This window comes from Sciurus vulgaris (genome assembly GCF_902686455.1).
Source record: "Sciurus vulgaris genome assembly, chromosome: 18".
Taxonomy (NCBI): Eukaryota; Metazoa; Chordata; class Mammalia; order Rodentia; family Sciuridae; genus Sciurus; species Sciurus vulgaris.
Window position 1 is genome coordinate 23,702,313 of NC_136479.1, and position 72,089 is coordinate 23,774,401.

A 72,089-nucleotide genomic window follows, 5' to 3' on the forward strand; every position below is an offset into this window, starting at 1 on the left:
TTCTTAAGAATAGACTTGGAAAATCAGTCTTCCAACTGTAATGAGCAAATATTCACAATATTAGATAAAAAGATGACAAAGACAAGTGCTTTATGTAATTCTTATTCAGTGTTTGCCTGTCATTTCACAGAAAAGACAGGTATACTAAAAAGAGCAACACTCATTGTTGTAAGCATGACTAAATTGGTTCCTTTGTGCATTACTCTTTATTTGATCCCACCATGACATGAAAATCTTGAAAATCTGTCTTACTAATTCATCATGTTGGAAGATTCTTAATTCTTTCAAAGTTCTTCCTGAGACAGACAAAAAGTCTGGGTCAAGCCTGAAATGCCAGTGTCTAAGTTCTCTTTGTGTGTTCTGGTTTCTGAAAATTAAAATATTCTCATTGTGATCAAACCAAGGAAAATAAGCAATGACAATTAGATATTTGTAAATGAGGAATATTTTCCTTGAACCATTACTGCTTTACTTAGTGTGGAAATACTGAAATTCAGCAGTGGAGATGTTTCTGTTCATTTTGGGAGTTGCTAGCTGAAGAAGGATGCTCTGTGTTCACTGCCAGGTGTTTACAATATGTAACTAATTGAGGAAGGATGTTGTCCCTCATCACAGGGAGTTCAGAAAACAGCTCAGCAAGAGGGTCAAGGGAGCGTTAACTTCCCCTTCCTCAACTCTATCATTGTATAATATGTAGCTAATCCATTATTGGAAAAATCATAATCTTTATTGTTAAGATTTTAGAAACTGGGAAACATCATGACTTGGATATCCATTATCCAGTTTTCCCTCTGCAGGATGCCCACCTGTCTGAGAACACCCATCAATCACTAACATAAGCTCCCTTAGATCAGTTTCCTAAGAGTCTTTGGACACATAATTTCCCCTTTGTTTTCATTGAGCTACTTAAAAAAAAGTGTGTGTGTGTGTGTGTGTGTGTGTGTGTGTGTGTGTGTAAAGTTGTAGAGGGACACAATACCTTTATTTTATTTATTTTTATATGGTGCTGAGATGTGAACCCAGTGCTCCACACATGCTAGGCAAGTGCTGTATCACTGAGCAACAACTCCAGCCTGCATAGAACCACTTTCTGAATAAAGTCACTTTCCTTGCCTCAACTCATGAGTTGTCAACTTGGTTGGTCACTCTTGGGGCAAGCAACTGGATCTTAACTCTGGAAACAATTTTGTAGGTAGAACTGAAATAATCTTGCCCCTGGGCTCTCACATTTGTACAGGCAATTTAGAGCCTCTCTTTCATCATTCTGTATCTTATTCCTCTAACTTCAATGAGTCAGAAAAAACTAAAATTGCTCCCTTTTCCCCCAAAAGAATATCATTTTATTTATAGTAATCATTTTTTTTGTTTCTCACATTCTTTTTTATTTGGAGGACTTCTTTTTGTATGATTTCTCTGCTAGTGAGAAATGTATACATTTCCATTAAAGCTTCATCACATTCTTTGCATTTGTAGGGCATCTCTTTAGTGTAATTTCCCTGGTGGTGAATTAGTCATACTTTTTTATTAAAAGTTTTGCCACAATCTGAACATTCCTCAGGCTTCTCACCAGTATAAATTCCCTGGTGTAAAATAAATTTTCATTTTAAAATAAAAGCTTTGCCACATTCTTTACATTTGTAGGACTTCTCTCCTGTATTAATTCTATGATGGTCAATAATGTACGATTTGTAATTAAAAGCATTGTTGCATGTTGTACATTTGAAGGGCTTCTCTCCTGTATGAGTTCTGTGGTGTTTGGTAAGGTTTCATCTTTGATAGAAAGCTTTGTCACATTCTTTACATTGGTAAGGCTTCTCTCCAGTATGAATTCTCTGGTGTTGAGTAAGGTGTGATATTTGACAGAAAGCTTTGCCACATTCTTTACATTTGTATGGTTTCTCTCCACTATGAATTCTCTGGTGCTGACTAAGGTCTGATTTTTTATTAAAGGCTTTTTTGCATGCTGTACATTTGTAAGGCTTCTCTCCGGTATGAATTCTTTGATGGTGAATAAGGTATGATTTTTTTTACTAAAAGCTTTGCCACATTCTTTACATTGGTAGGGCTTCTCTCCAGTATGAATTCTCTGGTGGCAAATAAGATATGATTTGTCACTAAAAGCTTTGTTGCATGTTGTACATTTGAAGGGCTTCTTTCCTGTATGAGTTCTCTGGTGTTGAGTAAGGTGTGATATTTGACAGAAAGCTTTGCCACATTCTTTACATTGGTAGGGCTTCTCTCCAGTGTGAATTCTCTGATGGCAAATAAGGTGTGATTTTGCATTAAAAACTTTATTGCATGCTGTGCATTTGTAGGGCTTCTCTCCAGTATGAATTCTGTGATGGTGAATAAGATGTTATTTTGCATTAAAAGTTTTGCCACATTCTTTACATTTGCAGAACTTTTCTCCACTATGAATTCTCTGCTGTTGAATGAGGCATGGCGTTTGATAATTTAAGTTCTGATGTTCACTGTCACTTAAAGTTCTCCATATTTTCCTGTGTTGTAAATAGTCAAGGTCGTAATTTTTATATTTTCCATTAATCACTTTTTGAAATATATGTCTTATTCCCTCGTCTGGTGAAAATTCTTCGGTAGTATGAGACGTCATTGCCAGGAAGACCAAATTTATGTAATTCTCTAACATCACATCTCTATGTAAGTTTTGTTGAGATGGGTGAAGGCATTTCCACTCCTCTTCAGTGAAATCAATGGCCACATCCCTCAATGTCAACAGTTCTTGTAAGCCAGTGTGTCCATCTTGGATTATCTGATTAGTGGAAGCGTTCTTCTTTAGGTGGGGCAAGTCCCATCCTGAGATGCCTGCTGGAAACTGGAAGCTCATTGTCATGTTCCTCTCATGCAGCAGGCAACTGAAGAATGGGACCATCAGACATTATGGAGGATAATAAGAGGAAGAGGGCACGAAGGTGTTCTTGGGACATCAGTAATGTTCTATTTCTTGATGTAAGCAATGGTACATGGTATTTTTCCTTTATGGTAATTCAAGAAACTCTGTAATTTCAATGCTTGCCTGTTCTTGCTGTGCTTCATAAAATCAAATTTATTGCATGAATGGCTCTGGAAGCTTTCTGCTTCAAGCTCCTTGCTTTCATTCAGAGCAGTCTCTCTCCAGTTTTTTGAACCTGATTGTTTATGGGACTCCTTTTCTAGGATCTGGGGAAATCCTGGTTCAGTTTATAACAAGGAATGACACCAACAAGAAGTAATCTGAACCCTCCATTTCTGGGTGTTCAGGAGCCAGTCCTTCTCCCTAGGGATCTTCAGCCCCTGTATAGCAGAGCAACCTGGGGCTTCTAAGGAGGAGAATCAGTAATCATTTTTAAATAGAAGAATCTGAGATGCCACAGGATATACACAGTACTCAGCCTCAGTGCACACAACACATGGGCACAAGCACAGCCTGAAAACTAGCACTTACACTCATACAAAATTGACAAAATCCTCCAATACTGTTGTCCTTCTCATGGGACTTGGTCTCATTTTTAGACAAGGATTTCATCATTATATAGTTTTATGCATTTCACCTGTTAAACCTTTTTAAAAAAGTTAAAAATACAGCTATGCAAGCAAGAATAAATTTATATCAGAGAAGATTGTGGTATTGGGTGGGGAGAACCCCAAGCAACCAACTTAGGGGTTGCGATTCTGAGTCATACACTTCTGCAAAAAGACTTTCTATAACATAATTAAATCAATGACTTTTGCTTTTTGATATTAAAAATTTAGAGACTGAACCCAGGGACTCAGCTGGCAAATGTTCTGCCACTGTGCTACATCCCTACTCATTTTATTTTTAGACAGGGTTTCATTCAGTTTTCTTGATTGGCCTCAGGTTTGCAATCCTCCTGCCTTGGCCTGAATAACTGGGATTATAGGTGCATACCATGGCCACAGCTATATCTGACTTATAAAGACAGGGTTGTCTTCTACAAACACCACATCAGTCTGCATTAACTATCAGGTAGCACAGCTCAGGAACCAGCTGTACAGGTGAATGTGGCATAAGCCTCTGTCCCTTTTTTCATCTGCCTTGGCTGACCAAGAGTGGCTTAGATAAGTGACATGTTTATTGTGTTTATGCTCAAGAGAAACAAGGCAGACTGGCATGATTATCAGAAAAACCATAGTAACATGACATGAAGAGGTACAGAAGTACATATTTCGGGTCATGTGAATGCCTGGAGGCATGCTGGTGATAGTTTCTCCATTAGGTGTAAGAATACATGATAAGTACTTTTTAAATTCTCTTAATGTTGACGTCCCAGGAACCATCACTGTGGTTCCTATAAGCATACATGTCCAAAGAATAGAGCTCCCACCAAGCATTACATTGAAGTCACTGTTCTCTTTTCTGTCCTTGTATACAGATAGCTGAGAGACTCTTAAAGAGTCTATAGTTCACACTGATCTCTCCTTGAAAAGTTCTAAAGCACACAAAGAACTTTTAGGAAGAGTCATTCTAATGGAGAAGGGCAAACCCTGATGTTTTAAAATTTTTAATTACACATCTACACCCAGTATTTGTTCTCAGTCATTTCCCCTAAGCTCATAGTTCCCATTTCTGTAGGAAAAGACATTTTCAGGACAAGACATCAAAAACAGAACTTCCTACACCAATATTGTAACTCTCCAAGGGAAAAGTGCCTTTCCTTCCAACAAAAAAGAGAATTCTGTCAGAGCTTTCCACATCACTCATCAACAAGGTCCTTGCCAATAATAACCTGAATATAGATTTTCAAAATAGCTTCTAATTATGTTTTGTATTTCACTTGTGTCTGTTGTGATATTTCCTTGTTCATTCTGAATTTCAGCAATTTGAGTTTTCTCTCTCCTCTTTATTAGTGTGGCTAAGGGCTTATCAATTTTATTTTTTCAAAGAACCAACTATTTTGTCAATTTTTTTTATTGTGTCATTTGTTTCAATTTCATTGATTTCAGCTCTGGTTTTAACTATTTCCTGTCTTCTACTACTTTTGGTGTTGCTCTGTTCTTTTTCTAGGGCTTTGAGCTGTAGTGTTATGTTATTTATTTCTTGATTTTTTCTTCTTTTATTGAATGAACTCCATGAAATAAATTTTTCTCTAAGTACTGCTTTCATAGTGTCCCAGAGATTTTCATATGATATTTCATTGTTTTCATTTATCTCTGAGAATTTTTAAATTTCCTTCCTGATGTCTTCTGTTATCCATTCTTCATACAATAGTGTATTATTTAATCTCCAGGTGTTGGAGTAGTTTCTGTTTTTTACTCTGTCATTTATTTCTAATTTCAATCCATTATGATCTGATAGAATACCAGGAAGTATCTCTATATTCTTGTATTTGCTAACAGTAGGTTTGTGGCATAATATATGGTCTGTTTTAGAGAATGATCCATGTGCTGCTGAGAAGAAAGAGTATTCACTCTTTGTTGGATGGTATATACTATAAATGTCCATGAAGTTTAATTATTGATTGCATTATTGAAATCTATGGTTTCTTTGTTCAATTTTTGTTTGGAGGATCTGTCAAGGGTGATAGAAGTGTGTTAAAATCACCTAGTATTATTGTGTTGTGGTCTATTTGATTTCTGGCATTGAGAAGGATTTGTTTGACATACATGGATGAACCACTCTTTGGGGCATAGATATTTATGAGTGTTATATCTTGCTGATTTATGCTTCACTTAAGCAGTATGAAATGTCCTTCTTTATCCCTTCTGACTAACTTTGGTTTGAAGTCCACATTATCTGAAATGAGGATGGATACTCCAGCTTTTTTTTTTGTGTCCATGTGCATGGTATGTTTTTTCCCATCCTTTCACCTTTAGTCTTTGGGTATCTCTTTCTATGAGATGAGTCATTTGTAGGCAGCAAATTGTTGGATTTCTCTTTTTAATCCAATCTGCCAGTCTATGTCTTTTGATTGATGAGTTCAGGCCATTAACATTCAGGGTTACTATTGAGATATGATTTATATTCCCAGTCATTTGGCTCTTTTTTTTTTTTTTTTTTTTTTTTTGACACAACTTGGATTCTCCTTTATTTGATTGTTCCTTTAGGGTAGTTCCTCCCTTTGCTGATTTACATCATTGCTTTTCATCTCTTCCTTATGGAATATTTTGCTGAGAATGTTCTGTAATGCCTGCTTTCTTTTTGTAAATTCTTTTAGCTTTTGTTTATCATGGAAGGATTTTATTTCGTCGTCAAATCTGAAGGTAAGTTTTGCTTGGGTATAAGATTCTTGGTTGGCATCCATTTTCTTTCAGGGCTTGAAAAATGTTGTTCCAGGCCCTTCTAGCTTTTAGGGTCTGGATTGAAAAATCTGCTGATATTCTTATTGGTTTCCCCCTGAATGTAATTCGATTATTTTCTCTCAAGGCCTTTAAAATTCTCTTTATTTTGTATGTTAGTTATTTTCATGATAATGTGCCTTGGTGTGGGTCTCTTGTAATTTTTGTGTATTTGGAGTCCTATAAGCCTCTTATACTTGATTTTCCATTTCATTCTTCAGATTTGGGAAATTTTCTGATATTATTTCATTGAATAGATTGTTCATTCCTTTGGTTTGTTTCTCTAAGCCTTCCTCAATCCCAATAATTCTTAATTATTTGAGCAATATGAGAAAACAAGGGACGAAAATGGCCTTTTCATGATATCCCATAGTTCTTGTAGATTCTGTTCATGATTTCTTACCATCTTCTTTGTTTGGTCAATTTATTTTGTCTTCAATATCTGAGGTTCTGTCTTCCAGGTGTTCTATCCTATTGGTTATGCTTTCTATGGAGTTTTTAAGTTGGTTTATTTTTTCCTTCATTTCAAGGATTTCTGTTTGTTTTCTTTTCAATATCTCTAAGTAGATTAAACAATTTCTTCCAGTGTATCTGCAGAGTTGTACAATCAACACTGTTAGGACATTTCTGCCTCCCCAGAAAGAACACATAACCATAAGCAACCACTCATTTCCACCCCAGTCTCCCAGCCCCAAGGTAGCCAGAAATCAAATTCTTGCCTCTGCACGGTTGCCCTCTCACTGGTCATGTGAATAGAATTATCCAACATGTAATCTTTCCTCACTTCCACTCAACTTAAAGTTTTCAAGGTTCATTTAGTCTGCAGCAAATGTTGGTAATTGATTCCTTTTTATTTCCAAATAATGTTCTTTTGAAACCAGGAGCAGTGGCCCATGTCTGTAATCCCAGCTACTAGGCTGAAGCAGAATGATGTCAAGTTCCAGGCAACTTAACAAGACCCTGGCACAAAATAAATCAAAGGGCTGGGGCTGTAGCACAGTGGTAGAGCACTTTCTATCATGTGTGAGACCCTGGATTCGATCCCTCACACCAAGATTTTATATACACACAATACAGTTCTATACATATAAATACACAATTTTCTCCTGGATGGATTTACCCATATACCAGTTGATGGACATTAGGGTTGTTTACACTTTGGATTATTAGAATAATGTGATTGACATTCAAGTATCAATTTGAGCAGGTACAAGTTTTCAGTTCTTTTAGATATATATAGCTAGGAGTGGGATTTCTCATCATCCGGTTTACTATCTCTAGTGTGGCATTTCCTCAAATGTTATTTACCAAAGAATCTATTATTTTACATTCCTACCACAAGGTAGGGAGGTTGGTTCAGTTCTACATTTCCCAAATCCTTACCAAGTTCTTAATATTTGCTTTTATTTTAGCCATCCCCATGGATATGAAGAAGTACCTTATTTTGAGTCACTAGCTGATGGTTTTGAGCATTTTTTTCATGTGCTCATTGGCCATGAGAATATCCTTTGGAGAAAGGTCTCTAGAGAAAGGTCTACTCAGATGCGCTGTCCATTTTCAAAAAATTGGTAACCTTAAGTATTGAGTTGCATTCTTTATATATTCTAGATTCAGGTTTCTTATAAGATGTGTGATTGTAAGCATTTTCTCCTTGTCTGTCAGCTGTCCTTTCATGTTTTTGGCAATATACTTAGAACAACATTTGTTAACTTGAAGTCCAATTGACCTATATTATTCTTTATCTTTGTGCTATGAATGTCCTATCCAAGAAGAGTTTGCCTAAAAGTCAAATTTTACTCTTACATCATAATAAAATTATGCTTTTAGCTCTTACACATAGCTCTATTTTGAGTTATTGAATTAAATTTGGGTGAACTTTGCATATTGGGTGTGGGGGCAGGTGGATATCCAGTCACCTGAGAATATTACTGAAAACTTTCCCCCCTGTTGAATTATCTTGACATCACTGTCAAAATCTAAGCTACTGCAAGGGTGATCAACTTCTCCATTCAGCTCTATTACAGTGTGCATGCATCTATCTTTATGCCAATATCACCCTGTCTCAGTTACCATTACTTTGTAATAAGGTCTGCAGTTGGGAAACGTGAGTTCTCCAACTTTGTTCTTTTAAGATTGCTTTGGCGATGTAACTGGTTATTAAAATTCACTGTCTTATGAAGTTAATAGTTGTGGTGTAGAAGGGAAATGAAGGATAAAAACTTCCTTCCATCAGAATTTTTAAAAGAATTTTTAACCTAAGCTCCTGTAAATAATTTATTTGGTTAAGAAATATCAAAATTTATTGAAGATAAAGTTCAAAGAAGATAATAAAAATGTATAGAGGAAAATATGTCCTTAGTCAAACATTTTTTGGGCTGAAGTTTGAGAGGAAATGATAAAATAATTTTAATTTTTTATCAGCATTTTCCAGTCGCATTATGCTTCTGTTCCATCTAAATTTCCCTTTAGCAGTCAAATCAGAAGCATTACTGATGACCCATGATGATCAAATGTGACATGCAAGTTAGTTACAAGTTCTGTGGGCAAGAGACACTCACCTTCTCCACCTACTCTTATACAGAAACAGTTTTGGTATAGCAAAGTATAAATGCAAGAGAAAGTAAAGCAAAGAAAACATCAGGTATTACTTAACCCAAATTTGTAGTCTTCTAGATAATAATAGAGTTTCCATCAAATATATGACAGTTGCCAAGAATTGGTTCATATTGACAAAGTAGCTATGAATGCAGATTTATATAGTCTATGTCTGGTTTGTAGTCAACATTGTACTTATATGCAATCCACTGGGGTCATGTCACTTGGAAATGGTTCATTTTTAGAATTACCACTTCACCTTCTGAACATAAAAAAAAAATCAGGCACGTGTCAATAATGAGAAAAAGTGACTGATTAGACCTCAAATGGTCTGGACACTATGATATTGAGAACCAAAGTTAGGTCAATAGGGAGATGAATGGTAAATAAACATTTATGTATGCCTGACCTCCAGAATGCCTGTCAATTTGGTGAGAATTGATGTAAGTATAAATTTAGAGAATTTAACTCTGATAAGATTAGAATATTTAATAAGACTAAATCAAAGCCCAAACCAAATCTCTGTAGCTCCCAAAAGGAAAAATAAGCCATGATGTGTAACAATGTTTAATCTTTAAGCTCAGTACAAAGAACTGGGTCATTCTCTAGGGGCTATAAAAGGAAAAGAAAAATAGTTCACCCAAACTATAATGAACTGTCATTTCTGCAAAGGCCAATGTCATTACAAAGACCAGTGACAGTCAGAATTAAGTATCTCTACATACAGTGACCTTGTGAAACTGTACAGAATCTCTTAAACACACGTTATTGTTAATCAAGAGCTTAGAATGAAAAACTCCATAAAATGTAGTGATCATAGGCCAGCATACCTTATTTTTTGGTTATTCTTTTAATGCTCAAAAGAAAAAAATCAGGATTTATGTGTGATTATTATCAATGCAACAATAACAACTTCCTCTTGAACATCAGATACTAAAACTTGTTCTGATCGCCACTAATTTATCGCATACTCACAGGGTGCTTATTTTCAAACTGGGACAATTGGAATCACTGGTCATCTAAGAGGAATATTAATATTCACCATATTTAGCAATAAAACATAGTTTTCTTTTAGTGAAAAATAGGAACTTTTTAAAGACTAGTGATGTCAATATTTTTATAAATTATTAAAATTACCATTTGTAGTCAATGTGCTTTCAAACTCTGAGCAAACTATCTCCTTGGTGGTCCCATTTATTTGTTAGTTTACATTCAAAGTTGAAGTATTTACTGGAGACTGGTTAAATTAAATAGTATCACTACACTCTATTGAATCTGACCTTCTCAAATATTTCTGATCCTCAATTTTAAAAATTATAAAGGAAATGATTGCATAATTCTTTGACCTAATTGTACAGACTTTAGTATTTTTGAACAGTATTCTACATCTTTGAAGTATATTCTGTAGTTGACCATGACAAGAGGAAAACATTCAAAGCCAGCATGGAAAAGATGAAGTATGACTAACAAGAGTAAAGTTGTTATTATCACAGCACCAATTACACTTCTAAATCAATCCACTGTCCTCTTCAAATTCCCCATACATAAAAAATACATCAGCCAATACTGCAACTGGTCACCATGAATTTTTGGTTTGTTCATATGAAAATAATGCAGCAAAAGAAAAGAATTTATCACAATTTGTTATAAGAATCTTGCTTGTAACACTTGATAAAGGTGTTGTTCATATGATTGCCAATCAGATATTTTCATGCTTTTAAACACAATTATTTTAATAAAGTAATAAATTCTTTGTTTAGAAGCTTAAATGAAGAGGAAAAAACTGCAAATCTAGCTTTTAAGGGAAAATTCAGTAAATAGCTATTTTATATGGAAAAGTCATAGTGGTACAATTTACGAATGTCACATCCCACATGCACAAAAATGGCATTGACGTTACAGAAGTAGTCCGAAAATATTGAAATAGATCTAAAAAGATATGAAGGATTTACACATATATAAAATCATCATGCAAATATTTGCCTCCTTTTAACAAAGAATTAAAAATAAATGTTACCAGCTAGTTAGCACTTTCTAAGTGATGGAGGAAGGACATGTGTGTGTGTGTGTGTGTGGTGACCAGAGGAAGTTCATCAGGGAGGGCAAATGTGGGGAGGACAGAGAACCAATCTGTGGATTCAGCAAGGTGAAGGGCACCATGGAGCCCAAGAGTAGTCTCAGTAGAACCGTGGAGAGTGCCCAGAAGAAGAGAGAAGTGGGGGTGAGAGTAGAGACGGTTCTGCAGTGGGAAGGGGGCACTGATGGCAGTACTGTTGGGGGAGATGATCTACTGAATGGAAGGACCCTCATTTGTATGCAAATTATTTAGATGAGCAAAATCCTGCTGACATGTGTGACTGAGTGGTGAACTGTAGGAGTGATGCCTGGGATTCAGGACTGCTGAGGGTCCCTGATGTAAGCAGAGCTAGTGCCTGGGGCCTCAGGTAAGGGGCCGAGATCAGGGAATTTGATGCTCCTGGGTGAAGAGACAAGGTGAGGAAGCCATTGACATTGGGGTCAATGCTGTCTCAATGACCTTTTGGCATTAATGTCAAAGTCTTAAAATTAGGACTAGAGGGGAGATGATGAGTCTTGAGGTGGACAGAGGAGGAGAAGAGTAACAGCAGAATGGACAGACCAAGCAGTACCTTGGCACCAAGCTGGTGGCTCCATCAATAGTCTAGGGTTCTGCTTCACCAGTGCAAAGCCCATACACTAAAAGAAAACAGAGCATACCCACATAGCAAGAATATCACATATTAAACAAGACTGAAAATTCTGTCTGCTTCAAGTTGTTAAGGACTTTAATAAAGTTGCTATTTCCAAGTCACTTCCTAAGAGGAGTCCTTGGTTAAAGTCAAGAAATTTAGAAGTTTTGGGGATTGCTCTAGGGTGAAAGGAAAAAAAAAAACAAAAAACAAAAAAACATTTGCCTCTATTGAAAACCAGGCAGGGAAGCAGCAGTATGCCCAGGTCCGTCTCCCCATCCCCTCCATGAAACCTGACTTTTCTTAGAAATCTATCAGTTCTCAGCAGGAGAGAATGCTATACTGGACTATAGTGACACAAACACAGGCTTTCCCTTTTCACCTTGAGCACGGATCTTTTGCATCAAGGAAATATTCAACATTTACAGGGCTCACTGCAGCAGCTCCAGGTGCCTCAGTTTGGGGGATGTGTTGATGCTGCGCTTTGCCTCAGGCTCACATCCTGGCCCTGCTGGTCATTCTGGTCCTCAAGGAGATGACTCTGAAGGACAGAAACCTTTAAAGAACATGGTTTTATCAGATAACTTTGAAGTCTCCTGGTAACTTAAAAAAAAAAAAAAAAACTATTAGGTAAAATGAGGCCTGGATTTAGTTACTAACTACACACATTTTCCAATAACACCAATAAGATGAATTGCTCCTGAGTTGGCAGAGAAGTGACAGGGCACCTGGTAAAATATTGCTAGAAATATAAGAATCAAACTAGGCACAGTGGCACACATCTGTGATCCCAGCAGCTCAGGCGTCTGAGGCAAGAGGATCACAAGTTCAAAGCTAGCCTCAGCAATTTAGGAGGCCCTAAGTAATTTAGTAAGACACTATCTCAAATTAAAAAAAAAAAAAAAAGAAGGACTTGGGATGTGGTTAAATAGTTAAATGCCTCTGGGTTCAATCCCTGATAAGAAAAAAAAAAAAAATTAGAAAATCAGCAGGATCCTTTTTCTCATTTAGACTCCTAGACAGTGCTGCTTAGTAAGGTTGTTCCTACTAGTGAGTACCAGGTTCTTCCTACCTACTGCACATTTGCATAGCACAACGTGTCCTGGACCCCTAATGCGCCCCACACATATACCTGAACTGCTGCACTCTGAGCAATCCCTCTGCCTAGGCATCCTCTCTCCTGGCCCTCTGGGCCTCACCCCCAACTCACCTGGGTTCTGCATGCTATGCAAGCCCACCCAGGTCCTGTTCCCTGAACCCACAGCACTTGAGAATCACGATTCTTGGTCAAGTGGGAGATGCAAAACTCCTTTCCAAGAGGGGCGCAAACTTGGCTCCCTGTCTTTACAGGGACAGCCTGTTCCAGGCAGTAGTCAGAGAAATGGCCAGGGGAAATGGGAGGACCTACCTGGCCTCCCGGTGAGATGCACCACTCAGCAGGTCAACCATTGATCCTTGCTTGCTTGCCCCATTTCAATTTCAACCCTGCTGGGCCGGCCTATCTGGGGCACCTCCAAATGAAGCCAGCAGTTGGGCTGCACCTCGTAGACTTTGAGTTTCTAAGTCTAGTGGGATGGAAGAAAGGTCAACTCTACCTGCTTCCCTGCCCCACCTATTAAACATCTCCAGATTTACCTGCCAGCTGATGTTACAAAATGATATGTACTTGGGCCCCAGAAACTTAACCCTTAGCACTGAAGAGTTTTAACCAAATTCCTGCAGTGGCTGGCACAACTAAATGCAGATACTGTCACCTTGGATTCAAATGAAGACATCCCAAATCCACTCCTTGGCACTGATCCCTGTGAGTGGATTTGCTGTGATTTGTAAGCTTTTTGAGTATTTTCATCACTTAAAAGTAAATCTGTAGTATCAGTCTTCATTGTTTCCAGGTTTCTGTCATTCTTTGGCATTGCTACTTTTTAAAAAACCACCAATTTATTATTTTATTATAGTTGCATTGTTGTGCATTTAAATCCTTGACACACACACACACACATACCAGAGACACATTATTAAGGCAAGCATTTTATTTATCTTTTATTGAGACACAGTATTTGTGTATCTCTAGGTGGTACATTGTATAATTCAGTACATATACAGAATGTGTAATAATTAGGGTAATAACCACTTCCATCTGTAGGGAAAATGGATTGTCAGGCTCCCTAAGATATGCAGGAAGTAATGAATAAGATATTAAGTCAGGAACAACAAAGCATCTGTTTTTGTATATAACCCCCTATATCATGCTTGGCATCCTGCTGGCTTTGTTTTAATTCTGTATATAGGCTAAGTAGGACTTCTCACTGTGTGGACTGCCCACCCACCCTTTAAATATAGGCATGCCAGATCTCCCTATGGCAGTGTACCTTCTTGAGGCTGCCTGAATCTCGAGTCAACCTGCCTGGAATCGAGTAGTTTTACTACACCCTCTCTTCAACTATTAATTTTTTTTGTGTTGGGAATTGTGTACTCTTCTAATCATTTTTAACTATATCAGATTGTTTTAACCTATAATTACCTACTGTGTTAAAGAATAACCAGAACTAATCCTTCCTCTCTGTATTTTGGTACCCCCTACTTCAACTTCTCTGGCTCCTCCCATCTCCTGCTCTTCCCAGTCTCTGGTACCATGCTTCCATTTTGTTGTTCTATGATACTGACTCATGAGTTTCCACAAATGACTGAGAATGTGTGGCATTTCTCTTTTAGGGTCTGGCTTATTACACTTGACACAGTCATCTCCAGTTCCACCAATTTTAATGAAAATGACAGGATTTCATTCTTTTTGTGACTGAATAATAGTTGTGTATATATATTACATATTCTTGATCCATTCAGTCACTTCAGGGCATCTGGGTGGATGCCTCATTTACCTATTACCAGTAGTCCTGCAATAAACATGTGTTCAGGTGTTTTTTTGGTATGACAAGTCCCTCTCCTTTGGATATATACTTTTAGTAGTTGGATTGCTGGATCATATGGTGGTTCTATTTTTAGCTTTTTGAAGAACCAACATATTGTTTTCCATAATGGCTGTGCTAATTTACATTCCTGCCTACAATATGAATTCCCTTTTCTCCAAGTCCTCTCCAGCATTCGTTACTTTTTAAAAATAATCTTTATATTACTGCTTTGGGATTCCACCTCTGTCCTATAGAAAACCTCTGGCACTGTCAGGTCTAATTGTAATGTCATCTGTGCACTGTCCATGGTACACCCATAACACATTGTTCTATTTATCATATCTTGAAAATATTCTGAAAACCAGAAAAACCTAACTCCTCTTCTTCAAATTGACTTCAAAATTGTTGCATTGGATTGCAAAGTGTAATCAATTATGGTGTTCTGTTAATTTGGGGCTCTATTAAATTTAGACATTGGTTTTTTTCCTCCAAGTTTTAGAGTCCTTTTTCTGATTTTTTCAGAAAAGTCTTTGTGCTCATAAGTGATTACAAGGAAGATGCCTATGGTGTCAAGTTGCTGCTGAGAGTTAGTCATGGAAACCAGCCTTGGAAGTCTGCTGGGTAGTGACATTTCTCAATGAATGTTCTAATTTAGGATTCTGATTCATCTGGTGGATGTAAGTAAGCCAGACAGGAGGAAATGGGAAGAGGAGGAGAAGAGGAGAAAATGCTAGTGCATTGGACTGGGTGAGCTGCTCCCAGATATCATGGTGTCCATTGTAGCATCCATTCAACTGTCCAGCCCAGGGCTCAGATGGAGCCTGTTTTCAGTATGTGTTGCCAGAACCTGCATTAATCACAACTGGTCTGCATCCTTCAGCAAGTGCCTATACCATTCTGATACCTTGGACACTCTCCAGTGGGTCTTCTTTAATGCCTTTTAGAAAATGGTATAGTTTTGCTGCCCACTGGTATTTCAGGTCATGGAATAGAGTCATCCCTGGGAACCATATCATTTTCATATCTCTTTATCATCAGTCTTTCACGTTTAGGTTGTGAGGGTCCCCTGGGAGGGGACCTGGTCTGTCCTCTCACAGTACTTAGATACAATGGTTCTTGGCAAGCAGCAGGTACTCCATTAATATGTTTAGAGAGGATAAATGCATGGACGGATGGATAATTAAACTCAATATGGAATCCAATAGGAAATCAGTCTACATTATTTCTCTCAACATCCCCATATGTCACACAATTCTGATTATCACTATCCTGAAGAAATAAAATACAATTAACAACCAATCAACCCATAACTGGTCTCCTCTGTCGGCTAAAAAAAAAAAAAAAAAAAAAACAGGAGGGGTGGAATAGTGGGAGAAAAGAGTCATTCAAGATCGAAAAAGTAGGAATACACAGAAACAAATGGGAGATGACTAAATACGACTCATATTTATGTGTCAACTACATATCAACACTATATCAACTGTACACACACAAAAAATTTATACTTGCAATGAAAACCACTCTCAGTACCCAGGCTGCAGAGCTCCTGCTTCAAAAACTGGCCTCAGGTGAAGCCCAGACACCTGTATTTGTGGAATCCCTCTGATGATTCTGATGCCTGACAAGGTCAGAAGAGTGACAGTAGCCCAAGGGGGGAAAATTGAATTAAGTGTAAAAAAAATGTAATTAATCAATTTTTATGGATAGGTCAGAGGTACCTAACATGAACCTGAGTCTGGGCCTCACATTTTGACAGCCAACCCTCAAATATCAGGCAGTGCACTGTTGTTCTGATCACAGAAAAGCTGTTGAGAATAATGTGGCTATCTTATTTCAACAGATCTCCAAATTGAATACATAATTGTAATAATAACAATTACCTGGAAGCCTTGCTTAAATACCGATTCCATGTCCTGCTCTGCTCTTCCTCATTTCTGATCCAGAGATGGAGATCTTTCAGCTGAGTGCCAAGAAACAACTACAGGGGCTGGGGAGATAGCTCAGTCGGTAGAGTGCTTGCCTTGCAAGCAGAAGGCCCTGGGTTCCATCCCCAGCACCCCCCCCCCCAAAAAAAAAAAAAAAAAGAGGAGAAGAAACAACTAAGATGAAAACACTGTCTGCTAAAACCTGATCTAGGAAGTACTGCACAATAATCCTGCCATGCTGTGCTGGCCACACATGCCAATCCCAATTCAGCATGAGAGGAAATTGCACAGGGTGTGACCACCAAGATGTAAGGACCCTTTGGAGGACAATTATGAAACTGCCCCCACGTCCATGTGTCTCTGTTAAACACAGTAGTCCAGAGAGAACAAACCAATAAGATAATAAATACATAGTTCTCCCTGAGTATCCATGGAGTATTGACTTTGGGACCCCTTGAAGATACCAGTAATGCTCAGTTATTATATCAAATGACATATTACTTATCCACAGCTCCCATTTACTTTAGCTTTTTAAAAACTGATACATAAAACCACAAAGTTGATTCAATTTGATGTATCAGTTTTAATGTGTATAGCAGCTCGACTCACAATAGCTAAACTATGGAACCAACCTAGGTGCCCTTGAACAGATGAAAGGGAAAAAAATGTGGTCTATATACATATGATGGAATATTACTCAACCTTAAAGAATGAAGATATGACAATTGGAGAATATCATGCTAAGTGAGATAAGCCGATCCCCCAAAACCAGACTGTTCAAATCTCATTTTTAAAATAAAGTTATGATTTTTGAAGCCATTTTTTAAGACAATGAATCACAATCTTCAGCACCATGGCCAGAGCACCTGAAACATGTTGGGTGCAGTCCCGTGTGACTTAACCCTTTGGGCATCTTCCCTTCTTCTCAAGTAAGGCTGAGGACCTGTCGGAGCACTGTTGGGGGCTTCCTGGCTGCCTAAGATGTGGCCTGGTCATCAGTGTGTCACAGGAGCCTAGAAATAACTTTCCTCTGTGTATGTAAAAATAAAGGAAACCCTGGAAATAAGGATTTGTTCTTGTTTTCTCCTTGCCTCCATTTTATCAGAAGAACTGCCTTCTCTGAAGCATATGGTGACAGCCCTGGTTTGCATACACAGTGGTACTAAACGAGCTTCCTTGACGGATGTGCTGATGCTTGGTCTATACACTAAGGGGCACTATTGGCCATTGGGTAAGAATATGGCCAGTGTGATTTCATGAACAACCATGATCAGGACATTGGACTGGAATTTCAACTGAGGGGTTCATTTGGTTACTGATTTCCTAGGACTGTGTGGTGCATGCAAGGCCCAGGTGTATGCAAGGCCCACCCCATCCTGTATCCACACATGGGCTAAAAGCTACCCTTTGATCTCAAATGCCTGAAATAAATTGTGACCTTATCAGTGCATGAGGTTCTGTCAAAACTGGTGCTCTTCTGTGCCTCAAGAGATCTTTCTTCTCTTAAACAAGGTCAGTAGACAATATGAGAGAAAGGGAGATGGATATGGATGGGTCTCCTATCCAGAAGAATGGAGAGAATTCTTTACTCCCTAGAATTGTATTCCTTGAGGCTTACTAAAGGGGAGAGGGATTGTGAGACATTTGACCATTCTTTTATTACTATAACAAAATTTCTGAGATTATCAATGTAAAAACAGGAAAGGTTTATTTTGGCTTAGAGTTTTGGAGGGTTCAGTACCCAGGCTCACTATGGTGGATGTGGGATCCAAGAGCCCAGGCAGTCCTGCCTGTACAGTCTTGCTGGTTGAAGCCCACATGGCCACTATCTTGGGTGGGTGTTGCATGCTACCTGTACCTTCCCTCAGCATCCATACCTGTCACAGCATCTCTGCCTTTCTGGGATCTCACTGCAGCTTCAGCTTCACTCCCACAGCTCCACACATCACCCTGGAAGTGTCTGTCTTGCAGGAAGTGTCCAATCTTGCCACACACTGCCTAGCCTCCCAGGTCATTCTCTGTATACTTTTGGTGGGAAGTGAGTTGGTGCAGCCATTGCAGAAATAGTATGCAATTTCCTCAAAAAATTGAAAATATAATAGTATGATCCATTGATTCGACCTCTGGATTGTTTGGTTACAGAAAATAATTCACTATATAATCTCAATATATTTTTCCTCACAACAGCATACTTACAAAATATAATCTTAATATTTTTGTGGAGGAAGAGCCTTTTAACAAAAAATGTGCCTACGTTCCTTGAAAGTCATAATGCAGTCCCCTAATGTCAGCCTCCAGATTTAGATGGTGTAACAAACCTTTATTTGCTTAGGCTGTTTTCCAGAGCATTCCTGCTTGCTGCATGTGAGAAGAGCTTTTTCTCTCCCCAGCTCTGTATCATACTTTGCTGTCAGAGTCCAGGAGCAGCTCTTCTTGAGACTGAGTGTCATTGTCATACTGACAAAATGATCAAGAGACCATCAACTTCTGACCATACCCATCATGTCCCCTAGGACTCAATCCTTGTCCAAAGAGTCTACCAAGAAACAGCACCCAATCAACTCCTGTCCTTTGCTCATCCCTCTTTTCAGGCCCTCACCACCTGCATCTCTCTATTCTCCTCCAGACATGCCCATGGTGCGATGGATTGCAATGCATAGTTTTGAGATGGGGGTCTATGTATATACTAACATATGTGACTCCTAACCAAGTTAATGCATTGTTTATCATCACCACCACTTACTCTAACACCATTTTAAAGCAGACACTAATGGGATTACATCTTAAGGAAATGAAGAATGTTAAGAAGCAAAATTATCCTTAAGAGCACAATCTACCCAAATATTCAATAAGAGATCATATAAGTTACAGAGCATTCATGCTCAGAAAATCCTTTTGTAGATATGAAAATTAATGATCTAGATCTTTTTGTTAGCATGAGAAATGATTGTTTTCTATGTGAAAAGGAATATCTGTTACTTTTCAATTTATGTGCCCGGGGGATTGTGTGGATTTTCATATAACGATAAAGTATGGATCGGCACTGTCTTACTCGGGTTCAGACTCCCACAAGGTACAATAAACTGGGCAGCCAGTAACAACAGGAATTTATTTCTCAGAGTTTTGCAACCTGGGGGTCCACCATCAAGATGCTGGGATGTGGATTCTGGGGAAGCCCCTCTTCGGGGTTGCAGACTCCGTTTCTCCTTGCATCTTCCTATGGTGGAAAGAGGACCAGAGAGCTGTCTATGGTTCCTTTTCCAAGGGCAATAATCCTGCTCATGAAGGCCCCACCCTTGTGACCTAATCAATTCCCAAGGCCCCACCTCCTAGACCCACCAGCATGGAATTAGGGTTTCCAAATATGAGTTTTGTGGAGGACACAGATATTCAGTTTGTAACAAGCATCATGTATTTCACTGCAGTTTTTTAAAAAATCTGTGACTTACTTACAAAATAATTATACGAGTGTTCAAGGAGGCCATGCTGGCTAACTCCACTGAACTTCATTTCCCCCAAATATTCCCAAGCACAGGCAGAACAAGGTAAAACCAGAAACACTGAGGAAATGTTTGGGAAGAACATATCCAAAGGGGTGTCACTGTCCCAAGAGCCTTGTGTTTCTTTCTTCTTAATTGTGCTTGGGTAAATTCCATTTGCCCTTCTGTACCCTCTGGCCACACCTGGGTCCCTGAAGGTGAGTTCTGACCTTTCCTGTCAGTGCCTTACTCGCTCTTCACTTCTAATTGGGATCAGCCAGAGAGTCAGTCACCTGCAAGGAAGAATAGGGAATTGGGAGAATAAGGCTAAACTTCTTATGCCAATGTCACCACTCCTGTCAGACAGTCCAGTCCAGGAACACACCTCTTCTTGTCCTCTTTAACCCAGAGGGATATATTGTCAGTTTCATGGGGTAGCCAACACCCTCAAAATTTCAGTGGCTACCAAAACAAACATTTGTGACTTTGCAGGTGGGCTTTGGCTTTCTCTTGGCCTTAGATAAACTTGGTCCAGGCTGCCAGTTGGATTCATATTTCCCCCATGGGTTTCCTTTTTCTGGATCCATCAGATCACATTCTTCTGTAGGAAAATGACAGAACAAAAGGAAGAGCATGGCAGGCAAGGCCAGGTCTGGCACTTGCTGGTATCCTAACCTCCACTGTATTCTATTGCTCTGAGCAAATCCATCAGCCATGTCCTAAACCAGGAAGGTAGAGATGGACTCTCTATTCTTGGAGACACCTCAAGGTCACATGGTTCAGAAAGAAACACTAAAACAACAGTTCTCTCCATCCCAAATGACTGACATCTATGCTGCTGCTATCTCTGGAATACAACACTATTGCATATTGTTGACCCTAGACCCTTCCTGGGCCACCTACATGGGGCTACATTGTAATAAACCCATCAGAAATCACTAAAAGTAAAAAAATGCACTAATGGAGGGAACCTACTACACAACCTCTCTGTAGCACAGACCACTATAGAGGGTCACAGCCCATAGTAGAGTCACAGCCCAGTATAGAGGGTCACAGCCCACTATAGAGTGTCAGTTTCCCCTCCTGTTCCTGAGGTTGACTAGAGCAGGGCTCAAATCCACAGTTCAGCATCATGAGAGAACATCATACTATCACCAGCCCAGGAAAGGATCCAAATTCAAAATATGGCTTTTACTGAATTTGTATCACTTCTGATCATTGTAAAGTCAAAAATTCCTAATTCAATGAGCAAGCAGCACCTCCCAGGTGCCAGTCACAGCAGCTCCCTGATGGTGCCCTGGTGTAGTGTCCACTACCTCTCCAGGCCTCAGAGACACAGAGTGATTGGTGTGCCTGCCACAGGCATCCTGCTGCTCAGCATCCCAGCTGCCTGCATGGAGGAAATGCTGAAGCAGACCCTCTTAGAGGAGCTTGCAACCTGTGGAGTTCCTAATACCTGCCACCTGCCAGGGACTAGGAGGCCGGGGAGGAGGAGGAGGGGGAGAGGGGAGGAGAAGAGGAGGGCCCCTGGATATAGGAAGGTGGAGAAGTTTATCAATCCACAGATGCTATCAACAGACAGGAGACTGAACTTGATGCTCATCACAAGTTCCTCTCTGTTATGGATGAGGCAACAGTGAAACTGAACAAATTGGTGGGAAAAATTGGCAAAGTCTTAGAGGACTGGAAGCTCTACTGGGAGGCGTGGGGTGGGGCATGGGTGCGGCAGGCTCATAAAGCCACACAGAAATTCCAGAGGGCCACAGATGTACTCTATGCCACCAAAGAGACCTCTGGCTGCTGGAGGATGACAGGCTGCAGTTGATCTGGCAGGAGATGGAGAGTCTGGAGGCAGGGAAGAGATGGGATTGTTGCTGACCTTAAAAAATGGTGGCATTCAGAGCCCTGGCCCATGTTCACATCAATATTCATACATGAAACTGGAGAACTTTGTGCTAATAATATATTAAATAATATATGCCAAATCTTAAGCATGTACTCTAAGCTACACTAATGAAGTTTCAGTGACCTTGAGGACTGAAGGATATCCATCTGGTAAGAGCTCTTGGGCTGGGTTTACAGAGCAGGGTTGTTGCAGGTGGACTGTGACCAGGGTCACAGCCTTTGCAGAATAGTCCCTGAAACAGTGCTGAGGAAGCAATAATTAACTCCTGTGAAAGAACCGAGCCAGGAAGAGGGCTGGCAGCTTGATGAAACTGGGGGTGCCAGCTTGCATCTCTTTCCCTTCTTACCCCCAGTTTGGGGACAGCAAGATGCTCTCTCCCATTATATCCCAGAGCATCTAAATTTTTTTTAATTAAAATACTCAGAACACACCTTTTTGACCTAGCGAAGGCTTAAAATGAAATGCAAGAACACAATTCATGTACATTACCTCTGGTGTTCAGGGATGTTTTTCTTTTAAAGCGTGCATGCTAGGACATTCATCAAAACCATTTTCTAGAAAGACTACCATGAACTGGACTTTTTTTGGGGGGGATGGTGAATATGAGTGTGGGGAAGGGGGGAAGGCGTAGTAGGGACAGGTCATAGAAAGGGATTTGTAACTTTGGGAAGGAGGTTCTGTAGCACAACCTTATCCTGCCAGTCAAATGGATTTATTCTAAGAGAATCACATGTGAAAAATTGTTGCCATTGTTATATCTAGCTTGACAAGGTGTTGATTTGTCTGTAGGTGCAACTTTAAAAACAAATTATTTAAGGGTATGTTAGACCAGTATTCCTTAGAGAAGACTGTCAAAGCTAGGAAAGGGAGTAGGAATGTGTTAGTTAAGGCTAACAGAGTTTCTAAGGCTTAAATAGAAGCGATGGAGTCTTTTATGCTCTTACTATAAGTGTTAAGACTGCTTTTTTTATTTTCATGATTATGCATATATAGAACACTGTATTGTATTTGTCACATTACAAGAAAATTTAGCATTTTTAAAAGAAACCTCCCCAGTTCATGTTGTCTGTTAACTGTTAGTGCTGTATACTTCAGTCGTTTGTATATCTCTTCATACTGCAGTGGTTTCTCCTTTTTAATTGATGGATACAGTATCCTGATTACAAGGTTATTTGGTACTTGCTTTAATATCTTGAGTGTAATAAAAACTACTTATGAAAAAGAATCCTATATCAAACTGTCTTCAGTTGGGGTCTGCTTGCACCTGTAAACAATTCATGCATGTTATTTTTATTTGGTATTGCATTACTTTAATATATTTTTGGTGTTTCTATCACTTACCAACACTCCTCAGCTTACCTACTGTGGGGATGTGAACAGGTTCTTTCTAGGACTCTGAAGAACCCATCATGGAAGGGAGCCAACATGAACTGAACACTTCCTCTAGGCCCAGTTGGAGATGGATAAAAACCATATTTACAATATTAAATAGCACCCTGTCTTCACTGAGCTCAATACACTGCTCTGTGCCCTGCACTCAAATCTTTGCATGTGTGACCTCATATACTGACTATAACCAATCTGGGCTGGATGTTCTGTTATTATTCCAATACAAGGAAACTGATACTCAGAGTAGTAAAGTGATTTACCTGAAGTCAATCAGGTAGGAGGCTGAAAAGACAGGATGTCAACCAAATTCTCCTGGCTTCACAACCCTTTTCTCTTGTACTTCCCGGTCTCCTATTGCCAAAAAAAAATAAGTGCTTTGCAAATATAACCTCGTGATTTCTGTAACCTAACTTTGTGGAGAAGGTTCATTTACAATGCCCACTTGGTGGATGAGAAGACTGTAATTCTTCAGAGTTTCTTAGCTGTAAATTTGTAATGCTAAGAAACAAATTTATGTCCATTCAAATCCAAAATCCATCCTGCTTCCACACAGCTCATGACTGGTCATATCTACTCTCTTAACCAAGGCTCCATCCTGAGCAGGTCCAAGAAAGAACTTTGCCTGCTCTGACCACAGACCCCTGGACAGAGATTGGCCTCCTCCAACCTTGCCATCATCTCTCCTCTGATTGCCTGGCACCTTTCCAGGCTCTTCAAACTCTCCACTCCCACGGCAGTTGTTCAGTGACATCACTTGTCATTCATGTTTTTATAGGTCTCCGAGGAAGAGAAAATTCATTTTGATTTCAGAATGGCTCAAGATGTAAATGACTGGTCATGATTAATGTGGCCACCCTAAAAGGGGATGGTATTGACTTGACCAGGGGTATAAATTTCATGATGTCCCAAAGGTCAAAGGTCTATGTAGATCTTTAAAATGGCACATACTACCTACAAATCTGGGTACTGCTCAACTAGAGCAGTGCATAGCCTCTGTCTGCTGGATCAAAGTCCAATGACTTCCTTTGGAATTGAATTAGGTGTGAAAATAGTTCTTATGCCATTTGGTTATGAAAAATGGTTATGATGATGAAGATGATAATGCAATAGCTAATATTCATAGACTACTTTGCATACACCACTTCATTTTGATATCCACAAAGTCTCTTCACTGGCTGTCCTAGTCATCAGCAACTGCTACAACAAAATACTTGAACCTGAGAATGTTAAAAAAAAACTTTTTTTTTCTCCCCATTTGGTAGGATTGGATTTCAAGGTCAAGGTTCTGGCAGATTGATCTTCTTGCTCATGGATAACTGCCTTCTCACTGTTTCCTCACTTGGCAGAAAACACGTGAGCCCTGGTCTCTTTCTCACCTTCTAAGAACACTCATCTCATCTTGGCAGCCATGTCCCATGGCCTTATCTAAATCTAATTAAGGCCCACTTATCATGGTATTGCACTGGCATTAGAGATTCAAGATATAAATTAGGAGGAGACACAAACATTCAGTTGGGAAGCCATATGGGATCCTGGGCATGTTTTGTAGCTTCTCCATGCTTCTGTTTCCTCAAGCAAAAGTGAGCAATATTAACACCAAATCTAGGTACATGTGTATGTGTGTGTGCATATTATCACATTCAATTTAAAAACAAGTTACTAGATGATATGTGCAAGCAAATTTAGATGTTTTTAGAACATGAATATACAACTCTAAGTATCCAAATATAAACTGAACCCAATTCTAAGAAAAAATTTTACTGTGGGAATGAATATTTCCCAGTGAGAGAATAAAAATGGGGTTTTGTCCTGATGATATAAACTTTAAAGGAGATCAAATACATACTTATGAAATTTAACTTGATAATGTAGGAGCAATTATATATTTATATTATACATAACATGAAAACTATGTATTACTATATTGTGTTTCCACATTTAGAAATCAATTGTTAACTCAATTTTTTCACAGTCATTTCCAACATTGGTGTTCTCTCATGTCCAAAGTAAAATTTTGGATCTTCAAAAGCAATTTCTAGGACTACAGATTCTGTTCCATCTAAGAAGAGGGAGAGAAAGGTCTTTGTGAATCAGGACATTGTTGACAACTACAGTGAAGCCTTCGTGTGGTTTAGTATATGTGCGGGTTCATCCTCTAGGTGTGTATCTGTGATCACAACGTATATTCCTTTTAAATGACTGCACAACACCTGCATGCAACACTATCCATACACTCAAAAAAGTAAGGCCACATTCAAGGAATCCTGGTCAAATCTGAGTTCAATTTCTTTAATATTTGTTTTCCTTATTTCACCATGTCACAACTTAAGTCAATATGTCCCCACCCTAACTGTACATAGCATGTCAAAATAACCTTCTTGAGAAACCCCCACATTAAGTATTCCTAACAACTCCCTCTTTCTCATGGGAAGGGGAGTCTATCTAGAAGTAAAACATGAAGATTGTACACCCCAGTGACAATGATGAGGGTCCCATGGGTGCTGGAATCCTGTATAAGCTGTTTTTATAATTTTTATAATTGCTGTTTTAAACAAGCAATAAAGACTGTGTTTATCTTTGTTATTAGAAATTAAAGAGTTTGACCAATCTCAGGCTCCAGGACCTCTTGGGTGTGGCCAAGTTCCCTTACCCCCTTCATCCAGGCAGGCAGCACCCCTGACTCTAGAGGCAGGCATGATCTAGGATGGTGTCCAGATTTCTGACCTATGCAGCAGGAAAAGGGGTCTGAAAGAGGACACTGAGAAATCCCCAGCCTGAGAGCCTGTGGGGAGGCCTATGGTGGGACACACCACATCTCCCAGCCATTTTCTGGACAGCACTATGAATTCACTACACTTGGGCAAGTAGTGGTCCTGGCTACCCCAGAGGAAGATTCAAGATAAGTGCCAGCTCAGCTGTGCTGTCACAGGGTGGTCCTGCACACTGAGTCTCAGGCTAATGTTCTTGGCAACCCCAACCCAACTTTTTTACCCACAGGTAGAGGAGTGCTGGTCTGTGGTTGCACATGGCTTATCTGGGCTATGGGTGATCCTTCTCCATCCAGGGCCCTGGTCCCCACTGCAGCCTGCCAGGCAGCACCACCAAAAGGGGTCAGGAGGATGCACCTCCGGGAGTAACAACACCAGGTGCCATGAGCACCAGTGACACCCCCACCCTACAGGCTGCACCTGGGAGAACCCGCAGGCAGTGAGAGAACCCAAGGAGCACCCATCTTTGACAGTGGTCCCAGCTGAGGCTCCCTTCTGCCTGGCTCCTCTAGGCACAGTTCACGATGTTTTGCCCAGTACAGAAACCCACCCAGTACTCCGTCTGCAATGAAGAGTGGCAGATCTTCACAGCTGAGGGTGGAGGAGCATGCAGGGCTGCTCAGTACATTATGGGAAGATTGAACTCCAAAGCTCACACCTAACTCTGGCAGGGTGTCCTTCCATCTGCAGGAAGCCAATATGCTTGACAGCTTGAACCTCACAACAGTGAACATTGAGGGGATCTCTAGGTCTGTAAGGTGTCTGTGTTGGATTGAATTGGTCAAAGGTGAACAGGTCTTGCACTGTGGAATCAGGAGAAGGCTTACTAGTGTACCCAGAACAGCTAAGAAAAGACACACTCAAACAATTGGAAAATCTTGACACTAAATCAAAGAAAGCAGCCCAAACATAAAACAAGACTTTGTGAGTACACGAGCTTGGGTATTATGGCTTCCCTATGGAAGGAAAGGACAGTACACCCGAGTCCTGGTTCCTCCCAGCCTGCCCTGTTGAAGCCCTCAGTCAGAAAGTGGGGGGCACTCATGCTGTGTTCTCAGAAGCTGTCCCCTCCAGTGTTCCCAGAGGAAGTGCAGGAAGACAGTCCCTGATCCCAAAACTGCCACCACCAGGAAACCTGCTCCCCAGCAGTTACCCTTCTGTCTGGCCAGACCCTTGCAGGACAGCAGACAGCTCTGACAGCTCTGGTGTGGGGCAGAGGGATTCCTGCCACTGCAAGAGCTCCTATCTGTCAAACCCAACACCGCCTGCCCTCACCAGAGCAAGGCTAAACACACACAGGCAAGATCACATCTTCACTGTGACAGTGGAGGATAGTGTCCTGTCCCAGTCCCAGGGAGTGAGATCCTGGCAACACCATCCCCATTTGCTCACTCACTGCACACCTGCAGGACCAGTCCTGTGCTGGCACACTGCCTATATCCTGTCCTTGCTCACCACTTCAGAGGCCCATGACATCTCCTGCCGGCAGCCCTTCTCCACCCCACCACCCTCCTCCACCCTCAGTGGCATGTAGGGTGTCCATATTGGGGCCTGTGCCATGGCTCACCTTTGCAGAGAAGAGTGCCCTCAAGGAGGCACGGGCCTGTTCCTGTACTGGAGGCACAGGTACCACCAGCGAGAATCCCCATGTGTCACCCTAGTCCCCACCTGCGGCATGTACCAAAAGCCGCCCTCTACCTGCAAGCCAGAGTCTGCTCAGCCCTCCTGCCACTCACCACCTCCACTGGACTCCAGTCCAGTTGTGCAGCCATTCTGGCCACCTCTGGGGAAGGGCAGGAGCACTGCACCAGCACAACTGGAGGGATCCCTGCCATTACCACAGTTGCTGAACTCAATCAACATCTACAACCCTTCCCAGAGGACCAGGAAACCTCAATGGATCAGCTGGTGGACCAGTAGGCTCTGGATCTGAAACCCCAGTGCCCATGCTCCATAGTCCCCCTAGGATCGAGGCACGCACCAGGCTTGCAGTTTCCGCCACTATCCCTCCTGCATCCAGTATACCCACGCAGACCATTGCACGCTCATGTCCGCTCCTGGCACAACGCTGCCTCATGCCCTGCATGGACAGTTTTCTGCATGTGCCCAGGGTTCTCTAATCATTACCTTACATAGCTGAGTCATGGTAACAGGTCTTACTGCCATTTCTCCTGAAGCCGAGTTGGCCGCAGTAGAAGGACCCTTTGTGTGTATTTCCAAATTGCGCCATCTCTAATCGCTGCCATGGGTACATCCCTGGGAAAGTTTTGTCCCTCACCATTGGCATCCAGGGACTGGCCAGTGGTGTTCCTCATGAAGCCCTATCACAGCTCCAGCAGACTTCCCTACTCTGGTTGGCCACTCTGAGCTGCCTAGTCCCACGGGGACACTCGCAGGTCATCCTGCCACCGGCTTGCAAGGGCACATTGGCAGTTGAGTCCAGTGCCTCCTAGGTGCTTGTCCAGGGTCCTGAGGACTGTTCTACACTTCCTGGGAGACATGAACATGACCTCCATCCTCCACATGCCAGGTCTGGTGAGGAAGATGCTGCTGTCTGCTGCACCTTCCACCGATTTCTGCGGCACAGACCATCAAATCATCAAGCACATGCCTCCTATGGCACAGGAGCAGGAAGGAGCTGCTTGCCAATGTGCAGGACCGAGGCCTATCCAAGATCACTGTCCAGAGAAGACTGTGCACAGAACCCCTGGAGACACTGACCAAGGGCAGCCAGAGAAGGCAGAAGACCCTGAAGAAAGAAAATATCAGAGAGGGAGTTCCCATATCACTGCAGGAGCACAATCTGCCTTCAGGCCCCTGGCATCCCATGGCTGCCTGCCTTCTTTGTGCCCAGGCCTGGGGATCTTTGGGGAAACTTCTGTACCCAGAGCTCCCAAGACAGAGCTGGCATCTCCCAGGCCAACTGTATGAGCTCCTGCCACAAAAGAAATGCCATCAGCACCTCATACAGCTCCAGCAGAGGTCTCCCAGGCCTGAAGAGGAAGGCTACAGACCCTTTCAACTGTGAGCTGCCCCTGGAATGCTCTTTATCCCCAGGGATTCCACTGAAGAAGGCCCAGTATGAGAAGGTGGCAGAAGGCAGGGTGGGACAGACATTGGCCAGGAAGAAGTGTTCATGTACTGGGGACACCAGCAGGCCACAGAAATGAAAATTTCCTTTGCTGCCTCACACAGAAGGGAACCACTGAGACTGCCACCACCTCTGAAACTGGTTTGTCCAGTATCCACTGAGGACATAGACCAGGAGAAGAAGAATGTTCTGCAGCACATCAACCACCTTCTGATGGGTGAGACCCAAGCCATGCATGACAGCAGTACCATGGACCCCAAGCCCAAGCATGGGACCCCACTGCATTGGGAGGGTCCAGGCCTGTGGCATCACTGGGCCTTAGCCAGAACATGTTCCACTATCCCAGTACCACCACTGTGGTGACCTCTACCCCAATGTGGGCGGGCTCTGCTGTCTAATCCCAGAGACACCCTGCCACCTCCAACCTTAGCTTCCTCTTGTCCCCCAGCCTATCAATTACTGCTTTGGCCTTTCCTCCCAGGCCCTCTCTCAGGACACTGGAAGGCTTGGCTCCACAGCCAGTGGCTCCCTTTGGGGCCACCCTTATAAATGCCAGTTTGCCTTCCCAGTCCCTCCATCTGGGACCTCCATCCACCTCAGATAGGAGCTTCTTCCCCTCTCACCAAGACCCAAAGCCCAACAGAACTCACAGGGCCTCACCTGTGGACAGCACCAGCATAGCAGCTCCAAGGGTGTGGCAACAGGCTCTGCTTGGGAAGAAGCCTGTCATCTGTGGAGCCACCATTCCACCAATCCCTGGGGTTCCTCATGGGAAGATGCCCACAGTGCTCTTCTTCGCCAGTCCTCAGTCTGAACACCTGGCAGCTCCAGGTCCAGGGACAGCCCCAATCCCACCATTGACTGCAGGCCCCCAGCCTTGGCCAGACCAAAGCCTTATGACTTGGGGCTGACACACATTGAAACCCCACCATAGGTTCCCATGCCAGCACCCAGGCACTTTCTGCTGCCAGCCAGGCTGCAAGGCCTGCTGGAGAATTGAATACGTTGACCTCTCTCTCTGCAGCTGCTCCCTAGAGGCCAGGGTCTGTGGCCAGAGTTTTTCCTGTCAACAGGCAGCCCCAGTGAATCTGTGACAAACAAGTTACATTCCTTCCAGGCTGACAGAGTTAGTTACATCAATGGTAACTGGAAGGAAAGACTTGTCCCCAGGCTTGACTTCTCTCAGGACAGCAATGCGCATTTCCTCAGAAAGTAGAGGGACCCCCAAACATGGAGAGCATCATAGGGAAAGCTTGGGACAGAACAACAACAATGCCCCTGGCATGAGCACTACCACTGCACCCAGAAAACACAAAAGAGCAAACAGGGACAAAAAAGCATTGGAGTTTCTACCCTGAATGCCATCCCCCAACACCTGCCCATTCAGGAACACCTAGGCTCATCTCAGGGGACCAACACCACCCCCAGAAAGGCTACTTCTAGTAGCTCATATGTCTCTTTGGCATTAATGGGATCTGGGAGCCCAGACTTGTTCCCAGATATCATATCAGCCTTTGGGAACATGTGCATATCTTCTCAGAAAGGAGGGACTCCAAACAACAGACAACAACCTGGGGCAAGCTTGGGACACAGTACCTCCAATGTCCACAGACAGAGCACCACCATGGGGCCCAAGGGGCAGAAGGGAAAGTGCAAATCAGGGCAAGCAAACACTGGTGTTCGTACAGTTAATGCCACCCCACAAAGCCTGCCCATGCAGAAACCCTTAGGCTTTCCTCAGGGAACAAGGATCACCTCAAGAAAGACCTCCTCTACTTGTAGGTCTGTTCCCATACCACCAATGGGATCTGGGAGCCCAGCCTTGGTCCCAGGTCTGACATCTCCCAGTATAGCAATAAACACCTGCTCAAAAATTAGAGGAAGCCCCAAAACTGGAGAGCAAAATGAGGCAAGTTTGGGACAGAACACTAAGAGTGACCCTGGCCAGAGCACTACCACTGTCCCCAAAAAACAAAAGAACAACAGAAAGCAAAGACAAGGAAACACTGGAGTTCCTACCCTGAGTGTCATCCTCCCAATGCCTGCCTACCCAGGAACACCTAAGCCCATCTCAGGGGACCAACACCACCCCCAGAAAGGTTTCCTCTGGTAGCTCATATGTCCCTTTGACAACAGGTGTATCTGAGAACCCAGACTTGCTCCCAGATCTCATATCAGCATTTGGGGCCTTGTGCATCTCCTCTTAAACAGGATGGACCCCAAGCAACAGACAGCAACCTGGGGCAAACTTGGGACAGAGCACCTCCAGTGTCCATAAGCAGATGACCACCATGGGGACAAAGGGACAGAAGGTAAAGTGCAAACAAGGAAAAGCAACCTTCCTACATTTACTGCCATCCCATGAAATCTGTCCAAGCACAACACCTTAAGTTCTCCTGAGGAAACCATCACAACACACAGAAAGACCACCTGTACTCCTGAGTCTGTCCTCATGCAATCAAAGGGATCTTGGAGCCCAGGCTAGGCTTGGATTTCATATTTGCCTTTGGGGCCATGTTCCTCTCCTTCCAAATTGGAGGAAGAATAAGCCCAAGACAGGGCTAGTGGGGCAACTTGGTCTTCAACATATTTGGTCCAACTAACCAGACCATCTGCATAGTTACCACCTTAAGTGGGAGAAAAAACAACTCTGTTCCTGGGGCTGAGGGGGTGCCACTCTTAAGTCCTCCACCTGCAGAAATCCACAGGTCCACATTGGGGCACCTTGAACAAGGCTGTATATTCTTACACCCATGCTCTGGCCTCTCACCCTGGCAGCCCTGCGTCTTGAGTGCATGGTAAAGAGAACTGACCATGTATTGGCCCAGATTTAACAAGAGTTCTGTTGTATCTCCTCCAAATATGTTTTCACTGTCCACAGCTGGTAGCTCTTCTCCCCGTGATATGCCTGCTGTTCAGATGTTTGGTCATTGATGTCCTTGAGGTCTCTTCTGTTCCTTGTTTTGTTCCTATTTATTGTCCTCATTGTTGTCTGAAGGTACTAGTTTGATAAAGTTGTCCTCAAGCACTGACATTCTGTCTTCTGCTTGATCTGGACTGTCATTGAGTCTTTCACCTGCAGTTTTATATGACATATTGAACTTCTGCTTTCCCAGATTACTACTTCTTTTGTTTTCATAATCTCTCTCTCTCTCTAGATTCAAGTGCTCATTCACTTTCTGTCTTATGTCCCTTCATACTTTCAGCTGTTCTTTGCACTCTCTTGGATTACCTTGATCTTTTCAAAAGGTCATTCTTCTGAGTGGTTTGTCTGGAATTTCATTCACTTTAAAACTTTTGGTATTGGTGCCAAGAAAATTATGGAATGTAGGAGGTTTCAAATGGCCTTGTTTTGTGAAATGTCTTTTGTTTGTGTTAAAATTTGCACACTACCCATGTATCAAGGACTTTCTCTTGTTTTCAGTTTCAACAAAACTATCACTAAATTGTTTAGGGCATGACTGAATTATTGAGGCTGGCTTTGAACTTGTGATCCTCCTGCCTCAGTCTCCTAGTCTGCTTGGATTACAGGCATGTACTACCATGCCCAACTCTCTCCCACTCTCATTTGATCTATTCTTGTAAGCAGTCTTGTCTTGTTGCTGTAGGCTGGTGATGATTTGGTGTGTTGTGTTGGGTTTCACTAGAGATGGACTCCCTGGCCTCTTTTTGCTGTTGCATCTCCAGCTGTGACTAGTGAGGACTGACCCTGGGAATTGAGTTCCACAGTGTGAAGGACCTGAGTTCTCTGCCTAGAGAGAGGGGACCCTGTGGTAATCAAGGGATGTGATGTAGACAGTAGGGTAATGGTCCTATCATTCCACATGGACTAGATATTGAGTACCCATCAGGGAAATGGCTGTCTGTGAAATAAAAAATATGAAAGTAATATATCAGAATATAAGACAAAAAGTGAAGAATATTTTTAAAGCAGGGGCATGATTGGTTGAGCTGTCCAGAAGGGTCCATCTCTAACAAAGAAGCAGCCTGTGACAGATTTATTTGTAGTAGTACAGATCAAAGGGGATCAGTAGGTAAAAAGTTTCAGTGTGGGGAAGTCTTATATCAGTGCTTGCTTCTTTATGTGGCAGGGTCTTGCTGTAAACAAGTTATTTGGCCCCAGGGATGTGTTTAAACTTCAGCTGTGAGCTAGAACAGGGTGACAGAGAGAGATGGGCATTCAGGCCCCTAGGAGTTTCCATCTGGGAGTTCCCAGAAGAGATCTTTCCTGCCTACTGACTGAAATAATGCTCATTTCACACAGGGCTCATAGATGGCTTCCCACATATCCCTCTTCTTTAATTTTTAAATGCAAGTGGTGGGCAGTTACTTTGTGTTCCCAGATCCTTGTTCTCAGGGTACCACAGTCTATTATAATGACACAAAAAAGAATTAGTAGCAAACATATCATTCCAATAACATTCCATGCAGAATGTTTCAACATATTTCCAGGATTAAAGCTATTTAATTCATGAAGTATTTGTTCAAGTAGAAATGCACACTCCATGCTATTTATCATGCTTTTCTAATACCCTGGATGTTATGATGTAACTACATGAGCTTCAAGCTATTATTATCATGATGCCAAATATCCATTAGATGATTTTAGCCTTTCCCCCATCATATTAGGAAGCATTTTATTTGGCTGCAGTGACATAGATAAGGCCAGCATGGCTTTTAAACCTTTGTTCAAATTTGAGGGCAGAAAGCTCGTTACTGATATTGATGACATTAGCCTTCAAAGATTTAATTTAGTTCGAATCTTTTCACCAGTATTCACCTAAATGTACAGGGCTTTGGAAATGTTTTGAGTCAAAATATTAAGAAAATGAACTTAGGTTACATTTCTTACAAGTTACATGATATTTATCTCTTTTTCTCCTTACTCCTACATTTCCAGGAAATGAAGCATGAGGAGATTGCATATAGGCTGACAGGCCATAGCAGAAACTCTCCTTGCATTTCCTGTCACTACAGTTAGGTATGGGGCCATGTGTAAGATGGAGAAAATCTGAGGCAACACTTAGTTGCCAGAGATCTTTTTGAATATCATCCTACCTGATGGTTAGAATATTACTAAGAAAGCCTCCAAGGCTCATAGCATCTGACCCAATGGACTATGCCCCCAGATATAATGAATGTGGGAACAGATAGAAGCCTGAAAGAATACATTAAAATACATAAAAACCAAATTATCATCAAATAAGAAATAACTGTTAGAATTCAAATGTGAATTATTGATCTTTCTACTGTAATATCAGTAAGTTTTCTGTGTTTAATTTGGTCTTCATTATATGGTTACTAGTAGTACAAAGTAATACCCAAACAATGCGGTAGAGTTTGAACCACATGGAGTTTCAAAAAATCAGAATGATTGCATATCTAATCTTGTTTTAGAGTCTGAGAATAGTTCTAGATAACTCGGTTATTTTCCTGGCATCTTAGATCCTCTACTATATTAAATAATTTAAATCAAACATGGTTTCCTATAAACTCTTTTCAAGAGGAAGTAATTTCAAAACACATTTAGTGGCAGTTCTGCCACACTAAGCCTTTCTGCCTTTGGACCTTGTAGAGGAAGTGACATTCTGCTGTAACAATCTTCCATCAGTCTTTCAAGATCAATCCAAAACATATTCATATCTTTCAGAGATTTTATGTTGTCTGGCAAGGCATTTGCACATTCCATCCATTTAAGAAAGGTGAAAAATTCTATTGTATTCAATTAGGGCAGTAAGATATTGGTGGATGTTCCATGGGAATTACTGGCTTGTTATGAGAGGGTCCCATTTTAATAACTGTCCAGACATATAATCTTAAGTTTCAAGGATCTGTATGATTGGTTTGCCTAGGTCTTCCCTATGCTGCCTTTTCCTCAGAAGTTGCCTTTCAATAGCCAGATACTTATATAACATATAGGTAGATTCCCACTGTAGCCAGCATATGTAATCCAGTTGTATGATTAAGTACAATATGTTTATCTGTAAATTCCCCATCATGTGGGCATATCATTAGTAAATGCTGGGATGGATTCCCCAGTTTACATCACTGGGTTCATTAAATGTGGACCTGGGAAATGGGTCCAGTGAGCCTCTCCATAGACTCTCCTTACCTGACAGTTCAACAAAGCCAGCGTGGTGATAAACTCTGTGGCTGGAGTCTTATTTCATCTCTGTTGTTGACTTATCTGTTCAACATGATGTGTCAGGTCTTTCAGCTGTCTCCAAGATGACAGATTGGTCATCTGTATATTTCTGGAAATATAAAGGATATCTTTTACACTATATAATTATTGAATCAGGTTTATTCTATTTTTCCATGTGTTGTTCAGAAGTGTTGAGACTTTTAATACCAGAGTTAAAACATATTTAAAAAACAATTTTGTGAGTTTTAGTGGGGTTATTTGGGGTTGTGTTTTCCATTTCTAATTCTCTAAAACTAGAAAAAACTGGATATAGGCTGGAGCATCATTAGCCATCACTTGTACACAAAGGCCTGACACTGTACAAGTATTTAAACAGTAAGAAATGACTAAAGACATAGTTTTATTTGGCCAGGAAAATTAGTAAATTTGCTTGCTAGGCATGTGAGGATTGTTAAAGTCAATGTTATTAAGCTGAAGAGGGCATTACAATAAAAGAAGTCCTACTTTTTATCAAATGTATGATTTGATTTTGTTTCTAATAATGGGCTGAGCAAAAATTATATAATGGGGTGAGTACAGATACTGAAAATCAGTTTTACAACCTGCTTGTTTTATGTGTGATGGCTTTATCACCTTATATTAACTTGAGTTGTTATATTAGAATTGGTATTTTTTTAAGGCATTAACAAACAGTAGGTGTAAGGTTAGTAAGGAAAACACAATATAAAATGTATACAATGAATAAATGTAAAATTATATTTAATTTTTATAATACCTATGGATTAAGGAATATAATTTTGCATAATTTTAAACAGTTCTATATAGCATTTTCTGTTTATATTAGGCACATAGTAATTTTTTGTTTTTTTTGGTTTTTTTTGTAGGTAAAATTGTTTTTATTTTCATAAATAAAGATAATTCATTATACAAACAACACTTAGCAGAAACAATATGTAAGCTGTCACAGCCTGGTATGAAATTTATGCAATAGTTAATACAAATAGTTACACCTCCCTCTAACCTTCATGCAACTTCTTTACATTTGATAATTTCCAACACCATTTCAAAAAATCTTACATATAATGGGGTATTAAAAGGATAAAGCGTTACAGTTGCTGAGTCAACAGAATACTTTTGATCATGTCAAAACTGACAAATTATTTATTTAAATACCAGTATTTACTGCATTTTACAGAAGCACTGAGCATATCACGTTTCCATTTCAAACATGGTAGTATAATCCACAAAAATATCAATATGAAAATTTAGTAACTAGGTTAATAAGCACTAGTATCTAAGATAAACAGGTCCTCAAGTACTGTTTAACGTTTTGTCAGCAGATGACATACAGCAACAAGTCAATTTGTAGTAAGTGATTTTTAACAGTGAACTTTTAATATTTTCTATAAGCAGCAAAATAAAACTGTTCAGTAATTGCTCCAAATATTCCAGAAACTGTAACTTCAGATATTAAATATATACTGCAAGCAGTAGTTAGCATTTCCACATATTAAAAAAAAAACCTTGAATTCCATATAGCTTTTCAAAAGCAGTGTAAAATATGATATCTGATTTAAGCAATCATTTATTTGAACACAATCTTGATACAGCTAGACATAATTTACTCATTCTTCATAATAAAATGCATATTCCTATTTTGACACTTTACGCAGATTTTACATATTTATTAAGGGTTGCTGTGTGAACTCAATGGTATATCTATGTAAGTGCTCAGCACAATGCCTGGAACATAGTAAGCTTTCAAAATATACTACTGTTATTTCCGTTAAAAAAACCAATCTGTCATTTATAATAGTAAATTAACTCTTCAGGAGAATAATCAACACAAGATAAATCTACAGATATGTGAATTTTGTTTAAGTATTATGAACTATTTCTCAAGTCTGTGTATATACTAAACTGTTTCAAATGATTATAATCTTTTCCCAGGGTCTTTTACTACAGAGCTATATTGCCAGCCCTATTAAATTCATTTTTTAAGATCATTCTGTATCTATGTTAAGTTTTTGCTATGGCCTTTGACCTAAAGCAATGCAATTGTGGTAGGAGATATGTGCATATGTATTAGAAAATCATATAAAAACAATGTACACCAAAATCAGCTAACAAAGGCATTTTACTAATAAGCTTCTCGAACAAAGTAGTAGTCACCAGTGTGATACAGGACAACCGATCTCATTCACGTTTAATGTTTTTTCTTTATATCATGCAATATTTACTTCTTCAAAAACCATTTTTCATTCTTACTGTCTTCCCTTACATATAAACATTAAACACTTACAAAGTTCTATCCTCTAAGTAAAAAACTCAATAGAAAAGGTATTTATAAAAATCATTGTAGGATTTTGAGAATGAATGAAGCAGATACTAGAATAAGGAAAAGTTCTTAAATGTCTCAACTTATCTATAAACACTAATTTTTGAGTAAATTATAGATTCCAGCATGTGTAAGGGATTGGTATGAAAGTTTTCTGATCTTTAACTATAAGAGCTTTTTCCCCCCACCAGAAAAGATAACTGACTCAGAACATAACAAGTCTGTGCTACAGTTTACACAAGGGTAAGGGGAAAAAGACTGTCTCTACTTGAAATTGATTCTTGCCATTCTTCTGGATCAAATAAAAGGAAAATAAAAATAAACATTTTTGTGAAGACAGGAAAACATATCTGAAAACAATTCAGGCCTACAATACATTAAGCTGGAACTTACTAACCAGAGTTCAAAAAAGATCCAATCATCAAATATACCTGTCAGAGACACAATGAAACCTTCCAAATGTTGTCCTGATTAAAAACATCTTCACCACCTTAAAAATCAAGAACAAATGCACTGAAGGTAGATCCCCTCTGAATGTAATAATTATGCTATAAGCCTCAGAGAAATCATTCCAAGAAATGTGAACACAAGTTGTGTGGTTTTCTTATCTAACTGTAGAAGAATTCTAAGCACATTTTATGTTTTAGGAGAGATAGCACCCAGTGTCCTTTTGAGGTTTGATATCTGGTTCTTTCACAGGTTTCACTTCTTCATCGGGCTTGGGTTTGGCACCATCATCCTTGGGTCTCTTGGTGAGATCAAATGCAGCCAACGTTTCCAGTGTCCAGTGAGCACTTGTAGGAGGAAATTCAAAAGGCACTGGCTCTACGAGCCCATAATTTGCTTTGAGTTCCAGCTGTGGGGCTTCTGTTGGAATTTTTTGAAAGTAAATAAATCCATTTTCTCTTTGACATTTTTCTAGGGTATTCTTCACAAGGTTTCCCAGTTTCCTAAAGAACAAGTGTCCTGAAGGTTTGACTGTTGGTCCAGGTCCTTTAGTTTCTCCATATTCTTTGCATAATGCTTCTGCCTTTGCATACAATTTTTCTGCTTCTTGCAAAGACCTGATTGCTTCACCACATTTATCACTAGCCAACAAAGTCTGACCATGATAACAATAAGCGTAAGCTGTGTAGAAACACATTTTCAAGTGAAGATATTTTCTCCATTTTGCAGAATATGCAGGCTCCAAACTGGATAAAGTATGATCAGCTTTTTGATAAAAATTGGCTGTTTCATATGCCAGTGCAGCAATTAGTCCAGGAGCATGTTTAAGTTCAATTGCTCGGGCAATTGTTACTTCTTGAGCTTCAGCCTGACACTGGATAATATAAGCTTCTATGAGTCGTGCCTCTAAATCCCTTCCCTTTTCTGCAGGAGTAATAAGTTTGGGGATATGACTTTCCTTTAAATGTTTAAAAATCCCAGCTGCAATTTTCAGGCTTCGATGAACTTCCTTTGCTTCATCTTCTGTTATGTTTTCTTTTCCCGCCAGTCTTGAAGCATATTTGGTATACCATAGAGCTACATTAAATCCCATGGAAATTAATTCAAAAACAGCATCCTGCTGGGCACTCGGAACATGTCCTTGTAATGTATCCGTCCACTTGAAATTCTGAATATATCGTAACTTGCTTTCCTGGGTAGATTCATCCAGTGAATTTATGAACCCTTGCAAGAGTGAAAAGTATGAGTCTGCAGCATTCTTCATCATTTCTGGATTACAGCTCAAATCAGTGAACAATTCAAGGAGTCTTGCCCTGGATGTATGTTCTCAAGTCATTGCAAATTTTTGAAGCAGGAGGACCAGCGGCCACACCATAGTAGTTAAAAGAGACAGGAGCTGTAGCTTTTAATGGATTCCTATGAAACCAATGGGTCATTTTCTCTGGATGTTTTCTGAGGGGCGTCCCGAACCCCGAGCGTCCACTTCCTGTTTACCACCCAGCCTCTTCCTCCGTGCCGGGTCCGGTTCCAGACAGTGGGCAACACCCCTGCCGCACATAGTAATTTGTATAGCAAAAATTAATCTTTTCAATTTAAGTTTAAATGAACTTGAATGATTATTTTAATCTGAAATGAGATGAGAGGCAGAGTTTTATTTTAAGAGAGGATACAGAAGCTATCAACAGACATTTTTTGAAATAACAAATACATAAGTTCAGTGAGCACAGGACAAAAATTCCACTCATTAATAATAAAAAAAAGAAGCAAAAGAATGACTAGACTTTACCTAACAAAATAGGAGTAATATTTCCTTTCATTAAATGTAGTGCCAATCCAAGTGTGGGGAATTAGTGCTTTTAAACATTGTTGGGGAGAATGTGAATTGGTAGTATCATTCAGGACAGTGATTTATTAAGTAATTTAAAAGTCTTAGAATTTTATATGCCATTGATCTACAATTATATTTTAGAAATTAATGTTAAAAAAAGGTTCATTTGTAAACAGAGAGCTGCAGGAATATTCCTGATAGCTGTTTTCAAGGTAGCAAGAATAATTTAAAAGTCCAATAGATGGTTTTGGATAAATGAACTATATACTAAAAAATCTGGCATTAAAAAAAATATTGAGTGCAATTTAAAATAATTTAAAAGTTTTAAAACTATTAATATGATTTTATATTTATAAAATGCATATATCTATAATTTATGTGTTTAATGTTAATAGTAGTTACATATGAATAGTAGAATTTTAAGATTCTTATGTATACTTCTTAATTTTTCTGAAATGGGTCTCTCCTTTTTTTTTTTTTTTCGTGGTACTGTGGATCAAACTCAGGGCCTTGTGCTTTCAAGGCAAGCACTCTACCAGCTGAGCTATCTCCCCAGCCCTGAAATGGGTCTCTTGACCAAACTAAAGAAAGATGTTTTAATTTTGAAGTGCATCTTAGTTTCTTACTTGAATATTATTCTATACATTTTCACATAAAATTTTTTGGATGAATATAAAAAAATTAGTTAATCTAAATTAATATCATATCTGAAACATGAAAACACAAGTTAAGAAAGTTTTTAACCCCCACTTGGGAATGTGTCAAAACATTTTTATATCTCACTCCTAGTTAGGGCACCAGGAGAATATGCAGTGAAGGGCAGAACACACCTCCAGAGCCTGTTCGCCATACATGTCCCAGGTCTGCCATGTGTTCAGATGATACTGCTGCACAGTGCTGAGTCCTGTGCCTCTGCTGCTCACTGGGACTCTCCAACGCAACCCTTCCCTTGGAGCCCTGCCCTAGCCCTGCTGCCTGCCCTGGGATCAGTATTGGGCACTCACTTTCACATTCCAGCCCAATACTCAGGGACCCTCCGGTCAGAGTTTTTCCTCTGTTGATCTTGAGCATTCTCCCATGGCCACAAACCTCAGGATGCTGTTTGGATTCTCTCTCTGGACTACAGACAAGTGCTGGGTGCTCCTAATATACCATCCTGCCCCTCTCATCTTAATTTGAATTTCAATCAAAGCATTTTTCCCTGAATATTTGAGTGCAAATGCTAAGAGAGCTCATCACTGGAGTTTCCAGGAGTTGGGAACTTCCTGTGAATTCAAGGCAAATCCCTACAGAATCATTTTATTACCAGAAAGCTTGGGTCTGACATAGTTGATTCTCTTCACCAAGGCACTCCTTATGGGCAACACATGTTTACATCATTCACCAGACCATTCTTCAGAGGATTGGATTTGCTACTGGCAATCAAAAAGGGGACCAAAGATGCCAATTCTGTGCTGAAGTCAGTCTGAATATAAAAGGGCTGCCAAAAATGGTGGGGCCTAATTTTCAGGCCATATCCTTTTAAAGATTGGCAATGAAACTTCACCTAAATGCCCAAGACTGGTAGAAAATTTAAATATTATGAACTTTCAGGATCTCTTTCTCCAGTTGGCTTGAGGCAAACCCAATGGAAAGGGGTTCAGAAATGCCTTCAGGATGTCTCAAGGTAGAGTATACCTGACATCATTCAAAGTAATTATGTTCCTCCCTTTTTCTCCAAAGTAATTAACCAACTGAATGAATCTTCAGGACTTCTCTGGAGACTATGTGCTGTGGAGACCTCCATCAATATGGAAGACAGAAAAGATGAGACAGGCCCTGAGATGGAGGTAAGAAAAGAGCTGGGGTATGCAGATAGAAGACTAGGGCCCCACCAAAGTCAGATTTCTTTGAAAAGGAGGATCACAGTGAAACAGAATAAAAAGACCATGCCTGCGAGGCTGAGCATAATTTGAGAGTGAGACATCTATGACCCAGAGCCCAGACCTCTCTGAAAAGGGTCTAATTGCAACACAGTGACCTTCAACTGACTGGAACAAATGGTACATGAAGAGGATATTGTCACTGAATGCCATGCCAAGGACTTGACTGGGGGTGGATTTTCTTTACCCCTTAGATGCATATAAATCTGAAGACAACAACCACTCACTAGTCACATTCTTTGGAACCCCACCTATGAAGGAGATCTCCTGTTATTCCATTATTTTCCTAAATTCTGATAATTGACCCTCATCTGTCCACTACTTGTGTCTGTGATATTCATTCATTGAATTCACAAAACAAAGAACCCACTCAACTACGTTGTGTGTGCTGCAAAATGACTTTAGAACAAATATGTCAGTATACTAGACTAACATTGGAAATGATATTAACTACTGCCTGGCTCCAGTAATGGAAGACTCCAAAATTGGACTGCAATTGAGCCATCAAGAGTTTACACATGGGAGACCCTTTCAGACCACACAAAGAAGGATGCATTCCCCATGTTGTACCAGGTGGAGGGTGGACTTTTTCTGGATGTTGTACTGAGACAGAGTGTGCCTGTCTTCTAGCTGTTTGGCAGAAAAGATCAACCTGTGCTGGTCAGAGAGGATACCAACTTCATCACAGCTACAGCCAGACTCCTGGCAGAACTGCAGGGCAAAAATGCTCATGTCTGGAAACCTCTTGACTCCACCAAAGCTTCTGTCTCTTCTGTTGCCATCACCACCATGACCATGCTGCAACTGCACCACCAGACTGCAGCTGGATGCAGACACCTCCAGAGATGCCCTGAGGCCAATACTCTTCTCCTGACCATGGGCACATGACACCCTATGCCCAAAGCAGCTGCATGTTGCTGTCCCTGCTACCACATACCACATTCCATGATGCTGTCACTGCAGTGACTCAATCCCAGGGCTGCTGCTGGTGGCCAAAGACCACAGGAGCTGAAAGATGGGCATTCCCCATCATAGTTGCCTCACGGGTGTCTACCACATGTCACTTGCATTTGTCACCCAGGATCAGCCACCCATCCTTCTGGTCCTTGATGAGTTGGGGTGCTAACCTAGGGAGCTCACCCAAGGAAAACAAGTGAGTAATTTAAATAGAGGTTAAAGTCCTCACAGAAGGCAGAAGTGGCTAGGTAGGTCCATGGTGAGGGGCAGGGGTGGAGTCTGGGGGCTGCTGGCCACTGTGGACGTTGACCCAGGCTGGAGAGGGATCACTTGCTGCTTTGAGAGCCTAGTCCTGGGTGCACCTTCAGTTCTGGTATTTTCTCCTGATCATTCCTCCACACCCCCTACCCCTAACACCCCCACTCCTCCCTGAATGGAACTCTGAATTATGGAGACAGGGCCATCTGCGCACTGGGCCTCTGGGCAGAAGTGTGAGGTCCAGGTACATTGAAACTGTCTGGTGACAGCCAGGAATGCTGGACTCCACACACCTGGACTTGGAGAAAAGCTGTCTTTTGTGAAAATACCCTCTTAGATCTACCATATTTTGAATGACTTTGGCTTCTTCCAAAAGAAAGCTTTCCTTATCAACAAAGGAAAATATGTTAGCAAATTTTGTCTTACTAAAGAGGGTGAGGAAAGGCAGAGACTTCAGAGCTGTTAGAGTTGAATTCAAATCCCTCTTAACTGGGTGACATTGACCAGGGTATAGAACTAGGTAAACCCTTGGCTTTGCATCTGGTAAAATAAAGATGGTGAGGATGATAAGCCAGGGGTAAATTAAGCTGTTGAGCATCACTTTAACTTGGGAGACAGGTAGGTATTTGGCATTATTTTTATGCAGAAAAATGTTCTGAGATTAAAGGTCACTTAGAAATGCACCTTTGGAAGACAACTGACCTGTGAGGTAGGGGATTGAAATTCACTTCACATATTTAGATCAAATAATAATATGTGGATGTTCATAAGTGAAAGCATAAAGTTAGGTCACGCTCATGAAATCATAGGCTGATTTCAAATTTGTTGAATGTTACATTGAGATAAATCTATGTAGTTTAAGCCTCCTGGGATATGCCCCCTCTTGTGCACACATGGTCCACAATATGTCGCTCTGCTTTAGTGTCACCAAATATATCAATATATGTATATACATGTACACAGATATATATTCTGTATTTTGCTCCCTTTCAGCCTGTTTTGGGTCTTTCTGAAAACAGAATCTCTTATTTGCATATATGTTCTTTTTCAGCTTTCCCCCTTAATTTGCACCCCTTCAGTTGACCATCAGGAAGAAGGAAACACCAGACAATCTTGAGGATCTGAAGGACAACAGCCCTACTCTAGTCTCTCTGGAAGTTGACCAGCCTGTGCACACCCAAAGCTTGAGGAAACACCAGCCGTACTTCAGTCACATGGGGGTTGACTGGGCAATGCCAGGTGGAAGATAAACTAATCAACAGGACAAGTGGACAGTTACATCTTCTAAGATGGCACTCAAACTGTGATCATTGCCACCCATTACTTCTCTTATCTACATTGTCCTTTCCTTGGTCTTCACTACAGGACTGAGAACAATCAATCACATAGCTGTCAATATCAGGAAAATAGCACATAAACCAGTTCAATCCTAAAAGGCCATCAAGGCTTGGGATCCAAGTTCACTATCTGGACCATGGTTTTCTGTTCTTGGTGGATTCAGAAGCTGACTTGACATAGTAGAGATTATGCTGTTAACTTATTTTTTGCTTTCATGTTTATCTTCCTTTACATTAAAACTATTGGGTCTACCATGGCAAGAAGCTATTAAAAATAAAAAGGAGAGAGAGAGCACCTAAGATATGACATTATATAAAGCTTTAAGCCAAGAAGTTAATGATGCTCTTTGATTGGTTTGAGTACCTCTTTGTTGTGAAGGCCAGGTTTCTCTTTCTTGTACAGTTAGGTATGCAGGGCTGGTATTGTGGCTCAGTGATAGAGCACTTGCCTAGCATGCATGAGGCACTGGGTTTGATTCTCAGGACCACATAAAAATAAATAAAGTAAAGGTATTATGCCCATTTACATCAAAAAAGAAAAAGTGAGTCTGCAATAAAGCTTCTTTTTACTGTTAGTTTCTGTTTTCTCAGAAAACAAAACAAAACAAAACAAAACAAAAAAAAACTTGTGAAACCTCCTAAGAAGGTAGAACACAAAGTAACTGATGTTAACCATCCCGTTGCATAATCTTCTACTGAGTATAAGTCTCAGAGAATATCTAGACCCAGCATCCTGAGATTTTTTTGGCATTAGCCCCTCTGGATTGCTGCAGTTTAAATAAACCTGCTTCCTGCAAATTTCTCCATTGTCCAACCTCATCTGTTGTACATCAATGACTGCTTGAAATGCTAAAATATCTCCATTGTTGAAAGGCATGCAGAAACAGTTTCTCTGACTCTGCCACAGTATGAAATCTATGCAAAGTAATTAAACCAAAAAAGTAAGGGAAGATTACACTCTAGTGACCTCCTGGAATTTAGTCAATGTTGCATGATAAAATTTGTATACATAGATTGAATTGCCCTGTTACACCCCATAAAGATATAAAAATGATATAGCCAAATAAATATTTTTTAATCCTGGGAAAATGTGTTTTGAATGCCTTGTTTGCACTTTGTGTTGTTTTTGATATTATGCTAATATATTAAGCTAGGACCAAAGTCACCTTAGGGGTGGAGGGAGCAGGCCAGGCAGAAAATGTGTGTGATTCCCTGGTGCTGGGGATGCTGCAGGTCCTCACTGGGGAGGTGGGTGTCAGCCACATTCATGGTACAATTCATCAACCTGCACAGATATAGTTCTTGTACTTTCCATATGTATTTTATTTCAGAAAGTTCACACATACAAAATGAAACCCACCCCTCACCCTCAGTCCTGCCCTGTTTTTCTCAGGGCACTGGCCTCCTCATGTCTTGTCCAGATTATCTTAGTGGGGAAGACTGGGTTGGGAGCTGCCAGGGCCTGAGGACAAACCATCAGGTGGCTTTGGCTCAATGAATCATTGAGTACCACTTTCATTCCTTCCCCTGGGTTGTCCTTCTGCCCCAGTACTGCCATCCCTTTGCTCCATCTCCCATATTCTGCAGGGAGTTTGGCTCTGTTGACTGGTAACCTGGCTCCCTGGCTCTGGTAGGCCTGCCAGGGGTGGTGTTATCTGTCCAACTGTGTTTCTTCCAAAAGGGATTGGTTATGGTGAAGCAAGCACCCCAGCATCCTTGGCTAATGCAATCTCTGGAGTGGCATCGTTAGTATTCATTCATGTATGTGGTCATCTGCTCACTTACTTACAGTTGGGGAGAACTATGTGTGAGGATCAGTCATATAACATTGGGAGCTCCATCTCCATGTCAGGAACCTCATTAGGCACATAAGGCCAGAATCCATGTCCTGCTGGAGAGGACAGGTGTGAGAAGACAGATTCATGTGATGAATGCTGCAGAGCAGTCTGGGGGCCTGTGGGAACCAGCACTGAGCAAAGCAGGAAAGGGATCCCTAAAGAAGTGATGTTTATATGGAAATCAACAAATGTCATTCATCACATCAATAGACTTAAAGAAAAGAGTCATATGATCAGCTCAATAGATGCAGAAAAACATTTCATGAAATACAGCAGCCCTTCATGCTTAAAGTAGTAGAAAAACTAGTGATAGTAGGAACACACCTCAACATTATAAAAGTTGTATGTGCTAAACCTCAAGGCCAACATCATTCTAAATGGATAAAAAATGAAAGCATTCCCTCTAAGAACTTAAACAAGATCAGAATGCCCCATTTCACCACTTTTATTCAACATGGTCTTTGAAACTCTAGCCAGAGCAATTAGACATGAAAGGAAAATAAAAGGGATATGAATAGGAATAGAACTCAAACTATCATTATTTACTTATGGCATGATTCCATATAAGACCCAGAAATTCCACCAGATAATTTCTAGAACTTATTATGAATCCAGCGAAGTAGCAGAATGTAAAATTAACACCCATAAATCAAATGCATTTATATACATCACTGATAAATCTACTGAGAGAGAAATTATGAAAACTAGCCCATTCAGAAAAGTTTCAAAAAAAAATTTGGGAATTTATCTAACAAGAGAGGCAAAAGACCTCTACAATCACAACTACAGAACCCTTAAAAAGAAATAGAAGAAGATTTGAGAAGATGGAAAATCTCCCATGCTCTTGAATAGGCAGAATTAACATTGTCAACATGGCCATACTACAAAAACCATTAGTCAGATTTAATGGGATGACTATTAAAAGCCTGATGATATTCTTCATGGAAATAGAAAAAATAATCATAAAATTTATTTGGAAAAATTAGACCCAGAATAGCCAAAGCAACCCTTAGCAAGGAAGGTGAAGCAGAAGTCATCAGAATACCAAACCTTATATTATACTACAGAGCCATAGTAGCAAAAATGGCATGGCATTGTCACCAAGACAAAAACTCCAATGGTACAGAATAGAAGACACAGAGATAAATCCATATAAATATGGTTATCTCATAATGGACAAAGGTACCAAAAACATATATTGAAGAAAAGACAACCTGTTCAACAAATGGTGCTGGGAAAACTGCAAATTCATATGTAGCAAAATGAAATTAAACCCATATTTCTCACCCTGCACAGAACTCAACTCAAAGTGGATTAAGGACTGAGACACAAGAACACAGACACTGCACGTAATAGGAGAAAAAGCAGACCCAAATCTTTACCATGGTGGCTTAGGAACTGACTTCCTTAGCAAGGCCCCTAAAGCATAAGAAGTAAAATCAAGAATCAATAAATGGGATGGATTCAAACTAAAAAGCTTCTTCACAGCAAAGAAAACAATAATGTGAAGAGGGAGCCTATAGAATGGAGAAAAATCTTTGCCACCTGCCCCTCAGATAGGGTATTCATCTTCAGGATATATCAAAATCTCAAAAAATATCACAGCAGAAAACCAAATAACCCAATCAATAAATGGGCAAAGGAACTTAAGGGATAATACTTCAAAGAAGAAATACAAGCAATCAATAATATATGAAAAAAGGTTCAACATCTCTAACAATTAGAGAAATTCAAATCAAAACTACACTGAGATTCTAACTCACTACAGTCAGAATGGCAATCATCAAAACTATAAGCAATAAAACATATTGGCGAGTGTGTGGAAAAAAAGTATGCTCATATTTTGCTGGTGGGACTACAAGTTGGTGTAGCCACTATAGAAAGCAGTATGGAGATTCCTTAGAAAACCTGGAATGGAAACACCATTTGACTCAGCTATCCCAATCCTCTGTTTACATCCAAAAGATTTAAAATCAGCATACAACAGTGACATAGCCACATCAATGTTTACAGCAGCTCCATTCACAATAGCTCATCTATGGAATTGACCTAGGTGCCCTTCAACAGATGAATGGATAAAGAAACTGTGGTACATATACACAATGGAACATTACTCAGCATTAAATAATGAAATTATTGCATTTGCTGGTAAATGGATGGGGTTGGAGGATATTATGCTAAGGGAAATAAGCCCATCCCAAAGAAGCAAAGGCCAAATGTTTTCTCTGATATGTGGATGCTAATTCACAATGGGGAGGTTGGTTAGGGACAAATAGAGATATTTTGGATTAGAGAGAGGGGACTGAAATGAGAGAAGGGGCAAGAGAATAGCAAGAATAGGAGAATGCATTGGACATTATTACCCTATGTGAACATATGATTATACAACTGCTGTAACTCTATATCATGTACAACCAGAAGAATAAGAAGTTATACTCCATTTATCTATGATGTGTCAAAATGCATTCTATACTCATGTATAACTTATTAGAACAAAAAAGTAAATCTATTTGAGCACACTGAAAGAAAAACACCTTAAGATAATATCCCAGGCCCTTTAAGTGACCATGGACCCTATATTCTGTGCTCATGGACCAGAAGGATTAGTTGACCCTACTTGTAGAGTCCACTGTGTGTACAGGAAGGGGAGGCTTGGTATGCATGTTGCTGGAGGGATTTCAACTACAGCTGCCAAACCAAGGACTGCAAGCAGTGCCTAGACCTGCAGAGTTTGTATGAGTCATTGAAAATTGAGTAGAGACTCCTTTAGAAACTTACTGCTGGCATCCATTCTGTACACCAGCCTCTGATAAACACTGTGGACCATCAGAGTCCAGTATGGCATTGACAGTATTATATATTATTGGTAGACTTGTTTATTTTCTATCTTTTGAAATAGTATATATTTTTTCAAACTCACTAAATCAAGATAACTAATTCTTATTACCTATTTCATTACCTAATAACAAAAATGATATAAACAGAAAGTGTTCGTAATTTGTTAAACCCTAGTGGGAACCACAATCAACAGCAGCAGCAGCACTGTACACACACAGACACAGCCAAACAAATGGCCACTTTAACAGGCCAGGTTTTAACTCCAGATTTGTAAATCTGAAATTGTACTTTGGGGGTCTAGGAGGAAAAAAACAACAACTTCTGATCTCCTCGTGGTTCTTCTTCAGGTAGGCCAGCTCCTCAGTCAGTTTCTCAACTTGCACCTCCAGATCAGCTCTGGCCAGGGTCAGCTCATCCTGCACCTTGCGTAGGCCACTGACATCAAGCCTCCATGGTCTGGCATAGAGCCAGCTCATTCTCATACCTGAAAATTAGTTTTGGGATTCAACACAATGATTTGGACAAGGCCACTGCCATCTTCAGAGCTATTTGGTGCATTAATCTCTGGAACTCTTGAAATAGTAGCATTGTAGTGTGTGACATGGTTTCTGTGACTCCCTTCCATTCTTTCTTCCCTCTTTTTTACAATATCAAAATTAATTGTTCAGTTGGAAAGAAGGGGAAAATTATGAGATGATGCTTTTGTACCAGCAAAGAACCCCACTAGTACTGTGCATCCCAGGACCAGATCCCCCTTGGCTGGCTGTTGTGGCTATGGACAAGAGCAGCCCCTATCTCCGGGTGCAGTTTCTAATGGCATCGTAACCACAATTAAAAAACAGTTACTCTTCTTGCTTAATTTTCTTCATGATTTACTTAATTAAAATCCATACTTCTTCATTAGCTTTGCCACGATTTTAGAGTAGCACCCTTGTGACTTCCAGTGTGGAAATTTTATAATGCAAAAAGTCTGTATTCCTTACATCTGGAAGGATGGGATGTGAAAAAGGAGAAGAAAGTATAAAAATAAGTGGATGGTTAATCTTTCAGTTGAATGTGCCATCAGGAAAACAACTGCTTCAATTAACACCTTGTCAAAAACATTATTAGTTCATTTTCATACATTGAGTATTCAAATTTAGGATATTAGAATTAGCATGTTGAATTGTGAGTCCTTACAACTATGCTGATCCATAGACTTCAGGATAAGCAACTTATTTTAAGAATGTCATTTGTAATGTAATGTGAATTATATTTGGTTCTAATTACTTTTTAGAATGAATGTCCTATGTGCATTTGCTGAAACACCAAATGTATGGAGAATGTGAACTTCAGAAGATCCAAAATATTTGCTCTTGATGGAGGCAGGAAAATGGGAAATAAGAGAACCTGGTGGGAAAGGTCAGTTGTCACTCATCTGTTCTACTCACTTCATTCTGAAGGCCTCGTCAGCCAGTCTTGCATTGTCAGTCTGCAAGATGAGCTGGGCATTTCCAATCCTGGCAAAAATGATCTGGCAAAATAAAGTGAGACATGGAAAATGAAGTCCTAATATGCTAGTAGTTGACAAACATATTTTTGACACAAAATTCTAGTGGTAATATTAAATGCTGTTTTATTAAGAATTAAAAAAAAAAAACCTGAAGTGATGTTTAAACTATGTCCTGAGGATGCAGAAATAATGGCTGATACTACTCCATTTACAGTTCTGACAACAACCCTTTAAGATACGTACTAGTATTCTCATTTTATAGAAGAGGAAACTGAGGTTCAGAGAAGTTACCCAGCTAACATGTGGCAGAGGGAGGACTCAAGTTCCAGGCTGCATGATGCAAAAGGCAATAATTGAAGAGGATGTTTTCAGTCATGGCCAGGAATAATGGTGACATCAGTGAAAAGTACCTGCGCAGGCTCAAGAGAGATGCTGACAGAAGTGATAAGATGTTAGGGAGGGGCCTGTCAAAGATGACTCCCTGTTTCTGCCTTAATCAATGAGGTGGTCAATGATTGACACCAAGGTGGAGAAAGGGAGGAGCGTGTTTGGAGAAAAAAATAATTTATCTAATTTGATACATTCTACTTAGGTTAAAAAAAAATAGCCAGGCATGGTGGCACATGCCTTTAATCCCAGTGGTTCGGGAGGCTGAGGCAGGAGGATTACAAGTTCAAGGCCAGCTTTAACAAAAGTGAGGTGCTAAAGAACTCAATGAGACTCTGTTTCTCAATAAAATACCAAATAGGCCTGGGGATTTGGCTCAGTGGTTGAGTGCCCCTGAGTTCAATCCCTGATACTCCCCTCAAAAAAAAAAAAAAAAAAAATATATATATATATATATATGTCACACACACACACACACACACACACATACACACACACACACACACATACACACACACACGCCCGCACATAGTTGATTAAATGAAAACACAATGGGAATGATTCCCTGCCCAGAATCCCTGCCTTGTGTCCACCCCTTCTTCAATACCAGCATTCTTGCTCCCAATATCCTCCTGTGCACTCTTTTCTGATACTTGTGCCCTCTAGTACCCAACCCCAGGTACATTAGGACCAGAAGAACTAAGGAGGAATCTGTCCTTGGTCACCCCACCTTCTCCTTGATGATTGCAGCAGTTCCTTAAAAAGTAAACGTATGGACTGGGGTTGGAGCTTAGTGGTAAGAGCACTTGCAAAGCATGTGTGAGGCACTAGGTTTGATTCTCAGCACTGCATATAAATAAAAAACAAATGTCAATTGACAGGTAAAGAGAATTTTAAAAAGTAGACTTCCTTTGCAAAAAACCAACCCAACTAATTTTTTGTTCACTTTCTCTTTGACATTTCTTCCATCGTTAACAAATATATTCATTATTAAATCATAAGCAGTTTCCATTTAGACTAGTTTATGGCTCAGGTCCACACAGAGAGTAAGGCTGTTTTCATATGGAAGAATGAAAGTTATATAATCAGGCAAGACCTCCAACCTGCAGGCAGAAGAAACTGGATCAGAGTAAAAAGGTCAAGCTCTGCACAGGAAGCAGAGAGTGTCAGGATCTGAGCTCTGGGTCTAAAACAGATACAAGTCAACTGATTTCAATTCCTTAATTCTAGCAATAATTGATCTTTCCAAGGACCTGCAAATAAAGATTAATTATAAGTCGTACATTACTTTGTTAACTGTTATTATAGCACACAGGCTCAACAGGTAATATAGAGACATATAATAGATGTAATTGCTATTAAGGTATTGAGAGAAATTTATTACCTAATTTCCAATTGATTTAGACTTTCTGCACTGTTTATACAACAACTGAATACTTTTAGGTTTAGGTTTATGTTTAAAAAAAAAAAAAAGCCAAATTTTAATTTGTTTGGTAGCAAAGGAGAAACACAACAGACTCCTGTTTCAGAGGCTGTGATTCTGCCCATCAGGGGAAACAAAAGGCTTTTAAAGAGGTGATTCCAGGTGTGCCTATTCCTACTTCATTTGTTAATTTGGGAGATAATCATTTCTTAGATCTGCTGGTCTTATTGCCAAGTTTGAATTTCTTCACTCAGGTGATAGGTGTGTGCTCAAGGACAAATTAGTGGATGGGGAAGAAGAGTAATCTAATTCTGTCCCATGGGGATAGGGAGGGAGTGAGGGAGAAGAGAAAAAAAAATGTCCATTTTAAAATAAACCTCAGGGCTGGGGTTGTTGCTCAGTGGTAGAGCACTTGCCTAGCATGTGTTAGGCACTGGGTTCAATTCTCAGCACTGCATATAAATCAGTTAACAAAATAAACATCCATCAACAACTAAAAATTACAAAAAAACAGCCTCAGTGGCAGAGTATCATTCTGGGGTTTTCAATCTTTTCACTTTAATTTATACTAAACTGAACTTTAGTTGTTCATGGTGGGTAGGTGGTACTATTTAAAAGGGCTTCACTTTTAAATCATAGCAGTTCAAACAGTAACTTTCTAAAAAAATACAGAACACTGTCTGTAGAACATTATATTTTCTACTTTATACAAACTGATAGCTGCAGAAATCACTTTCATTTCTGCTATCATAATAGTTGTGGCCAATTTGTTTCAAATTCATCTCCTTCAGAGTTTTAGAATTTGAAACACTAGAATTTGTTGAAAACAGTGAATATCACTAAGCATTTGGTCACACCTAAGATGTATTATTAGGAAATAATCTGTCAATGGTTTTGATTTTACTATCAGTTAATACAAATACCAGATAATAAATTCCATAAAGATATATAAATGTGTGTATAAATGTGTGTGTGTGGTACCTGAGATTGAAACCAGGGATGCTTAACCACTGAACCACATTCCCAGCCCTTTTTAATATTTTATTTAGGAACAGGGTCTCAATTAAGTTCTGATGCTAGTTTTGAACTCTAAATCCTCCTGACTCAGCCTCTGGAGCTCCTGCGATTACAGGCCTGCACAACCATGTCCAGGGAAGATATAGATATTAAGGATCATTTAACCTCAGTTTTTGGGTTCTTTTTCATAATATAAATTATGTAAATAAATGTCAGCAGACTGTCCTTCATTTTCACAATACACCTTAAACATCTCATACAAACTATGTGTCCCAAATTTTAATTTTGAACCTTTGTTCATCATAGTGATGCCAGACTAGAGAGCAAGCATGTGCTCCAGAGAGAAACACATATCCTGTGTCTGTTGCTCTTTCAGACAGTACCAAATGCTGGAAGTGGGGGTGGGCAGGGGGAATAAGTGTTGGGGATGAACTGAGGAGCTTACCTGCTGTGAGGCCCCAGTGTCACTTCCTCATAGCCTTTGTCCAAATAAGAAAGAAAGAAAGAAAGAAAGAAAGAAAGAAAGAAAGAAAGAAAGAAAGAAAGAAAGAAAGAAAGAAAGAAAGAAAGAAAGAAGAAAGAGAGAGAAAGAAAGAAAGAGAGAGGGAGGGAGGGAGAGAGAGGGAGAGAGAGGGAGGGAGGGAGGGAGAGAGAGGGAGGGAGGGAGGGAGGGAGGGAGGGAGGGAGAGGAGAGAGAGAGAGAGAGAGAGAGAGAGAGAGAGAGAGAGAGAGAGAGAGAGAGAGAGAGAGAGAGAGAGAGACATTTTCAGCCTGGCTTGCATTGCAGGGTACTATATACATATAAAAATTCAGACTCTGCAAAGACACTCTATTACTTATTTTTTTTTTGTAACATTAATGCATATACCACTCAAAATCTTAAATACAATCTCAAGTAAATGTAAATCCTAAAGAGCGAGTTCTTAATGGATTGTGAGAGCAAAACATTTGAACAGTGATGAGGGGCAAAGAAAGCTTACCTTGTTCAGTGACTGGATTTATCACAGCTGGCAATTCAACTCTAAGTGATTTTTTTAAGAAAGGCTTTGGTTTATTGCAGTAAGCCCAGGAGGGCTGCAAAAAGAATCATCACGGAAGGGCTAAGTAGTGCTTACACACTCCTCTCACTCTAAAAGCTGGTGCACGCAGTCATATCACTTCTAAGGGAAGGGACTGAGCTAAGGGACTGAGCTCAGGGACAGGTCAAGGGGACTCCATCTAGATTTTGTTTTCATAATTAAAGTTAATGTAGAAAGAACACTTGGAGGGTCACTCAGGGAGGAGGTGGAGGACACCCTGGAAGACTGAGAGCTCTGCCCTTTGGATCCCTGACCTGTCCTTCTGTCCCACCTCAGGCCCCTCCAGGGTCCAGTCTGCCCCGCACCTCTGCACCCCCGCGCCCCCCCCCCCCCCCCCCCCCCCCCCCGCTGGCCTGGTGTCTCTGGGACCCCAGCGCAGCGGCCTGTCCAAGGTCCCAGGGGACTTCACCCACCCAGCCCTGCGCCTCACCTGGAGGTCCGGCCTCCGCCTCAGGAAGCGCCAGGCGCCATCCTAGGCGCCTCACCCAGGGCGCAAGTTCCCGAGGCCCCGTGAACTTGGTGCGGGTGCCTGGTCGCCCCCTGGCTCCTGAGTCAGCATGAGCTCCCTGCAGGTCCCTCAAGCCCAGGAGCACGGCTGGAGCCCTGGGAAGGGCGGGAGAGAGGCGGCCCTGGCTGCAAGAGGGCTCCGCCTGGAAGCCAGAGCAGCTGTGAGGGGCTCGCCTTTCAGGGGAGCGTTAACTGCCACTCGCCCCTGCTTTGCATATTCATGAGGTTGAGTTCCGCCACCACCCCGGAAGGTGTAGGCCCCGCCCAGGAAGGCCTGGTTGTTTATTCATGAGGAAGCGATGCCCGCCCAAGAAGACTGACCTGATTATTCATGAGCCCGAGGGCGGCGGTTTGGGGTGCAAGAGACTGCGAAGTCGGTTGAGATGGAGGCTAGATTCCTGAGGTGAGGGCTGTGTAGGGTCCAGGTCTCCGGAGAAAGGGCGCTTGAGCCTCATTAGTCCCGAGGTTTTCATGTTGAACTTTTTATCTTCAGACTCTTAAGTTTCATTTTAAAGTTTTTCCCCTGGCATCCAACTTTTTCTGAGGAGAAACAAGAAACCCCAGACTGAGGAGGTGGCAGAGGGGAGGTTGTAGGTGACCCCCGACCGTCCAGAGCAAAATTTCCACGCATTCCCACAAGGAAATGGAGCAGGAAATAGAAATGCGGTGGAACCCCCGCATCCCGCTGTCCAGCTTTAAGACTCACTTTCCAGGTGCTGCAGGGTGGGCCTGGGTGGGAACAGGCAGCTGTCATTAGCCACCAAGCAGCAGGTTGTGCACTGGGGAGACGCCTGCAGAGCCTTGGGGTTTCCTTGACCTGGCCAGGCTCTCTCTCCATTGGCATGTCCCCCCATAACCAATGCCTGGTGCAGAACAAGGGATGGGCCAAGTAGCCACCAGTCCCCTGGGGCGGCCTGCGCTCCTCTCACCTTATGAAGCGATGCCCTTTAATCTCCATGGACATCAGTCCTCCACTCAGGAGGGACAGTCGTGTCCTGCAACTCAAAATGGCCAATCACCAAACTGTGTCAGGTGTGCAGAGCACAGACTGGCCCTGCTCATCTGGTGAGAAGGAAGGCAAAGCTCCCTTGTTGTCTCTAAAGGGGTTTGAATCTCATTAGGATGAGCATGCACTCCCTCCTCCAGGGAGTCTGAGACCCTTGACCTGGGAACCATATCCTGAGGCTTCTGATCCTGCAGGAAGCCTGGTGCAGGGCAGTTGCCCAGTGAATGCTGACCGAGTAATAAAGTACATGAACAAGACGTTTCAAGATCAAAAGGGTATGAACAAGTGCCCTGTTAAGAGAGTGGAAACCATTTACTCTGAATGAGCAAGGAGCAGCAGAATTATTAGGGCCAAATGGACTTTGTTAAACTGGAGAATAATGATTTATCAAAGCAAGCTCTTGTGTCAAGTCTAAGTCCATAGGTAAACTCTGGCAAACCGAGTTCCCTTGCTGAACTTCACTTTCCTTTCCTTTATGGCTTTATATTTTACAGTTAAATCCATGATCCATTTTGAATCAACATTTGTACACAGCGTGAGTTTTATGGTGAGGTTCCTTTTCTCCCTCCTTTCCTTCCTTCCTTTCTCCCTACCCCCTTGTTGCCTGGGACATCCTCTTGTTCTAACACTATTTGTTGAAAAGTCTGTCCTTTCTTCATTAAGTTCATTTTCTTCTTTCAAAAGAAGGGAATGATTAATAGTCGAGAAAAATCGCTGCTCCCTTCCAGCTTTATGAATCTCTTCAACCCATTTCTCCTGACATGCACTCCCTTTGAGCAAAGCTTTCCTTCATATCATATATATATAAAGAAGGTCATCTAGTTGAAACTCAGAATTCATCCACTGGATATTGTTCAGTTGGTAGGGGATTTTCCTGTAAAATCTATGGTTTTGGAAATTTAGTGAAAATGTCTAGAAATTCTTGGTATAAAAAAAGAAGAAATTCTTAGTATATCAAATATGACTTTTTAGAAGAAAACTAATAAACTGGGTTTTACTTCACTTGGAATGGGGGAAAAGGTGGTTTAAGTCTCAGTTAAAAGAGCAGCTATTAATCTTTGTTTTGGCTTCACACACAGAATGGGTAAAATAGTAAATGTGCCACCATTTAAAATAGAGTATTTGAGATGTAGGTCAAGTGGTAAGCCCGGAGTCAATTTTTTTCCCCAAAGCAACACAGAAATTTTGACTCTCAAGAAGATCATTAATCCTTGTCACAGAGACAGCATATCAAACAAGAGTAAGTGATATGGATGCCCTGTGAAGTTTCAGATGTTTATAGACCCAGTATGCAAACAAATACATAAACAGAAGACATCTTAGAGTTCTACTCCTAAAGTTCATAGTTGTGAAACCTCTTTTTGATTTTTAGATAATGAATCAGAACAAGATGACAGAACCCCCATCAGAGATGTGCTCTGAGAGTGTGTCAATTCCAGCAGGCTGCAGAGTCCAGATATGGCGTATCTCAAGGGCCTTTTCCAGAGAGCTCTTACGGAGAATGCCATTTGGCTAGCAAAATTTAATTAAATGGCAATGGCTATTTTAGCCCTTTTCTCTACTGAACAGGAATAAACATCATTCTCAGAGTCTACTACTTACAATTCATGAGGCTGTTTTTCAAAATCACTTTTGTAATCCATTTTCCATTTTAATTTTGCTATGGTTAGTGATTTTACTGATAGGAATGAACAGATTCTAGAGAAAAGTCTAATGAAAAAATAACTCTGGGTAAGTATAGTAATTATTATTATTACTGTTATCATCATCATCATCATCATCATTAAAATTTAGTATTGGGGATTGAACTGAGGTGCATTTAAACACTGGACCACATCACCAGTCCTTTTTGATTTTACTTTGAGACAGGGTCTCACTAAGGTGCTTAGGACCTTGCTAAATTGCTAAGACTGACTTTGAACTTGGGAGCCTCCTGCTTCAGCCTTCCAAGCCACTGAGATTGCAAGCTTGTGCTGCCATACCAAGCTTAAATCTAGTAAGTCTAAGATATTCCTTTAAAAGTAATTGTTAGAACAAAAAATATTAAATTTAAAAAGCAATAGAACAAAATCTCTTTGATTGCTGACGTTTCATTCTAGTTTGTGTCTCAAATGAATTTGTTCACTGAGAAAGTTTAAGGAGCCAAGTAGTAAAATTTTCTCCCTATTAGCATGTGTAAGTATACTGGGGGAGAGGCAAACCCACTTGTTACTTAGTATGGATATTTAGATAACTATTATTCTAATACATTCTCTCTTTTTCTCATTTTCCAAGTCCTCTCTTCACTCATTTTGTTTCTTGTGTCCTGAAAAAGATATCATTTTATTCATCTATATTATAAACTCTTCCAGGTCCTCTCTTTCTCTTGTATTAAAAAATATACCTGGTCTCCATCAGTTTTTTAAAATATTAATATCTATTTTTTTGGTTTAGTTTGTTTTTGGTACCAGGGATTGAACCCAGGGGCGCTTAACCACTGAACCATATCCCCAACCCTATTTTATTTTATTTAGAGAAGGTTTTCAGTGAGTTGCTAAATTGCTGAGGCTGACTTTGAGCTAATGATCCTCCTGCTTCAAACTCTTGAGCTGCTGGGATTACAGGCATGTGCCATCATGCCTGGCAATGTCTAATTTTTTTAAAAAGCTGGACAGTGAATCTTGGTGATCCATCACTAAAATGAGAACTATGATTTAAAAAAGAAATATAAAGAGCCCTAAGTTTCATTGTTTAGATGCTGCTTTTCAAAATGTGATTTAAAATTTCTCACATCTGTCTTTAATGACATACCTTAGCCTCATTTCAATTTATTTTACTTGAGCAGTATTTGAGATGAAATGTACTGTGCTATAAACACATAAGCCTGAGAATGTTTTTATATATAGCATGTAGTTGCAGTTTCCCCGTTTGTTTTGAACACAGAATTGTGAAACACACCTTGTGGGTAATACAAACTTATGCCAGTCACTATCCAGGCATGGGGGTAAACTCACTCCTTTGGCTTTATTTTTTGATAGTTCTAATGGCAGTTTTTCCTCTATCTCAATGTTTGTATTTAGAGTAACCTACCTTATAAAGATGCTCAATTCTCCTCTGCCATTTTCTTTCTGATAATCTCTAAATGTTATGCCGGCATGGAGTAATTTTCACATCCCTCAATAGAGGAAGAGGAGGTGTCTATTTTAGGGTAGAAAGATAATATAAAAGGTGAGTGATTCATACAAAGTCATAACATAATTTGGCAGTTGAGTTTGGACTCATCTAAATCAAAAAAAGCCTTACAAAGGCTTTTTTTGGTACTTTGTAATTATGGGTAGTATTGGGATTTCACTTAGCAGGTAAATCAAAACTCCTTAATATGATTTTTTTCATCTGCATATACTTGCATTTACTATCAAATATTAATTTACATCTGAAATCTATGGATGTAGGTGACAAAAGAAGCGAGAATAATCCATAAATTTCTTTCTTTTTTCTTTTTTGTTTAGGGACAGGGAGAAAAAACAGAAAATTGAAATGAGATGTATGTTATAAATTGGTCAATGGAGGTTGTCTCAATACTGCCTCTTAATTATTTTGAAGCAAAGAAGTAAGGCTAATTGATTTTGCAATGAATTCAGTTGTGCTACATTTTCCACAGGGAATACTGTTAAACTGTCATCAAAATTGGGACTAAAAATTATCAACACAGAATTTTTAAAATAGATATTTAGAAATTAAAAACATTTTGTAGGCCATATAACTAAATGAATTATATAAATAAAACAAAGGAAATGCCCTCTTCAGCATGGGCATTTTCAGTACTAATCACTAGATTAGTTTCTGGGTTTATTTTTTGTACTGCATATTATCTCATGGTAAATAATTAAAATTCCACAAAGAGTGAACAGTTTTTATAATCTCTGAAATTACACATAAGATTTGACTCATTTCCTTAAAACCAGTTATTTCTTAAAACAATTTCATAGAAATTTGTGGCAATTATTCAATATTATTTTAAGAAATAATATTTGTTATTGAAAAGAAAATGGACTTATGCCAGAACAGAACTTGTGCCAGCTAAATAATGCCTTAGGCCTGAAAATGGGCTGTCTATCCCTTCCCTGCTCTGAGTCAGCTCTAGCAAGCAAGGCTTCTCAGGAGCTTCCTAATGCACTGACAGGCGCCATCCCATTAAGAATGACCTCTACTCCTAACGTGGCTTTCTGGATTTCAGATGCCTCTTTTAGCTGGAAGGCATCAATTTGATTGGATGTATGTATGTGACTGTGGTCATTCATGGCTGTAGATTCCTTGACCATAATAATATATGTAATGAGAAATATCTTATAAACTTGAAAAAAAATAAACTTTTTATTTTCTGAAAAATGATCTCAATGGTCTGAGTATGTAGCTCAGTGATAATGTGCTTGCCTGGCATGTATGAGGCCCTGGGTTTAATCCCCAATACCACAGAAAGAAAATCTTGAGGTGACAAGCATTTCATTGGATTTTATAGTGCATTCATATGTTTCTTCTCTTCATTGAACAGTTACTATTAACATTTATTCAACACTGACCTGAGAGAATGAGGGAAAGAGATGAGGGCAAGAGGATTTTTGATTGAGAATTTATACTTCAGAAAAATTTAAGATGATGCTCTGACTGCTGGTTTAGGGCCAGAATTCAGGAAACACTAATATGAAATGTTTAGAAAAATGCCTGGTACATAATATGTCACTGTAAACATTGAGCATTCATTGTCAGTTGGCTATTTAATCTGTACCAGACACTGTGCCTAGGCACTGGGTGTGATAAAAATGAGTTGTATTCCTCCTTGAGAGGAAGATCACAGTTTACTAGAAAGAGATCCTTCTTAAAAGAAAACACATATAGCAGTATTCCATGTACTAAAATAGCATAATATACAGAGTATCTTAACTAGCTTGATGAATGAACTTTACTACCTGTTCAAATGAGTCAAATTGACTATTTTAGGAAGATCAATTGCTAAATCTTAGATGACTTACATATTTTTTCAGTGGGGTACTAGGGATTGAACCCAGGGGCCACTGAGCCACATCCCCAGTCCATTTTTGTATTTTATTTAGACAGGATTTCACTGAGTTGCTTAGTGCCTCACTTTTGCTGAGGCTGGCTTCAAACTTGAGATCCTCCTGCCTCAGCCTCCAGAGCTGCTAGGATTATAGGTGTGTGGCTTAGATTTTTAAATAATATTTATATTGTTTTTCAGTGGTTGATAAAACTTTTCTCAGGTGATTTTTTCCCTAGTAGAAAATAAAATTTTAAAAGTAGTTTAAATAATATCAAGTTTGAGTATTTAAAGATCTTAGAAGCTGTTGCCTTACTGAAGAAAAGGACTATTTCCAGTTATGAAATTTGGGGTGATGTTTACATTGCTTTCTTTGCACTTTATGGTATACTTGAATTCTTCAAAATTAGCATATACATGTAATTTTATTATCTGAGAGACTAAATTATGCAGAACAACCTAACCTAGCTCCTTACCCCATTCTGAAACTTCCACCATTCCAACTCATTTTCCCCACTACATGCTTTCAGAAATTTAGTCTGATCATGTCATTCTTTTGCCTAAAAATTTTAAAGGCTTTTAAAACAAGGGTGTGAGTCCTTTACATGACCTGCAAAACTGATATGATCCTTATCTGTCTTCCTCCCAAAGGATGACTCTCATTCAAAGTTCAAGCAATAAGAAGATTCTATAAGGTGCTGTTTCATCTTTGTACCCCTTCTTTCTTTTGCCTGGAACATTCTCTTCTCGACCTATACTATTTGCCTAGCTAACTCCAATTTATCCCACATGTCTCTGCTTCCGTGTTTATTTCTCTGGAAGGGTTCCCTGACATCCCCCTTCCCTAGCCTAGATTGTCCTTCTTTTTAGTGTTCTTAAGGGACTCCATTCTTCACAGCCTTTAGCAAAATTGTCATGATGTAGTTCTCTGTGCTATTTTTACTTTAATGTTGATGTCCCCTCCTAGTCTGCATGTATTTTGAGATCGGGGTTCATGTGTATTTTTTCATATACAAATTGAACGAAGAACAAAAATAAAACAAGAGTTTTTAGAGTTTTCACTGTAAGGCTGTAAATATAAATTTTATGCAATAATCATCATAGCCACAAGGTGGCACTAAAGTCAGTCTGTTAAAATTAGTCCTAAAATTTTCTGATTTAAATTCTAGATTTTTAAATCATAATTTTTATAATTATTTCTATATCTATGTATTAATTACTCTTGAAATCATGAGGTATCACTTTAAAGTATTGTACATGTAGAGAGGCAAGGTTTTTACAGATATCAGATTTTTACTTTAGTTTCTATACTGACACTTTTAGACGTATTTGTGATATATTCAATTTTTTTAAGCAATAATGAATTCTTTTGTATATCTTTTTGCCTCCAGACTTGAACAGTACCTCCTGAGAGTAGGGATAGTTTTCTTCTTTTTGTATCTCCTCACCCCTCACCCCAGTAGACTCCTGTATATATTGACTCCTGTATATATGTACTTGAATGCATAATTAGTATTAGTATTCCCTTTTTGAACATCTGCATAATACTTTTTTCCTATTCAAAATCTTTGGAACCTCTCTGAAATAATATTTTGATTAGCCCCAGTTAAAATGAACAATGATAGCTGGATATAGTGACCCATGCCTGCAATCTCAGTGACTCAGGAGGCTGAGGCAGGAGGATTAAAAGTTCAAAGACAGCTTTAGCAACTTATGCCCTAAGCAACTTAAGGAAACTCTGTCTCAAAATAAAAAATGGGCTGCAGACTTGGCTCAGTGGCCAAGAACTCCTGGATTCAATCCTCAGTACCAAAACAAAAAACAAAAACAAAAACAACAGAAAACAAAGAAAAATAGCAAAACAAAGTCAAAAACCAAAACACAACAAGAAAAAATGATATAGATGTAAATACATACTAACAATTTTTCTTTTTTCTCAAAGCCACACAGGGAAGTACTTAAACACTTAAAAGTCTAAACATTTGTCTATATTGACTTTTGGCCAGAGAAACATTTAAACAGCATTCTCCCTTTTCCTCCCTTTCTTTATCCATCTTATGACATTTTACGATTTAAAAATTTGACCTATCAGAGCTTCAATAAAATGTTAGAAATGATTTTTGGTATATTATAGACATGAAAAAACATACAGCATGTATTATCTGCTTCATCTATTGCTTCTTGGGATGCCTGTAATTTTTTTTTTCTCAAATTGCTTTTTGCAAAGTTCCTCAATGTTGTTTGTTTTTGAAGTTTTGTTGACTTTTTTGAAGTTTCCTATACTCTGCTTATAAAGGTTTGCCTTTCTCTTATATTCACAGAATCAATTTTTTGTTTTGTTTTTTTCTATTATTAAATTTGTCTACACTCTGATATCATTAATTAAATTAATTAATTCATTAATTTTGTTACATATGCTAAGGTTGGTGTTTATTCCTTTTTTTTTTTCTGGTCAAAAAGGTGTAAAGTAAAGCTACTGACTTTAGATGATTCTTCTTTTTCACTATGGTCATTCACAGTTATAAATTTCCCTCTAAGCCTTGTTTCTACTGCGTTCTTTTAGTTTGGATTAGTTGTGTTTCCCATTTATTATTCTCACAGTATCTTGTTTTTCTTGTTGTCCTTTTGACCTATTGGTTGTTTAAGGATATACTTTCTTTTCCACATGTATTTTATATGTTTTAAAACCTTTGAATTAAACTCAGTTCTTCAAAGAGAACGAAGGTTTTCTTTGGTTCATCTTACATTTTATTTCTATTTTGTAAATCATATGTGTATTTCCACACTTTAAACATGTTTTTATTAGTACATTATTATTACACATAATAGTGGGGTTCATTTTGACATACATGAAAGAAATATAATTTACTCCATCTCAGTCCCTAGTACTTCCTCTTTCCTTCCCCTTCTCCTTCCTCTTCCCCTTCTCTTTACTTATTTACTCTTTTGTTTTACTTATTTATTTTTAAATTGGTACTTGATAGACATACATAAAGGGGAAACTCACTGTGATATATTCAGACATGTACATAGCATAATTTGGTCAAGTTCATGTCTCAGTTGCTGTATCTTTCACCTTGCACAAAAGTCAATTCAAAGATGATGCAAAACATAGAAATTAGACAAGAAACTTTGCAACTACTAAAAAAAAAAAAAAAAAAAATCTTTCAACACTCCTGTAATACAAAGCTGCTTCCCTGCCCTTTCTGTTGCATCACAACCTAGCTTGTCAGTCTGAAAGCTGCTCTCCTCACCCTTTCGGGTGCAGCCATTTTCCTCGCCTCCCAACTACTTGTCAGTCTGTGAACATCCTAGCTAGCTATTGGTTCATCAGTCAGCTTGCAAGTATCCTTCTCCATTAGTGGTTCTGTTAGCCCGGCGGAATTCAACTGCTGAAGGGTAACTACCCTGCCATCTTTTCTCATGCTTTCCCTCCCCCTGACTCACTTTCTTTTTCCTCCCACTTTCCACACTCTTTTTGAGTGTGCCCTTTCTCTTTCCTTTCTCTTTTCCTCTCATTTTCTCTTACCCTGCAGGGAGACGCTCTGTTTGCTTAATAAACTCCCTTATGTGATTTCCTGTGTCTGGCGTGGTTTTCATGGGTTTTCTTACAACTCCAAAATATTTATTTATAAAGTAGATATTTAGTGAGTCAAAATGTTGTTATTGGTCATAAAATGAAATAAGTTTTGTAAACAAAATTGTCAAAGAAATACCATGTTTAACAGTTTTGGTTTGCAGTCACTTAAATGAAAATAGATTGTCTTTCTATTTTTGTAGCTCTCAGTATAAAAATTGTTCAAGAAGGAAAAAATGTTCTGGGTCACTGCTTATTATCAAATGGTAAGTAATTAAAATTCCATTAAAATTAAGCAAGATTTTTTATGATGGTTATAATTATTCATAAGATTTGATTTGGCAGGATTATTTCCTTGAAACCATTTTTCCTTTTTAAAAAACAATTTCCTAGAAAATTACAGCAATTATTTTAAGACAATAATTTAATTTTTGAAAAAAATGGACTGTTGTATAGAAAAATATCAAGATTTTAAGTGAGACCCACACAATAGCCAAGCAATAGAACTAGCCTAGTTGCCTCTCAATAAATGAATGAATAAAGAAAATTTGTACATATACAAAATGGAGATTTACTCAGTCACAAAGGACTTGATACATTATAATTATATGTACTACTGGAATTCACTTGGCTATATTTGTACATGCATATTGACCAGACATTTTCCCCTGTATATTACCTTTCCCTCCCCTCTTTTTTCCTCATGATCTAATTGTTCTACTCTAATGATCTTCCTTCTATTGTTGTTTGTGTTTTAAAGGACCATTGTAATTATATGTAAAAATGTGATCCATAGTGGTATAATCATGCATGCACATAGCATAATTTGGTAGATTTCATTACTCAGTGTTTCTCCATGGACCTCTCCTGGATTTCAGTCCCATGCTCTACTGGCGTATTCTCTATTCTCTCAAGATTCATTGCTACTTAAAAAAAAAAATCTCTCTTTCTGTCTCTCTCTCTTCCACATATTATAATAGTTGTTGACCTTTGACTTTCTGAGATTGACTTATTTCACTTAGCATTCATTTAGCAGTCTCACTCATTTAACAACAAATGACATAATTTCATTCTCCTTTGTGACTGAGTAAATCTCCATTTTGTATATATACAAATTTTCTTTATTCATTCATTTATTGAGAGGCAACTAGACTGGTTCTATTGCTTGGTTATTGTGTGTATCATTAGAGTGGTATGTGTGTATCACTATAATGAGTTAACTTTTGTTCTCTGTGATAAATACCAAGATGTGGGATATCTCTCACATGGTGGTGCCATTGCTACACTTATGAAAAATTTTCATATTGCTTTCCAAACTGATTGTACTAGTTTGCAGTCCTACCAACAATGTATAAGTGTATATTTTCCCCATATCCTTGCCAGCAATTTTTGTTACCCATATTCCTGATGATTGCCCTTCTAACTAGAGAAGGATGAATTTTCAGTGTACTTTTGATTTGTACTTTTCTGATTGTGAAGGATGTTGAACTTTTTTTTCACATATTTGTTGGTCATTTGTATTTCCTCTTTTGAGAAACATCTGTTTAGGATCTTTGCCCTTTTATTGATTGAATTTTTTCTAGTTTTTGTTTTTAAGGTTGGTTTTCTTTCTTGCTTTGTTTGTGGTAATTTTTGACTACTTTATAATTTAAAGTTATTAATCTCCTGTTGTCAGAGTATCTGGCAAAGATTTTCTTCCATACTGTTGACTTTCTATTCATGCTCTTGTTTTCTTTGCTGTACAGAAGCTTTTTAACTTGATGTTTTCCCACTTACTGACTCTTGGTTTTATTTCTGGAACTTTATTTAGGGGTCTCATTAAGAAAGTCAGTGCCTATGTGAATATATCATAGTGTTGACCCAATGTTTTCTTCTAGCAATTTCAAAGTTGCTGGCCTAATTTCTTGGCCTTTGATCTACATTGAGATTACTTTTGTGCAGGGTAAAAGATAGGGATATGGTTTCATCCTTCAACGTATGGATATCCAGAACCATTTGTTAAAAAATCAGTCTTTTCTTCAACATATGCTTTTGGCATATTTGTCAAGTGGCAGATGACTGTATCTATGTGGGTTTGTCTCTGTGTCTTTTATTCTAGTGCATTGCTTTTCATGTCTGCTTTGATACTACGAGAAACATGTTTACCTGTTCAAACCCAAGGAATGGCTTAGGAGACACAAGAAAGAGCAAAAAGCAATAATTTACTTTAAGGATGGTCTTGTAAGATCCAATGCCTGGTACTCAGTTAGGGTACAGCCCATGTTGTATCCCGTAAAGTGCAAGATCCCTCTCAAATTCTTCATTGGCTGAGTACTATGGGGTGTATAATCTTCCCCTATGTCACCTAGGTTTTATTGTCTCCTATTGGGTTATTTAAGGAAATATACCTTTAGTTGTTCCCACCTCTCTTTGTTTTCTTGTGGTGGGAAAGTCCTCTGGTGGATCCAATGCCATTAGGCACATAGAGTTTATCTCTGTCAGATTAATCCCTTCCTTCTCACCTCCCATTTGTAAAGGGACTATAAATTTTTACTCTGCTGCCACCACCAAAGGATGAGGATGCTCCTATCTGGATGCCTTACCTGCAGCTGCCACCTCCAGATTTCTCAGTAGTCTCTGCCAGAAATGCCACATCTAGACTCCAGACTCTCTCCTCCTCAATGCCCAATGCCAAGACTGGACTGGCATCACTTCTACCTGTCATCATAGCTTGAGATCAAGTCTCCATACTACTCCAGATACAATTGAACTCCCCAGACTACCTTAGGACACCAAAGCTTGCTGGTCAACACCTTCCCCACAGATGGATGCCCCTTCTGCAGGTCCTGACACTGCCCCTCATTGCTGGGCACCTCCAATGTGGAACACTGCAGTGGAACCCTAGTGTGGAACTGTGGATGGCTGCTGCTATACCCTTTCACTCCTGCAACCAGACTTCTTTCATAGCTACCAGCCACCTCTGCAGGTGCCCCTTACATCTGCATGCTTGGGGGAGTGGAAGGCATCCCCTTCCCTGTGTGCTGCTTGTTCATCCCTGCCAGGGAATGAATTCATTGATTGCTTTAAGGCTCTCTTAACCAAATCACTTCACCTCTATGCTTTCTTGCATTGTCTGTCTCACCAAAGAGCTTCTGGGAGATGCCTACTAACTAAACCATAACACATCTTCATCAAATAGCTTAGCAAGATCTTATTGATAACTTGCTATAGCTTCTATGTCAACACTTGCTGCATCACCCTGCACTTTTATTTTATGGAGATGGCCTCTTGAGCCTCAAACATTATGAACCAAACTCTGGTACCTTCAAACTTCTTCTGGAGTTTTCTCACTTCTCTTGGCATCAGAGCAATCTAAAGGTGTGACTTTATCTGGATTTGGCTTTGGATTAAGGGTGCATGGCTTGTTTCACCATTTCTCCAGATCTATGAAAACTTTTTCCGTATCAGCAACATGGCAGTTTTGCTTTCTTATCATTCACATGCCCTAGAGCAGCACTTTAATTTCCTTCATGAATGTTTATTTTGCATTCTCAGTGTGAAAAATGAGTGCAAGAGACACAACTTTTTATTTAGAGTGCAAAACATAAGATTCTTCCTTTTAGTTAAACAGTATGGGCCATTACAGAGCTATTAATTGGTCTAACTTCAGCAGTATGTCTTAGGGAATAAGAAGATGGTGAGAGATGATCTTTGTAGCAATAAAAACACACATACTAAGTTTGCTATCTGATGTTGAAGGGTTTGTAGTGCCACATGACAGTTAACATAGTTAATATCACAGATCATAATAAGAGATATGAAGGCCTGAACTCCTCACCACCCTTTAGGCAGTCACCTATGCTCCATACCTATTCCTCCTGGATGGCCTGTGTAGCCCTCCCCCACAGGAGCCATGTGCTCTACAGGGATTTATCTTCAGCTACACACTGCTGTTGATGGCTCAGACTGGTGAATGGATTGAGCACTTTTATGTCAATATAAAGGTTTGTTAATAAAAACACAAGACCATCCTAAACAATGGAAAAATTTAACTACATGAAAAATAAAGTAGACCAGTTCAGAGGCAAGGGTGATGGATAACTGTGGTGGGAGATCTGGCACTGGGTAATGCTCAGGAGCTCACAGATGAGAGGTGCCATAGAGAACAATAGAACGAGGGCAGCAGGAAAACCTTCCAGAGAAGCAGAGGGCTGCTGGGCTGATAGTTTCTTGATCTCCTGCCTCTGGTGTTTTGGTGCCTGAAATTTATGTTTCTACCAGGAAAGGTGGTTCTATTTGAGAGGGTGGATGGCAGCCTGGATCACCATCTATACCACTGGAAGAAAATGTTCAGTGTCCTGTGGTTTGCTTAGTGGCAGCTGAGCTGCCTTCTCTTCCTGAGGGGTCACAATGGCCACTGGTGGCTCAATCTCTCCCTGTGTGGATGGTGTTGGAGTTGGGCCATCCTCCAGGTTTGAGGGCTGTTCTTCTTCCATCACAGGGACTTTGATGATATGCTGCCTGAAATGTATACAGATAACCTGGGCCACTGCTGCTGGAGGCAGTTCTCTCATTTGAGGTGGTGCTAGAGCTGCAGGAGAAACATCCCAACATGACTGCCTTTCCCTGGGCCTTTCCCAATGACACTAGAATCCTGCTTCTGAGAACAGCCCAGCCCTTCTCCCCACAACAGAATATCTTTCCACACTCAGGTCCACCAGTTGCAGGACATCAGGCTTGTCAGGTTTGGGATCTTGACAAATGCCAGATCCTACTGGCACCAGCACAGATTCCTCTGCACACACCCTCAGTCATCACCCCAGGTCTCATCATCAGATGGCTCAGCTTCACTGGGATCTCTGCTCTCCAACTGTGTCAGGAGTCTCTGAACATGGAGGGTCACCTCTGATTCAGGCATGGTGAGCAACAGGAAGGTCCCGAGAAGCTTCATGTTGTCTAGGCCCAGGACCACAAAAAATCTTGTGGATAGAGGTATAGTCATATTTGAATGATGGAACAGAGAGTTCTGTGGCATTTGTAGTGTACAGGGAGCCATGAGGGGCTGAGCATCTCCTTTAGTTGGAAGCTCCCATGGCCCCTGCATGGTGGACTTTCCAAGAGTGGTCAGGCAGGTCACATGCAGCAGAGAAAATGGGGAAAACCTGTGAGGCACATGTGTTATAGGGGGTTCCCCACACTTGCTGTTTGTATACAGAAAAGTGTGGGAAATCCTGTCTGGGATTGGCTGTGTTGGGGAAGGATCCTCACAGGAACTGGCTCTGAGGCCCTAGCCACACCTGTGTTCCTTGGGCACCCAGAATCCCACATAGGCTTGCTGTGTCCCTTCTACAGGGTAAGCCCCAGATTACCTCAGTCCTCTCCTGTAAATCATACAGGATGGAACCTCAGTTTCACCCAGCCATCCTCTACAACAGCCCCCAAGTGACTGCTCTGGAGAAAGGAGTCTTCCCTCTTGACCCAAAGAATACTCACTTCTTTTTTTGAAGGTATTCCTCCTCAACATCTGGCTGGAGGTGTCCATACCTAGCGAAGGCCAGGAGGCTATCACCTCTAACATCCTGTGCCCCTCATCTGCTAGATGCCTGGTGGGCTTGACTAATTTCCTGACAATAATGGAAGCTCAAGATGGCTGGGAGGTTTATCTTCACTTCTTCCTCAATGATAGACCAATTGCCTGCCAATGGTAGGTGCTTCATATTCATTTGAACCATGATTCAACCCAACCATCTACTGCCTAGCTACTTCAGGGCCAGAGCCCCCTCATTTCACCCCAGAGTTCCCTGTTCTTGTGACATGCAGGCCAGAAAAACTCCCAGATGCAGAGTTCTTCCCAAATGTGGAAACTTCTTTTCCTGAGGCCTCAGATTAGTGAGACCTAAGGCAGAAAACTTCCTCACATGCTGGGGACAAGCCCACAGGGAGGACGCAGAGTCTTTGGCAGCCTGCTACACAGAACCAGGCCTGAGGCAAACTGTCCTAGGGCTCATCCTACTTTGTTTTCTAAACACCCATGCAGGGCTGTCCTCTGAAAACCTCAATATCCACAGAGCTGACTGAAGTTTAGAGTGATGTCTGGCATTCCCATCAGCAGCCCTGGAGATGGCCATGTTCCAGGGCTTGGAGGAGATAAACACCTTTTACACAGCAGCAGCACCACCTTCTGGGTACTGGCTAAATTTCAGTAGGAATATAAAAATACATGGACAGAGGAGGTGTTCTCCTTCTGCAGGGCAGGCTTCAGGTCATTCTTGAGTTTCTACAGGATGAGTGCTCTGAAGCTTTTCACTAGACAGAACAGCATGGGAACAGTGCCATCTGCACAATGACTCACTACCATACACTCAAGTGAAGACAAAACTAAAAATTTTTCCTCCATATTCTCAGGGAATATGGCACACACACACAAATACACACACACACACACACGCGCGCGCGCACACACACACCTCTGATGAGGATCTGGGGCTATCAAAAGGGGATTCTGAGTGGTGGGCTAGACTGTGTTCACCTGCAGTGGCCTGGTTAAAGCATAAAGCAAAGTTGGAAAAACTTTAGCCAAATGAACAAAAGACTTGGGAAAGGAGGTCTTACAACAGATACCTAGGAAACTCAAAGGGTCATTATGTAGTAGTTTGAATGTCTGTATGCCAGTACTTTGGAAAATCTAGGAGAAACAAACATTTAGGAAATCAAATTGAATCAAGAAGATACAAATATTATATAATATGAGTAACAAGTAAGGAGATTGCAGCAGGACCAAATTCTTCTGTCAAAGAAAAGATCAGGTTCCAACCGAGCTAATGCTTAATTTGACCAGATTCTAGAAGAAGCAATGACACCCAAACTATTCAAAACCCAGAGGTGGAAGAAACTTGTCTAAACTCAATCTCAAGGTCCAGTGGGACCTCAATTCAAAACCTAACCAGGATAGAACCATAACAACAATGAACAGAACAATGTGGAGTGGACATGCCTGTCCAGGAGTGGAACCAGGCATTATGGGGAATGGAGACAGTGGTGAGTGCAGTATAGGCCTTCTAAATGGCATTCAGAGGCTGCAGGAGAGCCTGCTCCTTGGGCTTTCATGCTGCTCCTGTGACAGGCATAGTCTGATTAGACTTGTGTCTTGAGGGAAGCTCCTGCTGGACTGGGGAGTGTTTGGGTTGTCAGCCTGGTGAAGGATGAGAGACTCCATTGGGCTTATTAAAGAGGACATGACTCTGGTGAGCACTTTGTAAAATATAAGTGAGACAACAGGAGGGAAAAATGCTCAGAAAGGTTTCCATTTCTCAGGGTTGTCATGGTTAAGAACATTAAAATTTTTCATGTTTAGCAGACCATAAGAGGAGAGGTTGAGAGAGAACCAGGGGCTGACCTTGGGATTGTTCCTATGGGCTGGTAACTTAAGGGACATGGCCCTGCCCCATTGGGGTGAGTGGCCTGCTAGGTGGAGTGCCCTGACAAGTCTTCAAGGGGAAGAGCATGACAGACTCACCATCCTAAGGTGAAGGCTACAGGATGCCCAGTGGCCCTGTAGAGTGGAGGAAGGGCCAACTGAAGCCCAGTTGAGGGAGTGGAGGACTGTAGGGATCTGAGGAGC

The 72,089-nt window shown here is 40.2% G+C and overlaps 1 protein-coding gene and 1 long non-coding RNA gene across 2 annotated transcripts; both read right to left on the bottom strand.

Annotated features, from left to right (window-relative positions):
- Window positions 1-7,917: 7,917 nt before the first annotated feature.
- On the bottom strand, window positions 7,918-35,374 carry LOC306650192. Its single transcript, XR_013760823.1, has 3 exons — window positions 35,174-35,374; window positions 12,024-12,138; window positions 7,918-11,604 (listed from the first exon to the last, which is right to left on the bottom strand). It is a non-coding gene; the product is annotated as an uncharacterized lncRNA (long non-coding RNA).
- Window positions 35,375-36,983: 1,609 nt separating this feature from the next.
- On the bottom strand, window positions 36,984-39,454 carry LOC306650190 (BRO1 domain-containing protein BROX-like). The gene has a single exon (XM_079122016.1). The coding sequence runs from the start codon at window positions 39,256-39,258 to the stop codon at window positions 38,188-38,190; it is 1,071 nt and encodes a 356-aa protein (XP_078978142.1). The 5' UTR covers window positions 39,259-39,454; the 3' UTR covers window positions 36,984-38,187.
- Window positions 39,455-72,089: the final 32,635 nt, after the last annotated feature.

Coding starts and splice junctions, on each gene's coding strand:
- LOC306650190 (XM_079122016.1), bottom strand. CDS start 39,258: ATGATGAAGAATGCTGCAGACTCATACTTTTCACTCTTGCAAGGGTTC.